This window comes from Aotus nancymaae, unplaced genomic scaffold (assembly GCF_030222135.1).
Source record: "Aotus nancymaae isolate 86718 unplaced genomic scaffold, 86718_ANA_hifiasm-v0.15.2.pri h1tg000067l, whole genome shotgun sequence".
NCBI lineage: Eukaryota > Metazoa > Chordata > Mammalia > Primates > Aotidae > Aotus > Aotus nancymaae.
Window position 1 is genome coordinate 27910875 of NW_026988482.1, and position 72089 is coordinate 27982963.

Here is a 72089-nt window from a genome sequence, read left to right on the forward strand (position 1 = left end):
CAGTGTAGGCAAGTCCAGTTAAACTTTTTTTTTTTTTTTTTTTTTGAGATGGAGTTTGCTCTTGCCACTCAGGCTGGAGTGCAATGGTGCCATCTTGGCTCATTGCAACTTCTGCTTCTGGGGTTAAAGGGATTCTCCTGCATCAGCCTTCCAAGTAGCTGGGATTACAGGTGCCCACTACAGCCTGGTGTGGTGGCTTACGCCTGCAATCCCAGCACCTTGGGAGGTCAAGGCGGGTGAATCACCTGAGGTCAGGAGTTTGCAACCAGCTTGGCCAACATGGTGAAACTCTGTCTCTATTAAAAATACAAAAATTAGCTGGGCTAAGTGGTGCGTGCCTATAATCACAGCTACTTGGGAGGCTGAGGCAGGAGAATTGCTTGAGCCCAGGAGGCTGATGTTGCATTGAGCCGAGATTGCACCACAGCCTGGTCAACAGTGCAGGACTCTGTCTCAAAAAAGAAAAGAAAAGAAAAGAAATATCCAGTCACAGAATGAAACCAACCTTGAAGCTCACCCTCCACTTCCATGTTTGATGCAGTATGAACTGGCTATTACATGTAACATGAAGAGTCATAAGAGCCTTCTAAAGGGCTTAGATCAATTCAAGATTCTAAACCTCTTAGAGTTTGCTGAATGGAGTTTTAGGTAAGAAGAAGCTGCCACACTCACACAGAGGTATAGGGAACCCATGGTGAGCCTATGCCATGGGGCTCCCAGCCCATGAGAACCTTATGCACCTTGCATGTCTCTTCAGTTCACCAGGCTACATTTTGTTTTTTCGCCTCATCCCAGCTCACCAGTATGGCGCTCTGCCAAAGTGCAGCAGCAACTCATTCAAAAGTCTCTATTTTTACAAATTAAATAAAAACACAATTAAATTTTAGTAGGTGCTAAAACTTGGTTTTGAAATTTTATTAAAAAAATATATTTGCAAACATATAAAATTTAGGATGAAAAACGCTCATTTTAAAACATGTAATAACTTAATATTTGCAAACATACACAGATGGTATAAAATCCATACCATTAAAAATGTTAATGATACAGTATTGCGCTCATGAAACAAAAACCTTGCTGTAATTCCAGAGCTTCTCATCCCCACGTTTCAGGGAGCTGAGAATTCGGGACAATGAAAGTCATGAGAGCCACATGGCCAAAGCAGTAATACAGAATAAAAAACCATTTAGAACACATATACTTTGAAGTGAATGGTATTGCATCTTAGCATTCTAAATGAAGATGTCAAATACAAAACCGAGGGAAAACATTGCACACATCTGCTGAACTTGCTGAAAAACGGGCTCCTCGAGGCCCTGGTCCACTGGGAAATATTCTCAAGCACAGCTGTAAAAAAGCCTGGTGGAAGCCGCTTGATTTTGCTCAGATCTTAACATTTCAGACACTTGAAAACACAGGGCACTATGGTTCCAGAAGGTACACTGAACACAACTGAAGAAAACCGAAGGGAGGCAAGAAAGAAACACGTGCTCCGCAGCAAATGTGCAGCCAGGATGCAGGACGCGCGCCCTGTGATACCTCAGTTCTCCTCACTCACACGGGCTGAGCCCACTCGTGCCTGTGCCACCTCTCATTCCTCTCAGAGTTACAGTATGATGGCTGATTTTGTTTTCTGAGCAGTTAGGCACCTTCATTTTCATGTTGCATTATTAGTAATACAATGGCAGTTAGGGCCTCTACTACCGAAATGAGAAAATTTCAAACTACATTCTTTGGGGGAGGAGAGTAATAAAGCTGCGTGGTTTAAAAATTTACCTAGTAGTGGATTTGATAGGGTTTATATAATTTCTACAAGAAAAAATAGGCCAGGAAAAGAATAAATGCTTGACATGCAAATTCTGGTCAGACGTATTCTAAACTAAGCCTGTGTATCCCCCTGTAGAGAGGGGCTCAGCTTGACTTGGGCCTTTTTTTTTTTGATATGGCGTCTCGCTCTGTCGCCTAGGCTGGAGTGCAGTGGTGCAATCTCAGCTCACTGCAACCTCCGCTTCCTGGGTTCAAGCGATTCTCCTGCCTTAGCCTCCTAAATAGCTGGGATTACAGGCGCGCGCCACTATGCCCAGCTAATTTTTGTATTTTTAGTAGAGAAGGTGTTTTACCATGTTGGTCAGGCTAGGACTTGGGTTCTTAATAAAATACCACTCTCTGTGATGGCTACACCTAAGCCTTTGAAGGTGAGCTCTGGACATACTACAGGTGGACAGCATGAAATGCTTCTCCCAACACTGAGAGTCACTTGAAAAACTTGAGTTCAAAGTCAAGCAGGCCAAATCTCACATCTCATGAATCCCAGGAGGTACACAAAGAAGAGGAGTTTCTGCCTTAAAGGAACAAGGCTGTCTGGGAGGTGTGAGAGTCCATTCAAAGACATCACATTAACTACAACAAAACGAAGAGCAGCACCACCCCCCAGTGGCGCCCCAGACACACCTTTCCTCCAAGCTCCAGGCTGCTCCTCTTGGAGCCTACACTTAGACCCTGGGGGTGGGGGTGGGCACACAAATGGACAGAGTGGTCTAAATGCAGGTGTCCTAGGGTTCTTCCAAATCTAGCCAGAAACATCTCCATCTCGGTGTCCATTTCAATTTAACTAAGGTTCCAGTAAAGACACTGCAGCAATGTAAACATGCAACCTAAGCTAGCATGAGGTTCTAGATAGTAAGCCTGAACTAGGAATAAGGCAACTGAACCGTGACTTTCCGGCCAGGGTCATCCAACTGCAATTATCCAGGCTTGGCCTGGCTTCTCTAGGGATTCATTCTGGCCTGAACTTCCTGGTAATCATGACATGAACTTCTGGCTTCTGAATTTTAAGTAAATGCTTTGAATATATAAATTTGGGAGGTGAAACAGGTTTACCCTTTTCAAGTCTCCATGACTTGGGCACTTAAGTTTACTTTCACACTAAGGAAGCCTTATCATAGATTCTCATTACTGTCTCTCATATCCATTCCTAGCATTAAAGGTGAAAATTAATATGATTACAGACTCTCTTTAGGATACTCTCTCTTAACTCTCTCATATTACATACTTAAAAGCATAATTTCAATTCAAGAATCCCTTGATTTGTCTGTTCACCAAAGCCCACTGAGACCACACCTGGGGTGCGATCACACCTCTTGGTGCGTCCACTTTATGGAAGTCACATGGCTCCCTAGACACCGGAGCCACCATCTCCCTGGTGTCAGCAACACTCTGTATCCTACTTTATAACTTTCTCATTCCCAGATGATGCATAAGCAATTCATTTTTGGTTGCTTAATTTACACACTATCTGTGAAAACAAACTATTCATAATTAAGCATGAAAACTTATAAGCTTCCCTGAATTCTGCGTAATTCACACATAATTAGGTAGACAGTGATAGAAGACACTAAAATGAGAAGCAGAAACCCTGTCCAGGAAGCATGTTTAGATCAACGGAAGCCAATCATTCTTTCTGCTAAAAACTAAGACCAAACTAAAACAAATACGTAATTCACAAGTAATTTTCTAAAATTTCAGCTAGAAAAAAATAATCTATGGACTTATGATTGAGTTACCATTAAAGCTTAAATGATTGTTCCCAAGGAACCATCATATCTGTCAGCATTATTCACAGCTAATCCTTATGCTAGCTGGTTGAGCCAATTGGGTTTTTACCCCATCATTAAATAGTGCTCAGAAAAGTAAGCAGTGCATCTTAATTGGTTAAATACTACAAAATGACCTGTATCATAGAAACGAAGACACTTTCATTCAAAGAATATCTTAAAATTACTATTGCTGAAATAAATCAAAATCTACATTAAAATCTTACTAAACACCATTACATGCCATAAAAGAATAAATAGAAATCATGGCAGATCAATAGCAGCATAACAAAGCATCTTTACATATTTTCACACTTTGGGCTGGGAAAGTACTCACAGCCTAGGAATACACTGGTAGAGTTCGGAATCACATTTTCTTTTAACTCCATAATTCTACAACAAAATAAGGGCAGTGTGAATAACAGCTCCCTTTTCTGCATAGCTTTAAAACTATTCTCAGTACACTCAAGGAAAGGAACCAGAATGGCGTCGTCAGATTGGTCCACTGGTCCTTTTGTCAAAGTGTTAAGGAAAACAACCAACAGTGACAGAAAAGGAAAATAAGGCTGTGCTTCACACACAAACTTAACATTTTCACGACCACTGGAGAGCTTAACTTAAAATGAAGATTTGATAGGATGTGGGCACTCCCAGCCCCAGCCTTTCCTTCAAAGGTGTGACATGCCTGCGTCCACACCACCAGAGCCTGACAGTGCCCTATTCAAATGGTAATGCTGCACTGGGAGCCTGCTGCGTGGCAGGACTGGGGCACTTAAAAACAAAACACTATTAAGAAATTTCACAACTTTTAAGGCCCAAATGGGGCGTTGATATAAAATATACTTCACTTGAGCAAATAATTCCTAATTTGCCAACCTAAATTCTGGTCCTAAAAACTTGAAGCTACTTTGCAGAGCTGCCTTCTACTCTGTTCAGAACTTGACTGTCAGCCCGATGCCCGTTTCTATGGGGTAGGTTGGGGGAAGGGGTGCTGGCCGGGCTGAACTTCTGTGAGGCTGGTGACTACTCCTCTGTAAGTCCTTGAAAGTAAAAGTCAGAATCAGATTCCTTATTCTACAGCCTTGCTCCTAACTGATGAAAACACCCACATAACTTAACACAATGATTTTTTTTTTTGTCAAAACAAAGGTCTGCTGGTGATGCTTCACAGTGAAACCTCCATTATCACTGAGAATGTCACTTGGAAAACATTCTTAAGAAATGAGTCTCTTTCTCATAGGCTCAATTTCAGGATTCTCAAACTCAAAGTTCTGCTCAGAAGTTTCCATGACGAAGCCTATTTGTCTCTGAGGTTGGTGCTCTGCCTTTAGACTCATTCGGCTCCAGTCATAGGTTGTGGTTGTCTTTGTTCTTGGTCAGCACCTGCAAGTAGACTTCATGAAGTGTACTGAGGAAGCTGGAATCATTCTGGAAGAGATGGAAAAGAATACGAATGTCACTTTTACCTCATCAGATTTTACTTCCTTGATAACAGCTTAGGAAAAAAACTGTATAAATGATTTGTATAACTGATAATCCCACCACCCAGAGAAAATCATGATCAGTATTTTGAGTTCATTGAGGTATTTCTCCACCAGGACTGTATGCTCAAAAAAAGAGAAACATGACTCCCAGCTAGTCTTTTGTTTATTTTGGCCCACCTCGGCCTCCCAAAGTGCTGGGATTACAAGCGTGAGTCACTTTGCCCGACCTTCAGCTAGTCTTTTGAATTTTGATTCTGTAGCAGGAATTTATAAAATTTCTTTCATTAAATAATGAAGAATCAAAGATAAAATTGGTATCCTACATACCTTTATTAGATGTATTAATGTATCCTGGAGCTGAGACTTGCTGAGAATAATGGAAGGCTTTCTCTGATTTTCTGGCGTTCCAACAGTTAGAGGAGAAGGGGAGCTTGCTTTCCTGTCCAGGTCTGAAGACCTTGTAACTGTCTGCTGGAAAACACTTGGGGCTAGCAGGACTGAAGACACTGCAGTGGTCGTTGCAGTAACCAGTGGGGCGCCTGCAACCTGGAGAGGAACAATGGTCATTTTGTACCAAAGTGCAGGAGCCAGTGGCCAGGCCCAGAATAGGGACCATGGGGAAACATGCATAAGCAGCAGAAGACTGGAGCACAGAGACAGACTATTTTGGGTTCAGGTAAACATTTAGTAGGAGCATTTGACCATTTGACATCTGGTTATAAACTTCCATTAGCTAAAGGATGATAAGCCCATTTATGTAAGAAAGTCCTAGAATCATTATGGGAAGCCTCGTCCAACCACGGAAATCTGCATTTTTTTTGGCAGGTTCTCATTCTGTCACCTATGTGGGAGTACAGTAGTGTGGTCACCACTCACTGCAGCTTCAACTTCCTGGGCTCAAGCAATCCTCCTGCCTTATTTTTTTTTTTATAGCGACAAGGTCTCACTACATTACCCAGGCTGATCTTGAACTCCTGGGCTTAAGTGATCTTCCCACCTTGGCCTCCCAAAGTGCTGGGATTACAGGTGAGAGTCACCACACCTGGCCTCTAAAAATCTGTATTTTAGTGTACGTAGTAGTAAATCATACTACAATAAAAAAGAAGTTAAAAATCCAGTTATGGCAGGGAACAGTGGCTCACACCTGTAATCCTAGCACTTTGGGAGGCCGAGGTGGGTGGATCACTTGAGGTCAGGAATTCGAGTGAGACCAGCTTGGTCAACATGGTGAAACCCCGTTTCTACTAAAAAGACAAAAATTTAGCTGAGCGTGGTGATGGGAGCCTGTAATTCCAGCTACTTGGGAGGCTGAGGCAGGAGAATTGCTTGAACCCAGGAAGTGGAGGGTGCAGTGAGCTGAGATAACACCATTGCACTCCAGCCTGGGCAACAGAGCAAGACTCCATTTCAAAAAAAACAAAAAAAAAGAAAACAAAATCCAATTATGTTTAATCTATTTTTTATACTGCTATAGGTATCAATAAGAAAATTTCTTAAAAATAAAGCTAACATCTACCTCTCTCCTCCATTTAGATGTGCTTCTAGGGTAATTCCAGCTAATTATCTGAATATATTAAACCAGTAATAATCAGTATTTTCAGTAATTCTCAGATTTGATATAATCAACAGAGATCTACATTTCTTTCTCTTATACACCACCTCCTCATTTACAGAGCACAGAGCTGGCCACAGTTTCAAGGGTGTGGTTTTTGGTGTCTGAGCTATTGACCTTTTATTTATTTGTTTTTGGTGCAAAAGCAGGCTGACAGCTCCTGCAGACAGATCACCATGCAGAAGGAAGACACACAGGAAAAGAGTCGTGTTTCTAAGACCACTCAGAAGCTGGCACGATTTTAAATTCCAAGGCTCAAGGAGAGGTACAAAGGCTCAAAGGAAAACAAGAATGACTTTAAGGAACTAAAAAAAAACCTGTGTGCAAGGCAAGGTTAGTGGGTGATAGAGAGTAAGGACAACAAACAATGAAGCAAGGGAGGACAAACGGGACAGAAGACACAGGCCCGGGAGGCTGTATTCTCAGAGCAATGGGAAGAGAGGACTGTACCAGGATAGTGGCTCTGCCATCTGGGACATCACAGCTCTTCCAGGAAGTCCTATTTAGAGAAGCCAGGCTACCACACTCTTAGCAGTCACCCATTCACAAATACTGAGTAAGGGCCCACCCTGCCCTCTACACACAAGTCAGGGAAGACATCCATGCAGATACCTTGAGATCCACAGAGGCCACGGCAATGGACTCCACCAGGACGGGGGTGGGAGAGGGCCTGGCCTAGGAGAGGCATCTAAGATGGGCTGGGCTCCATAGCTAACTTTTTTCACTAAGCTGACAACCTTTTACTTCACTTCCAGCAGAAGAACTTAAAAATATATAATGGGCCGGGCGCGGTGGCTCACGCCTATAATCCCAGCACTTTGGGAGGTTGAGGCGGGTGGATCACGAGGTCAAGAGATCAAGACCATCCTGGTCAACAAGGTGAAACCCCGTCTCTACTAAAAATACAAAAATTAGCTGGGCATGGTGGCGCATGCCTGTAGTCCCAGCTACTCCGGAGGCTGAGGCAGGAGAATTGCTTGAACCCAGGAGGCGGAGGTTGCGTGAGCCGAAATTGCGCCATTGCACTCCAGCCTGGGTAACAAGAGCGAAACTCTGTCTCAAAAAAAAAAAAAAAAAATATATATATATATATATAATGTGTTCTTCAGAAAAAAGGAGTCCTGATTGTTCACAGTCAGTTACAGTTCAAACTCCTTGTTCTACTCTTTCTACCTTCTCACTATGGCACCTGACTAGTCTTAAAAAAAAAAAAAAAGAAAAAGAAAAAGCAAGTCCTTACCGGGATGGCACTGGATAACACCTTAGGCTGGACAAATACTTCAGGATCCTGGTTCTGCTGCATAGACTGAGATGTTTAAGAAGAAAAGATAGACAGATATAAGTAAGTTTCTTTTGTATTTTTATTTTTTTGTGATGAAGTCCTGCTTTTGTTGCTCCAACTGGAGTGCAATGGTGCAATCTCAGCTCACTGCAAACTCTGCTTCCTGGGTTGAAGCCATTCTCTTGCCTCAGCCTCCTGAGTAGCTGGGATTACAGACAGGCATGCACCACCATGCCCAGCCAATTTTTGTATTTTTAGTAGAGATGGGGTTTCTCCATATTGGTCAGGTTGGTCTTGAACTTTTGACCTCAGGTGATCCACCTGCCTCGGCCTCCCACAGTGCTGGGATTACAGGCGTGAGCCACCACGCCCGGCCTAAGAAGTTTCAATTAAGAAGACTTCCTAGTCTTAACTGAAGCCTTTTCTAGTGGAAAATCTAGGTTAGTAACAGAAAATGGTTCAGATATTAACTAGTTCCTAGATTCCCAAGGGAAGAGGCTGACAGGAACTTCTAACTATGCAGCCAACAAAATTGCAAGAGAGCTCTGGGACAGCCTCTCTCCTCTTTAGCACCTGAGGGAAGGAGTGTGCAGAGCCTTTCAGGCATCTTTAAAGAAAAACCTGAGCCGGAGCGGTGGCTCACGCCTGTAATCTCAGCTATTGAGGAGGCTGAGGCAGGAGAATCACTTGAACCCTGGAGGCAGAGGTTGCAGTGAGCCAAGATTGTGTCACCACACTCCAGCCTGGGTGATAGAGTGAGACTCTGTCTCAAAAAAGTAAAAGTAAAACCTAAAACCTGTATCTCTTATAAAAGCCAGGGACAGCCCAGTAATATACATAATTTTTAATTTTTGTGGGTATATTAGATAGGTGTATATACTTATGAGGTATATGAAATGTTTTGATATAGGCATGCAATGCATACTAATCATGGAAAATGGGGTATCCATCCCCTCATGCATTTTTTGTTACAATCTAATTATACTTTTTTCATTATTTTAAAATGTACAATTAAATTATTATTGACTATAGTCACCCTGTGGTGTTACTAAATACTAGGCCTTATTCTTTTTTTTTTTTTTTTTTGGTATGCATTAACCATCCCTACCTCCTCCCACCTTCCCACCACCCTTCCCAGCCTCTGGTAACCATCCTTCTTCTACTCTCTATTTCCATGAGTTCAAATAAAGTGAGAACGTATGATATTTGTCCTTCAGCCTGGGCATATTTTTGCTGCTGAGTCTGTAGAGATGAGAGATCCAGGCAGCATGACACTTCTTGATAAGGCAATGTGAAAAAAGTAGCTTTATTTGAACTCATACTGCCAAGTCTAGGACGCTCTTATGGGACCTCTAGGTTACTTGGCACAAGGTAGGCGCTCCAGGAAAGTACAGTGGGAGCTGGGAAGGGAGCTAAGTTTTGGGATAATTTGGTCATGAGTCAAATGAGGACTCCTGGAACTGTTGCACAAAAGCAAAACATATAACCCCAGCTAAAATGCATATCCAGATACGAAACTATGTTACTTGGTTGTTCATGATAGGGCTTCTTACCTCACCTGTCTCCTAGCCACTGACATACTTTAAAGAGACAACTCTTTAAAATTGTCAGTGTCATGACAGTTAAAACCAAGGTCTTTGTAGTTTCATCCCATCCAATTAGTTACCCAACCTACCCACCCCACCCTCCTGCCATTACCTGAAGGGGAGCAAGCACCATGTTGCTCAGAGAGGCTGGGGCCGCTGCTCTCGCTGCTGCTGCCTTAGAGGGGGGCTCTATGAAGCTCTCAGGTGTGGCCAGCTGACCAGCTACCGGAGAAAAACTGGCTACCATTGCACCTTTCCCAAGTGGTTGTGTCTGTATTTGGTCATGCTGTGGGGTCAACCTGAGTTTCTGGAGAAGATCAACGCTTGGGAGGGATGTGCCAGCTGTGTTTGTCACGTTTAATGGGGCCCTGAAGGGGCTCTGGTTGGCAATCAGACTGGCATGGCTTAGCTCAGGGACTGGCTGGTTCAGGAGTGGAGACCTCTGTCTAGGCGTGGTCTTCACTGCCTGCATCATGCTGCTGTTTCGAGGTAAGCTGGGGGGAACCTGTGTAGTAGGAGCTTCAGCTGGCAGAGTGGGACTGAGAACGGGGCTCAACGGGATTGTGTAGCTTGGGGCATGCTTTTCATTGGACTGTGTGATGGAGGCTGGAGTGATTAGCACCGGGGTGGTGATTTCAGGCTGGACTGAGTGGTGGGCAGAAGGGACACCCAGGGTTTCTGATTGAGGGGTTCCTCCTGACTGCTCAAAGGGAAATGGTAGAAATGAACTGGGCTCTTTCTGGGAGGCATCTCCTGGCAACCTCTCCACTTCTTCTGAATCCAGACCCACAATTGCTGGCTGTTCCTTTGGCAAAGAGGTTCCAAATAACTCTTCTACTGTCAGATGCTTGTGTCCAGATGGAGCAGACTGAAAAACAAATCAAACCACCCAGTGAAAAGAGGTCTCTCATACATCAGCATAACTGAACTTCTTTTCCAGAAACCAAAAGATTTTGCAGAATCAAGGATGGATGGAGTATAAAAGTAAGGAATGGAAAAAAAAAAAAGATGTACTAAGGATTAAGGCCCAGGTTCATCTAGTGTCTCCAGAGTGGTGGATGGAAATTTGCATTAGTAATATAATTCAAATTTTTAGGGTCTCTGGGTAGCAGCATCAAAATTCACCATTCCTTCTCTTGGCAAAGCTAATTGTGCCCAATTGCCTCATGTCAGCAACACACATAGGGAAATGACACTAGAGGAGACACAGGGACCAAATGCTGATGAGGCGATTCTACGTTTACTTTCACTGTTCTTTGGACCTCAGAGACTGGGTCCCAAATATCAGAAAATAAATCTAACCATTTAATAGTGGGCCATTCTCCACTCCTTATTCCCTAGTCACATAATTCTTAAGAAAAAGCAAAGCATTTAAGCCTGACGATTTAAAATTTATATTTATTTTAGTAAGTTGGTTTACTGACACCATTACAACCATTCAAAGGAAAAATACTCATGCTTTCCTGTACTGCCATAGTCAGTAACCTTTATTTCCTGAGAACCAATAGGGTGTCAGGTCCTGCTCTAACCCAGGCCCACAGGATGAACCAAGAGAGTAACAACAGTTCTCACAGAGCTTACATTTTCGTGGGAGACATACCAAAGCACTTTAAAAACACAGGCAGCCTCAAATTTTTATTCCTAAAATGAGTGAATTACTTAGTTGTTTAGATCTGTCTATAGTGAAAAAATTAGTTCACTGAAACAGATGATTTTCAAGGCCTCAGAAAGTCTGTAAGGCCTCAAAGTCCACCACAAATTAGTATAATATTGATAGGACTAAGGTATGATCACATTTCTACAGGAAAACAAACCCAGTGTTGTCTAGGCAAATGTTTGCTTCATCCATTTGACAAAAATTCTTGAATTTATCAGGTGCCAGGCATTGTGCTGTGACTGTGATGTGGAAAAAGCAGCCAGGATAACTGGTGATAAGGCCCCCGCAGGGCAGAGCTGCAGGGCTCGGCAGGACTGAAGGCGCTGGGAAAAAGACTGAGCGGGAAGGGATAAGGCCAGCTGGCTGGGAGCACAGTCACTGAGACAGCTACACATGCTTCAGCACAGCTGGGTCAGAGGCTGGGTAGGAGGGTGATGGGGAAAGGGAGAAGCAGTGGGCAGACTGCAGAGTGTCCGAGACACATCAGAGGATCTGGACTTTATCCACAGGGCAATGGGGACATGTTCAGAGAATGAGCCATCAAGCTTTACATTTTAGGATGTGCACTTGGTCGGCCACATAAAGGACAAATTGGAGGGGTGAGACTGAGGAGAGTCTAAGATACTGGCAGAGAAGAGGATGAGAACTGGAGTTGGAATAAAAGGAGTTGGTGGCTGGCCAGGTAGGAGCATGGAGCCGAGAGGACACCCTGCTATCTGGGTATTGGGTGGTGGTGCCACTGCGTGGGCAGGCAGCCCTGGAAAAGCCCCTAGGTTGAGGGAGAGGGGGACGCTCAAGTTAGTTGTGAACATGTCTGGAGGTCTCTGTGGGACATCCAGAACACGGAGGTACTGACTCAGAACACAAAATGGTAATGTTATTTTGTGTTCTTAAAACACAAAAATGATAATACAAGTCAAGGGAGCAAAGGCATCCCCTCAGGATGCTGCAGTGACAGAGCTGTGATGTCTTATTAAATGCCCAGATTCAGGGCCTGGCTCTGTTCCTTTCTAGCTGTGTGGACTGAGGAGTGCTGTCCTCTCTGAGTCTCAGGCCTCTATAAAGTAGGGAGGGCTGGTGGGAGGCTGAAATGTATGGAACCCAGCACACAGGAAGTGCGTGTTTAATGTCAGCACTCCTAACAATAACATGGAAAGCAAGTTTGCCAAGGCAGGGGCTCTCTTTCTCGTGTATTCCCCAATCCTTACCTTTCTTGCTCCTGGACTTGCCTACCCGAGCGATGGCACCGCCACCCAGGACCACAGATCCAATCAGTACATAGCAGACACTCCATAGTGCTCTCTTCCAAAGCTCTCTTGGGGAGTAGGGGGAGGTCAGTATAAGGAGAGAGGAAGCTTAAGGGGCAGGTGCAAGAGATCTTGTGTCAGGAGGGATCATGTCAGACAACAAGAAAAAAGAGGGCCAGCGGCGATGAGCATGCAGGCAAGTCTGCATGTGAAGGACAGAAGTTAAGGAAGTGCCATTCTGTCTTCTCTCCTTGGTATGAGAACAGCATCACCTGCTAGGTAAGAGGGACAGGCAGGTCTGAAAAAATTCAGTCAGTAAAAAGTAACTCTTGTGGAGGAAGAGGCAAGAACCTCCCATAGTTGTAAAAAGTTGTAGCTTCATATCAAACCATTTTGCCTTAGAAAATGTTAAATAAAGAGATTCTACTAATGTCAGAATCTCACTTCAAATATAAGGCAGCATCAATATCTGTGGATACAAAAAAATGCTAAAGATCTTATATGGTTCAATTTCTTCATATTTTTACTTCTGAAAAGAACTGTAGAATTTAGGGTCTGAAATCAAAAATACCTCAGCTGTTAACTGGGAAAATTATATAATCTTTCTTTTTCTTTCTGTTTTTCTGAGACAGGGTCTCACTGTCAGTAAGGCTGGAGTGTAATAGTGTGATCAGAGCTCACTGCAGCCTGGACCTCCCGGACTCAAGCAATCCTTTCACGTAGCTGGGACCACAGGTGCATGCCACCATACTTGGTTTATTTTTTAATTTTTTGTAGTGAGCCATTGAGCCTAGCATAATCTTTCGAATCTAGTTCCTTATCTGAAAAGTGTGGACATTGTGGCAATGATCTTAGAACACTGTTGTGAAAATTAAATTCTCAGTATCATGTCTGGTGCCCAAAAAGCATTCAATAAATTGAAGTTGGCTTAAACTATAATCACATAAATACCATGTGATCTTTTTTTTTTGTTGTTTGTTTTTTGAGATGGAGTCTTGCCCTATCGCCCAGGCTGAAATGCAGTGGCATGATCGCAGCTCACTGCAACCTCTGCCTCCCAGGTTCAAGTGATTCTCATGCCTCAGCCTCTCAAGTAGCTGGGATTACAGGTGTGTGCCACTATGGTCAGCTAATTTTTATATTTTTAGTAGAGACGGGGTTTCACCATATTGCCCAGGCTGGTCTCAAACTTCTGACCTCAGGTAATCTGCACGCCTTGGCCTCCCAAAGTACTGGGATTACAGGGGTGAGCCACCACACCCAGCCCACCATGTGGTCTTAATAGCAAGCATGGAGTGCCAAACAAAAGTTCATCAAATGCTTCTGGAATATCATATCCCCATAATGCAAGAGAACAACAACAACATGCCTGGTAAGATAACCAAGGCTAGGCTACTATAAACCTCCTGGTCACTCCAGATGCAAAGAATCATCAGGGACACAGCTGTTCGTTTAAAACTCCTTGGCAACATTTCAAACCCACTCAACGAAAGTCAAAATAGACAACAAATTCTGTAATACGCAGCACAATGATGTGCTGTACAGGTCTGTAGCCTAGGAGCCACGGGCTATGCCATCGAGCCTAGGTGTTAGTAGGCAATGCCGTCTAGGTTTGTGATACTACAAGTACACTCTATGATGTTCGGAGAATGAAATCGCCTAACGACACATTTCTCAGAACGTATTTTCCCATTGTTAAGTGACATACAACTGTACCTAACTGACTGAATTTGTCATAGGAGTCTGGGTGAGCAGAACATTCCTCCTCACACAAATCCCCAGAAGCTTCACTGTCTCTGCATTCTTTTCTTTTTCTTTTTCTTTTTAAAGACGAGGTTTCACCATGTTGGTCATTCTGTTCTTGAACTCCTGACTTCAGGTGATCTACCCTCCTCGGCCTCCCAAAGTGCTGGGATTACAGGCGTGAGCCACCGCGCCCGGCTTCTTTTCTGTTTCTGATAAGAAAAATTGGTTGCCCTCCTCTAGTACCTGTTTATTTATTATTTATTCATGAATTAACCTTCCAGCATCCACAGAAAAGGTAAAATGTTATTCTTTCCTCATGCTTGAATATGCTTAAAGTCTGGATTCTGAGCCGGATATGGTGGCTCATGCCTGTAATCCCAGCACTTTGGGAGGCTGAGGTGGGCAGACCACCTGAAGTCAGGAGTTCGTGAACAGCATGATCAACATGGAGAAACCCCATCTCTACTAAAAATACAAAATTAGCCAGGCATGATGGAGTATGCCTGTAATCCTAGCTACCTGGGAGGCTGAGATGGGAGAATCGCTTGAACCTGGGAGGTGGAGGTTGTGGTGAGCTGGAAAACAAAAAAAAAGTCTGGATTCTGAGTTTTTAATACTTCACATAGTTCACATAGATCGTGTTAGTCTGACCATTTTAGCTTGGGAAATGGGATTCAGTGAGCAACAGCATGTATGGCATAGGATAAAATTCTTATATACAGCATCAGGTTCATTCCTCATCCCACAGAAAATTGATGTTAGAGAATTTCACATTTCTGTTTGGAGCTAGTGGTCACTGCAGTGGGCACACTATAAGGCAAACATTATTCTTGAATACAGGAAGCAAACAAAACCACACTAGAGAAACAGTCCCAAGGAAAGTTTAGTAAGTGAATTACGCAACTGAAATGGAATGTAATACTATTAAGGATTGATAGAAAGAATACAAACAAACAAAAAACAAAAAGAAAAAAAACAAAAAAAACAACAAAAAAGGATTGATAGGAGTACTCGCTCCTCAGCACTAGATGGCAGCGTTACTAAACAAATGTAGTATCTGTGTGTGGGGGCTGATTATAAATTTAAGCTAATTTTAGTCAATCACATAGCTTCCGACAATATCCAGATCTCAGTATTTCACAAAATTTTGTCACTATAACCTAAAAAGTGGAGGCTCCCCACCCCCCTGAGATGGAGTCTTGCTCTGTCACACAGGCTGGAGTGGCACAATCTTGGCTCACTGCAACCTCTGCCTCCTGGGTTCAAGCTATTCTCCTGCCTCAGCCTCCTCAGTAGCTGTGATTACAGGCATGTGCCACCATACTCGGCTAATTTTTGTATTTTTAGTAGAGACGGGGTTTCACCATGTTGGCTAGGTTGGTCTCAAATTTCTGGCCTCAAGCAATCCACCTGCCTCTACTTCCCAAAGTCCTAGGATTACAACCGAGTCACTGTGCCTGACCTTACAATTCCTAAGGCATTTTTCTCTGGTCCATTTGTTTCTTAGGGTCTTACAATAACTCTGGGTTAGGTGGTACAAGATTCCTTAACCTCATGATTCACAAAAGGAAGGCGAAGTGACTCATGATTTATAAAGGGGAAGTAGAAAGTCCACTGCACACTCCTGATGACAATCCTAAATCCAGATACAGTAAAAACGGGGCACAGGAAGGTAGAATACAAAATTTGGTTTAAATTAATTATCATCTAAATATCTAAAAACATTATGGATACATTGCTGATGTGAATGTAAGATTGTACAGACTTCCTAGAAAACAGTTTGGTGGGTTTTTTTTTGAGATGCAGTTTCACTTGTTGCCCAGGCTACAGTGAAATGGCATGATCTTGGCTCACTGACATCTTTGCCTCCTGGGTTGAAGCGATTCTCATGCCTCAGTCTACTTAGTAACAGGTGCTACCACTATCATGCCCGTCTAATTTTTGTATTTTTAGTAGAGATGGGGTTTCACCATGTTGGTCAGCCTGGTCTTGAACTCCTGACCTCAGGTGATCCACCTGCCTCAGCCTCCCAAGGCAGTTTCTTATTAAACTAAAACACATAATATCAAATGACCTGACATTTGCATTCCTGGGCATTTATACCAGAGAAATGAAAATTTATGTTCACACAAAAAACCTATATATAAATGTTTACAGGAGCTTTATTTGTAATAACCCCAAACTGAAAACAATCTAAATATTCTTCAACAGGTGAGTGGTCAAAACAGTTAAACAAATTTTGGTACTTCTATATCACGTAATACTCTCAGTAATAAAAGGGAACAAACTTGATACATGTAACTTCAGTGAAATGTTTAGGAATTACACTGAGTGAAGAAAGACAATCTCAAGAGGTTATACGTAAGATTCCATTTATATCACATTCTTTTTTTTTTTCTTTTTCTTTTTTTCTTTTCTTTTCTTTTTTATAAAGATGGGGTTTTACCATGACGGCCAGGCTGGTCTTGAACTCCTGACCTCAGGTGATCCACCCACCTTGGCCTCCCAAAGTGCTAGGACTAACAGGCGTGAGCCACTGCGCCCGGCCATTTATATCATATTCTTAAAATGACATTATAGAACTGGAAAATAGATTAATAGTTGCCAGGGCTAAACAATGGCAGGGTCAGGGAGGCAGAGGCAGAAGAGGGTATGACAGGGAAGTCAATGTGTTCATGAAAGGGCAACAAAAAACATCCTTGTGGTGATGAAAATATTTAGCATCTTGACTGTGGTAGTGGATATATAAAGCTATACATGAGATAAAACTGCACAGAACTGAATATACACACAAATAACAAAGGAAATCTGAACGAGATGTGTGGATTGTGTCAATATCCTGGCTGTGATAGCATACTATATTTTGCAAAATGTTATCAATGGGAAAATGGGTAATGGGTACATAGAATCTCTCTGCATTATTTCTTACAACTGCATATAAATTTGTAATTATTTCAAAACAAAAAGTCTACTTAAAAAACTATGGATTTTACTTGATATCTGTTCTTTTATCAGACTATCAGTTACAAATATTTACAGTGCTACATGCTAAGGATACAGCAATGAATAAGGCTCATAAAACTGCCCTTCTTTCCTGTAAGAGATAGCTTAAAACCAAAACAAAATAAAAAACCAAATCTACTTTACAAGGAAGTTATATTTTGGGGGGCAGGAGATAGACAAAGAAGAAGAACAGAAACCATGTTAGCTGGTTAGAAACCTTATTGAGAAAATAAGTACAACAAGATGAAGGTGAGAGAGGGTTGTTTTATTTTATTTTATTTATTTATTTATTTTTGAGCCAGAGTCTGGCTCTGTCGCCCAGGCTGGAGTGCAATGGCGCAATCACAGCTCACTGCAACTTCCACCTCCTGGGTTCAAGTGAGTCTCCTGCCTCAGTCTCCCAAATAGTTGGGATTACTGGTGCCTACCACTATGCCCGGCTAATTTTGTATTTTTTAGTAGAGACAGCGTTTCGACATGTTGGCCAGGCTGGTCTTGAACTCCTGACCTCAGGTGATTCACCGCCTTGGCCTCCTGAAGTGCTGGGATTACAGGCGTGAGAAGTACTGTGCCCGGCTGTTTTATTTTTAAATTAAATTAAATTAACTTTTTGAGATAGGGCCTTGCTTTGTTACCCAGGCTGGAGTGCAGTGGTGTGATCATCGTTCACTGCAATCTCAAACCTCCTGGGCTCAAGCAAGACTCCTACCTCAGCCTCCCAATTAACTGGGACCACAGGTGCATGACACCATGTCTGGCCAATTTTAAAATTTTTTCTAGAGAAGGGGTGGGTCTCACTATGGCCTTGGCCTTCCAAAGTGCTGAGATTACAGGCGTGAGCCACTGTGCCTGGCCAAGGGTTGTTACTTTCTTTTTCTTCCTTGGAGTTTTGCTCTGTCTCCCAGACTGGAGTGCACTGGTGCAATCTCGGCTCACTGCAACCTCTGCCTCCTGGGTTCAAGTCATTCTGGTGCCTCAGCCTCCTGAGTAGCTGCAATTACAGGCACAGGCCACCACACCCAGCTGATTTTTGTATTTTTCCAAAGTGCTGGCATTATAGGTGTGAGCCACTGTGTCTGGCCAAGGGTTATTTTAAATAGGGTAGAGTCAGAGAAGGCCTGACTTACGGAGGACATATGACACTTGAAGGAGGAAAGGGAGCAAATCCTATCAGGGAGGAAAGTATTACAGGCCAAGGGAACAACAAGTGTAAAGGCCTGTCCCGAGGCAGGAACGTATCTGGCACATTTGGGGAAAGGCAAGACAGTCAATGGGCCTGGGGCCAGGTGAGCAATGCAGAGTGACACATGAGGCCTGGGGTAGAGGGGCCAGATAAGGTAGGGCCTCATGGGCCAATGTCATGATCCTGGATATTATTTGAGTGAGCTGGAACACTGCTGGAGAGTTTTAAGCAGAGGAATGTCATGATCTAATTTATGTTGTGCAAGGATTACTCTGGCTGTTGGGTTAAGAATAGGTAAGAAGCAACCAGGGGGGAAAAGATGGGAAACTAGATAGGAGGCTACTGCAAAATCCAGATGAAAGACAGTTACTCGGATCCTAATGACCCAGGAAGATGTCATTATGTTGCTGCACATATGAACCTTGACACAGGTGACAAATCAAACTTGCACTGCATTAGAACCCTTACTGAATGTTACTCTTTGTTACTTAAGACAAAGCTAGAGCTTTAGCTGTACAAACCTTATCTTGTGACCCAGAGGGCGTCTCTTCTAGAGTCTCAGTGCTTCCCAGATTGGAGAGATGAGTGCTTGGCTGTAACCCAGGGCTGGAGATATTTGAGTCGCCCATCTGATTCTTCAAAAAGTTAAAAGAAAAAATAAATCATGTGAAAAAAATTTGCTATTATTTGGCTCACAAAACAGCATTTAAGGTTATCAGAAATGTTATTTTTTTAAAAAAGCAAAAAAACAACAAAAAAACCCCAACCTCAAAATGTTTGCTCTGTACTCCAATGTAAATAACATACAATAAAATTTCTAGAACACTGAGCACCTAATTTTAGACAAGTGTTGTTGGCCACAACTGTTACTTTAATCACCTTTTTAAGAAAAAGATAATGGTATTACTTTATCATACATTCTTGTAATCTTATTTATTTATTTATTTTTCCGAGATGAAGTCTTGCTCTGTCACCCAGGCTGGAGTGCAGTGGTGTGATCTCGGCTCACTGCAACCTCTGCCTCCTGGGTTCAAACAATTCTCCTGCCTCAGCCTCCTGAGTAGCTGGGATTACAGGCGCGAGCCACCACGCCTGGCTATTTTTTTATTTTTATTTTTAGTAGAGATGGGGTTTCACCATGTTGGCCAGGCTGGTCTGGAACTCCTGACCTCATGATCTGTCTGCCTTGGCTTCCCAAAGTGCTGAGATTACAGGCATGAGCCACTGCGCCCGGCTGGGAGCATTCATTCTTACAATATTATGCTCACTGCAGCCTCAAACTGCTAGGCTCAAGGGATCCTCCCAGCTCAGCCTCGGAGTAGCTGGGCCTACAGGTATGCCACCATGCCTGGCTAATTAAAAAAATATTTTTTTGTTTTGGGGTAGGGACAGGGTCTTGCTATGTTGCCCAGGGTGGTCTCGAACTCCTGGATTCAAGCAATCCTCCCGCCTCGGCCTCCCAAAGTACTGGAATTACAGGCTTTGAGTCACTGTGTATGGTCTCTATTTTTTAAGAACAAAAATACCCTGGGCTTTAAAAAACTTTTTTGCAATTAAACTAAAACTAAACAAATAACCACCCGTACCCCCGACCAAAATCCAGGATTACATCCTATGGTTAGAAGCAACTCAGAATGGGCCAAGTGTGGTTTCAAGTATCTTTCTTTACATGGAAAAAAAAAAAAGAAAGTTGATTAAAAGATATTATAGCAGTGCAATATCTTTCTTGTGAAGAAAATGCTTTTTATACAGGAATAGTCATGCTAACAACAGTGCCTTAACCCGTTTTGCCAATTTGAAGCTTTTTTCAGGATCATCGATTAATATCTTAGTAGCTAGTATTACAGCAGAACTGTATGGGAAACAGGGTCTTTCGGACAGTGCTTTTTCACATTTTGCTCCTTGAAATTATGGTGAGGTGAGGATGAAACAGGCATGAAAGGAAAGCACTTAACTCAATATTTAATGAAGAGTAAGGGGACAGAATAATTCTGCTAAAACAAAGTTCAGCAGTAGAGAGCTTGTCTCACTCCAATGCAGCATGGGGGCTTTGAGGTGCCAAGTAAAAATTCAGGACAGTTTCATAACCATGAAATGCCCACTGCTTACATATAGTGGACGGTTCATAAGCATGTATTGAATATATTAACTAATGTACCACAATTGCCATTTTATTCAACTTTTGGGAGAAAATTTTATCAGCTAACTTATAAACTAAAATGCAAAACAGAAGAGAAAGAAAACAGTCAATTTCAGAAAAACCTCTCATGTAGGTAAAATCCCAAACGAAGCTTAATGAAGGCTGTGCATCCACCACCAATTACAGACCATGAGTGTACTTTTTAGTACTATGTGGTACGAGCTTTCAGAATACTTTTCAAGGCTATACAAATTCCTAAGACCACTGAGGACCCTAACAGAGCCTGCAGTGGTAAAAAAGAGGCACAAAGCTTTTCCAGAACCAGCTGCTGCGGGCTAACTTCTGCACTCCAAGACCATCTTATCCCATAGTAATCTTACAGGAATAGAAAAAAGCATTGTAAGTTTTCCTGCCAAAAACAAGTACTCTGGGGTAAGCATAGTTCTTTCCTTACATTTTAGGTTTAAAATTGTAAGACATACCTGTTTGAAAAAAATAAAAAATAAATAAATAAAGAGACAGGGTCTCACTGTTGCCCAGACTGGAGTACACTGGCACACTCACAGCTCACTGCAGCCTCCAACTCCTGGGCTCAAGTGATCTTCCTGCCTCAGGCTCCCAAGTAGCTGGGACTGACTACAACATGCTAACATGCTCTCTTTTTGAACTTATATTTCTGCTGGCCCTGGAGGCCAGCTTCCCTAGTAAAAGAGTCTCCTGCACACCTCCTCCTCCTCTTCTGGTCTTCCCTGGTCAGCACCCAAGCACCCAGAGAGCCTCACCCGCTCATACTCATCCTTGGCTCTGCTCAGCATCTCCAGGATGTCGATGGGCCTGTGGTCGTTGCAGCCATTGGCCTGGCTGGGACTCTGTTTATCCCGAGCAGCTTGCTGTGATCGCCGTGTCTCCTCTTCTACCACACTAGAGGAGAAGAACTAGGTTTTAGAAAGGCCTCTTGAAACAAAATCTGACCCAAGATTTCTTTTGGTGTTCATCTTCCCAGGATACACTAAAAGTGTCACATGATGACATTATTCTTGCAATATATAACACAGAACCTCAGTTACCTCATTCCAGGAATACACGACTTACCATTTCACTGTCTCATTAACAACAGTGCCAATATTTACCCTTCAGAAGGACAAAAATACAGAATTCCTTGCTAGAGTTGGTGGAGGTACGTTAAAAACTTCACTAAATATCTCCCTTCTTCCCTAGAAGTATTTCAAAATCAGTCAAACTAATTGATAAAGCAAATTGAAAATGGACAATGCCACCAAGACACAGGAAGGCTGCACAGTTGAACAAATCCTCTGTGGAAAGTCTGGATTGACACTGGGCTAGTAAGGACAAAGTCATTTCTTAAAAGTAGAGGTCTTGGTGAAACCTTAAAAGTTAATAACACTATAAGCAAATAAAAGGTTTCCCTTATTCTCCCTTTTACAAACCACTAACTGAGCCTGGGCAACTTGACAAAACCCTGCCTCTACAAAAAATATAAAAATTAGCTAGGTTTAGTGTTACGTGCCTGTAGTCCCAGCTATTTGGGAGGCTAAGGTGGGAGGCTCGTTTGAGTCTAGGAGGTAGAGGCTGCAATGAGCTGAGATCACACCACTGCACTCCAGCCTGGGCGACAGAGTGAGACCTTGACTCAAAAAAAAAAAAAAAAAAAAAAAAAAAATCACTAAGTGGGCTTCTGGTTTTTAAGAACACCCCCTTCTCTCTTGCATAGAAGGATCTGAAGCAATTACAGCAAAATGTTAGGAACTGAGAGCTAGGTGGTAAGCACATGCATATTTTATCATTTCCTATATTTTTCTACAAGCTTTCAAGCTGGAACAATAAATTTTAATAAGGCAACTATTTATTTATTTATTTTTTAAGATTCATTCAGGCCAGGCACAGTGCTTATGCCTATGATCCTAGCACTCTGCAAGGCTGAGGCAGGAAGATCACCTGAACCCAGGAGTTCAGGGCAACATAGTGAAATTCTGTTTTAAAAAACAAGAAGCCCAGCCTGCACAGGAGCTCTCATTAGAGTGTAGTGAAGAGGTGAAGAGAGACTCCTTTTTTATTTAAAAATACTGGGTTAAACAATATTAAACAGACTTAAGAAAAAAGAAAAAACAGAATCCTTGAGTTTTATTATTGTTTTTGTAGAGATGGGATTTGATATGTTGCCCAGGCTGGTCTCAAAACTCCTAGCCTCAAGTGATCCTCCTGCCTCAGACTCCCAAAATACTGGGATTAGAGATATGAACTACTGCAACCCACCCATTGAGTTTTGTTTGTTTCACTTATTTTTTTTATTGTACAGACAAGGTCCCACTATGTTGCTCAGGTTAATCTCAAACTCCTGGCCTCAAGCAATCCTCCCACCTCATCCTCCAAAAGTACCAGGATTATAGACATGAGGTACCTACCACACCTGGCCAGTTGAGTTTTTAAGAATGCTAAAATTTACTGTGATTCTCCAAGAAGAGCAGGACTACAGGGCTTCTCAAATTTTACTTGACTAGAGAATTTTACTCTGAGGCAGAGTTCCTGTTTGGGAAATGTGGCTTTAAGGTAATATGTAGTTTCTCTATCTAGATTCTTATAGCACTTAATAAGACTATTAGTTCTAAAACAAATGTAGAATCACAAGCTTCATGGTAGACTGAAAGACTGGTATGGGATATGAGAATCAAACCAAATATAAATTCTTTATTTAATGTTCAGATATAGGCCGCATCAGCCTGAATCCATCTTCATAAAGGACTCTGTCACACAGCCTGTTTTCTACCTACCTCCTGACATGTTGCCTGACTTGGCCATGCTGATATTTAACTCTTACCTGACCCAGACTAGTGATTCTGTGATTATTTTGGTTTAAGAGAATAATATTTCTTTTCTTTTCTTTTTCTTTTTTTTTTTTTTTTGAGACAGAGCCTCACTCTGTTACCCAGGCTAGAGTGCAGAGGTGCTATCTTGGCTCACTGCAACCTCCACCTCCTGGGTTTGGGATTCTTATGCCTCAGCCTCCCTAGTAGCTGGGATTACAGGTGTGCACCATCACGCCCGGCTAATTTTTGTATTTTTAGTAGAGACAGGGTTTCCCCATGTTGACCAGGCTGGTCTTGAACTCCTGACCTCAAGTGATCCAACCACCTTGGCCTCTCTAAGTGCTTGGGTTGCAGGCATGAACCACTGTGCCGAGCCAGAACAGGTAATTTTAGAAAGCTCACCACTGCTGAAAGCAGAAGCTGTCAGGGGTGGTATGGAAGGGACTCTCACATGAATGAGGCTTAGACTCTAAGGTCTCTTCGAATCCAAACTTATTATGAATAGCACCCATGCCATTCTCCTTTCCTTTCAAATACCAAAACATGCCCCTAAGATGTCTGTAAGATCAGGAATAAAGCTTACTTTCATGAGTTCTCCAAAGTTTACATAGTCTACGTGGCCAAACATTCAAACAACTTTTTATTGTTAAAAAGAGTTTTTGGTGACTAGATTTCCTCTTTAGGAGAGTCAACATCTTCCAAGTTTAGTGGGTTTTCAACTCTTCCACCACTGACCAAAGAATATCCAAATTTAGATAATATAGGTCTAGATGCTCACTTATTTTCCTACATAGCTTCTAGTTTTTATAAACATTGTTTGGAGTAAATCAGTTTTTTACTTGGAGAATCTTTATTATATTGTGGCTGTCAAATAGTGATAGGAAGAATTGTATTTAAAAGAATGGGCACTGATAGACACATTTATTTAAATGCGCAATATGCTAACAAGAATTGTATTAGTATTTTTGGTTAGTAGAGGTGGTATTCTCAAACATGTAGCAAACAAACAAACAAAAAACATGTAGCAAACAGGCATATGCAGGCAGATTTAGAACAAAGACAGATAGTCTTTTTTAGTTCTGGTGACCTGAAAGGCATTTATCACAAAGTTAATGGTAACATACAGTATTCTCTTCAGCCATAAATAGGCCAGACATTTAAAACTCACTATCTGCAGGACTTCTAATACTTTGTTGATAGAAAAAACAAAACTCACTATCAAGTTTCACCAGGGTATTCTCTAATCTTTTTTTTTTTTTTTTTGAGATGGGCTCTCACTATGTTGCCCAGGTTGATCTTGAACTCCTGGGGCCCATGTGATCTGTCCACCTGAGCCTCACAAGTATTATAGCTGGGATGACAGGTACACACCACTGTGCCTGGCCTCTCTAACCACTTTCTTTTCTTCTTTTTTTTTTTTTTCTTAAACAGAGGTGAGTCTTGCTATGTCAGGCCAAGCTGGTCTTGGAACTCCTGGCCTCAAGCAATCCTCCCAGCCTTGACCTCCCAAAGTGCTGAGACTACAGGCATCAGCCACTGTGCCCAGGCTCTAATCAGCTTTAATACCATACCTGCTTCTAGTCAAACAAGCTGAAAATTTAAGCAATTGTCCCTCTTTTGGGCATTTCTGGTGAAAGAAGACCCAGTGCTCTTCTTTTCCCTTCCAGCTTCCTATTTCTACTCCTCATCCTATTTTTGGGTTCAATAAAATATTTTTAGATATGCCTTCAGTCTTCAGCTTCATTTACCATTTGAAGTCTTGCATTAGGGGTAACACTTGCCCTGACAGATAAATGGTTTTCTTTCAATAGTAGTTAGAGCTAAAAGAGCCAGATCATTTCATTCAGGATCTAAATGCCCTCATTCTGCAGGAGAAAGTGTTTATATATTAATACATTCCAAAGTTTAGAAAAAATTCTGGATTTCTGGATAACCATGAATCAACAACCCTGTGTCTTCTAAGTAATCAGAAGTAAGCTGCCTTTGCTGTCACTTTCAAAGCTAAAACAAGTGATCATCAAATAAATGGCTTTGCTGAAAAATAGTTTTAGCTGGGTAATGGTAGCTTGTGCCTATAGTCCCAATTACTTGGGAGGCTGAGGTAGAAGGATCCCTTAAGCCCAGGAGTTTGAGACTAGCCTTGGCAATATGGTGACATCCCATCTCAATAAACAAATAAATTTTAAAAAGAAAAATAGTTTTATCTTTTTCAAGAGAAAAAGTGTTCTAAAAACAAAGTGTGGTTCTAGGGAGTCAACATTTTTTCAAGTACGGTGACTACAAGTTCATAGAGAACCATGTTCTCAGGGTGCACACAAGTAATAAAGATGAGCCTGCCCTGCAAGCTCACAGCCAGAACAGACAACAAAGCAGGGGGCTGATAATTTCCCATCAGGACATGTTAGTAGTCCTGGATTGTAACCTGCCTTAGCCACATCTGCCTTCTTTTACAATGCAAATATACCCTGAACTGAGATTTGGGTTAATTACTTATTTATACTTTCAAGAGTTTAAAATCAGGCTGTTGGCGTGGGACAGTGGCTCACACCTATAATCCGAGCACTTTGGGAGGCCAAGGTGGAAGACTCGCTTGAGCCTAGGACTTCAAGACCAGTTTAGGCAACATAGTGAGACCCTGCCTCTACCCAACCCCGCCAAAAATTAGCTGATGGTGGTGCATGCCTGTAGTCCCAGCTACTCAGGAGGCTGAGATGGGACGATCACTTGAGCCCAAGAGTTTAAGGCTGCACTGAGCTGTGACTGCCCCACTGAACTCCAGCCTGGGTGACAGAGCGAGACTCTGTCTAAAAAAAAAAAAAAAAAAAAAGTAAAATAAAATAAAAAGAAAATAAGATTAGACTGTTAAAAAATTTAAGATTATTTTCTTTTAAACATGTAGATTAAAAACTGCAAGAGAGGAAAGGGAATTCTGATTTGACAGATGGGGATGGTGGAGTGGGGAGAGAGGTCCACATTTCTAAGAAGAGTCAGGCAAAAACTGAAAAAAAGCAGAAGCGCACCAGAACACACCATCTACCTATTATAGCATTTGGCCAAGAGTTCTGTAGTCCCTCAGGCCCCCTGCAGCCCCATGTCATGAACTTCCAGAATCCAGACTGGCAGTCCAGAAATATGGATAGGTCACATAAGGGTTGGCTTCTACAGACTAGCCTGAGAGAGGACAATGAACTGCCCTTTAGAACATTAATTCAAGGAAGATAATTTTCCAAATTTCAAGGTTCTGAGTCACAAAAAAATCTTCTGGAACACAAACCATGAGTGGATTGGGGCCTGCTAAGCCTAGAGTCTGTGTCAAAAACAAGTTCACTTAAAAGAATTAAATACAGATGTGTGTGTGAGTTCTCTATCAGGCTATCACACACAGTACCACTTGTTACAATGGAAATTTGGACAGAACCTAAATCGGAGCCACTGTATGCGGTCAAGCTGTACACCTGATGCAGATTCCTCTGGAGCCGGGCAGTCTGGCAGCCCTAACCTACAGGTCCAACAGCAAGGTTCTGGTTAAATCATGATCTGTCTATAGAGCTGGACACAAGGCAGCTGTCATAAATACTACAGAGAAAAATTTAATGCCCTGGAAAAATGCTGTTGACATGAAAAGCAGTAATATGGTATGATCCTATTTTTGTAAAAAACAATCACACATATCTACTTAATATACACATAAAGAAAAAGAGTAGAAGGAAACTGAAATGTACACTGGGAGTAGTAAGATAATAATTAGATATATTTTAAAGCTTTTCTGCCTTTTCCAAGTTTTTGGCATAAAAAGAAATTGGAGAAATACATGAGTTAGTAGACTTAAGTAATAAAAAGAACTGGGAGGGGATTATTTTTCATTTCTTACATACCATCAGTTAAATTTATGGAGTAATATACTTACTTAGCCATGAGTTTTGCTATGCGGTGACAGTCATTCTTGTCATAAAACCAGATACTGTATATCGACACTTGAAAAACAAAAGGAAAAAAGATAAGAGGAAATAAGGTTTCAACATTTGGGTGTATGTTAATAATATATTATCACCATAGAATGTCACTAAATATACCATCAGACCCTCAAATTGTTAATAGTCTAGCTAAAGGAAACAAATATCTCCTCCCCAAATTCTGTTTAATAAAATCAGAACAGGTAAAACATTCAGATAAAAACTGCACAAAATAGTTTTAGACATTATCACCAGAACTCAGTGAACCTAAGATGTTACTAAGTGTAAGATGCAACCATTATTTATGTACTATCAAGCTTTCAAGAAAAAGGCTGCCAATTAAACTAAGACTCAATTATATTGATTGTAAGATGCATTGTAAATTGGTATTAAAATTGTTGCCAGGTGCGGTGGCTCACACCTGTAATCTCAGCACTTTGGAAGGTGAGGTGGGCGGATCACTTGAGGTCAGGAGTTCAAGACCAGCCTGGCCAACATGGTAAAACCCCATCTCTACTAAAAATGCAAAAATTAGCCAGGTGTGGTAGTGTGCCTGTAATCCCAGCTACTCAGGAGGTTGAGGCAGGAGAACTGCTTGAACCTGGGAGGCAGAGGTTGTAGTGAGCTGAGATCATGCCACTGTACTCCAGCCTGAGCAACAGAGTGAAACTCTATCTTTAAAATATATATATATATATATATATATATATATATATATATATAAAAATTTTTTACAACACAAAGCTTTCAATGCCAGCTCTATATCCATCCTATGACTGACTTGTTTACATGTGGAACAGACTGAGTTCAGTCTATTGCACTTCTTATCCCATTCTTTTTATTCCCAATATGGTGATTGGTTCAAAGAAAGCCCTAAAAAATTTTGCTGCAAGATAAATAAACTTTATTAAAGATGGCAATATGTAAAAGCTACTATAAATGCTTTTTGGATAAGGTAGAATAGAAAGAAATACTAAACATACAAGCTGAAACAGACACATGGATGGATAAGACCAATTGCTACCATGTGTACCCATATGATGACACTCACAGCTTGGCACAGCTTGTACCTCCTTAAATGCTTACAATGAGTCTGGGCGTGGTGGTTCATGCCTGTAATCCCAGCACTTTGGGAAGTGGGCGGATCACCTGAGGTCAGGAGTTCAAGACCAGCCTGGTCAACATGGTGAAACCCCATCTCTACTAAAAATACAAAAATTAGCTGGGTGTGGTGGTGGGCACCTGTAATCCCAGCTACTCAGGAGGCTGAGGCAGTAGAATTGCTTAAATCCAGAAGGCGGGGGTTGCAGTGAGCCAAGAGCATACCACTGCACTCCAGCCTGGGCAACAGAGTGAGACTCTGTCTCAAAAAAAAAAAAAAAACCTACAATGATTTCCTGGCACCAAAATGGCAGGTACCATTACCATTATGCTTTTTTTAAAGAAACCAATAATTGTACCTTCACATGCAATTGTAAAGAACAGAAAGATCTTGGTGCCCTATAAATTGTTTCCGCCAATGGTTAAGATTTTACAAAATTATGGTATACTATCACAGCCAGGATACTGACATCAGTCAAGATACAGAAATTTCCATGGCCACTAGGATCCCTGGTGCCCTTTTACAGCCCACATCCACACTGCTCTGGCCCCTCTCCTGTCCTTGACTCTTGGCAAATAAGAACCTGTTCCCTGTTTCTACAATGTTGTAATTTCAAGAGTATTAGATTATAGAAGTGAAACCACAGAAGTCATAGAAAACTGCTATCCATTCCAAGCCAGCTGTAATGAGATCTTCTTTGCTATTTCTGCTACACTGCCTTCATGAAAGGGAGACACAGAAGTCCCCTGGTGGCCAATTATTATTAGCAGGGCTTCCAATCCTTGCCAGTTTTGCTGGGCCGGCCTAGTATTGCTGGCAGGACTTTCATTTAGCTTAGGAGAGGAATGAGCCTACCTGGGCCACCTTCTGTTGCTGCTAGGTTTAAGGTCAAGAAACTCCAGGCCCAGGCCCACTTCTTATGCTGAGTGGGGGTTTATAAGACACTTTGCTGCTGCTGTTCTGCCAGTTCTAGGTTCCTGACCAGATCTTCCTCTTTTTACCTTTTAGAGTTCTCCAGATTGTCTCTTGTGTCATTTCCAGGTTTTATAGTTGTAAGTAGCAGGGAGAGACAAGTCTATGCTACTTGGTTTAATTGGGAGTCTCATTTTGCATTTTTATGGATGGGAATAGGGGTTAACAGAGAGACTAACGTATTAACAAATGAGAGAAAAAAAATCAGTCTCAGAACTATAAGTAAAACTTGGGTCAGGCCGGGCATGGTGGCTCATGCCTGAAATCCTAGCATTTTAGGAGGCCAAGGTGGCTGCACTACCTGAAGGAAGTCCAGGCTCACCAGTCTCTGAGGTCAGGAGTTTGAGACCAGCCTGGCCAACATGGTGAAACCCCATCTCTACTAAAAATAGAAAATTAGCCGGGCATGGTGGTGCATGCCTTTAGTCCCAGCTGCTCAAGAAGCTGAGACAGTAGAATTGCTTGAACCTGGGAGGCAGAGGTTGCAGTGAGCTGAGATCACATCACTGCACTCCAGCCTGGACAACAAGCAAAATTCCATCTCAAAACAAACAAGCAAACAAAAAACAAAACAAAAAACCAAACAAACCAAACCACAACAAACCAAAAAAAAAAACCCCAGAAAACAAACTTGGGTCTTCTCACTCTTAGACCAGTTATCTTGTTACTATATTTTTGTTGCTGAAATCTCATTGCATTGAGGCCAGGTTCGGTGGCTCACACCTGTAATCTCAGCACTTTGGGAAGCCAAGGTGGGCGGATCACAAGGTCGGGAGTTCAAGACCAGCCTGGCCAACATGGTGAAACCCCCCCGTCTCTATTAAAAAAAAAAAAACCTCAAATCTCATTGCATTGAAATAACACTGCAGTTTTTTATAGAAACAAAAAGTTAGTGAGCTTCAGTTATGCTCAATGATTAAAGTGACCCATAAAAGAAAATCTATACATAATTAAGTTAAAATGCACACTAAGAGGGTGCCATAGAATATAGGAAATAGAAGTGCTAGCCCAAGAGACTTTAAATAAATCAAAAAATCATTTTTAAAACTATTTTAAAAGTTCCCTTCTCAATAGAAATATAATTTTGAGTCTATTATTATTGTAGAGTTAATTAAAACATTATTGATACACAGAGCAAGTGAGTGGCTTCATTTTAATGAAGATCAATGGACAAGATTTTTTTTTTTTCCCACCCTGTTTACAAAGGGCTTCTCTGGCAGGGAAAAACCTCTGATTATATTAAAATTGCCCCAAATCTTTGGAACCTGTGTCTGGCCACGTGTCCAGCAGGTGGCTGCACTACCTGAAGAAGTTCAGGCTCGCCAGTCTCTGAGCCTTCAACCAGCTAGAAAGAGTTTTCCATGTTTGGAATCCATTTTCACAGTGCCTCGTTTGTTCACAGAATTTCAAAGCACTCTGAGTGCTCCAAACAGAATCAAACTCCAATAAATAACAAGTAATTTTGGAATGTTTTACATGACGGTAAGACAAATTCACTCAGCTTTAACATCTCAATGGAAGGAGCACAGAAGCAGCCTTGTTACAGAGATAATTATTAAGCATTATCTACTGCAGGGTCTTGGTTAAGCTCTTCGCAGCTAAGGCTTGCTCCAACTACAGTAAATCAGATCAGGGCTTTAAAAAGACTCCATATATGGCAATTACACATGACCACCTTTCTTTCTTTCTTTTTTCTTTTTTTTTTTTTTTTCAGACAGAGTCTCACTCTGTTGCCAGGCACCAGGCTGGAGTGCAGTGGCACAATCTCAGCTCACTGCGACTTTCACCTCCCAGGTTCAAGCAACTCCTGCCTCAGCCTCCCGAGTAGCTGGGACTACAGGTGCACGCCACCACACCCAGTCAATTTTTGTATTTTTAGTATAGACGGGGTTTCACCATGTTGGCCAGGATGGTCTCGATCTCTTGACCTGGTGATCCACCCGCCTCGGCCTCCCAAAGTGCTGGGATTACAGGCTTGAGCCACTGCGCCTGGCTGTCCACCTTTCTTGAAATATGCATCTTCCAAGCTTGGCTAATGAACACCCCAAACACCAAAGTCCAAATACAAAAATTTGTTTTTCTCCAATAAGCTATATAAATCTGGACACATCAAAACAATTCACAGTGATAAGAAAAGTTTATGATATGCGGCTGGGCGCGGTGGCTCATGCCTGTAATCCCAGCACTTTGGGAGGCTGAGGCAAGTGGATCACCTGAGGTCAGGAGTTTGAGACCAGCTTGGCCAACATGGTGAAACCCTGGCTCTACCAAAAATACAGAAATTAGCTGGGTGTGGTGATGCACATCTGTAATCCTAGCCACTTGGGAGGCTGAGGCAGGAGAATTGCTTGCACCCAGAAGGTAGAGGTTGCAGTGAGCCAAGATTGTGCCACTGCACTCTAGCCTGGGTGACAGAATGAGACTCAATTTCAAAAGAAAAGAAAAGTTTATGATATACAACACATCAGGCTCAGAGAAGCACACACTATTTTTTCTGTGCTAAACAGAGGTAATTAAGTGTGTTTTCACAGGGGCTTCTAAATCGAACTCTTAGAAAAGAACTCCTTATCAATAATCAAAATAAGTCCATCAAAGCTGTCAACTTATTTTGAAAAACCTTCATTTAAGATGCCCCCTTGTCCTCTGAAGAAGTACAATATAATTTAGAAATAGGACACATGCCTCTGCTTTTGTGTATTATCAAATAAACTGCCTAAAAAGAGCCAAATACTTTCAAAGGCATGTTTGCAAAAGAAATAAAGATAAGGAAGCCATATTGATAGCTTAATGGGTAAGGGATAAGAGTCACACTCGATTCTGCCAAAAGCAGACCTGTAGAGGTTCAGACACGCATCCAAGAATCAGCTCTGTCTGCCAACATATCAAACGGTCAGTGTGTGCAACTGGCAAAAAAGCCCAGGGAGCTGCCACGGAGCCTGTCACTGTCACTCATGAGGAAAGACAGACAAGTTCACCAGATAGCTAAAACTGCAGAGGACCTCCTCCGCAAACCGAAGCTAAGCATTCTTCCCTCAAAAGAACCTATACTCTAAGGCCCAATACGTTCTGCCAACAATTCACTTGCTGAAATAAATTTCCCTGACTAACTATGCCACAGAGAATTTAGGTTTTGGCAAAACAGTATTGCTTTGCTATGGCAAATGATGGCACACTGTTTTACAAATGGCCTTTCTCAAGATGAAAGAAACTAGTTAATGGATAACTTCTACACATTGTGACCGCTAACAACTATCCTAAAAGTCAGTCATGTTGTATAGGTTGGCTGGGTGTGCTGGCTCATATCTCTAATTCTAACATTTTGAGAGGCTGAGGTGGGAGGTTAACTTGAGCTCAGGAGTTCAAGACCAGCCTGGGCAACATAGTGGGACCTTGTTTATTAAAAAAAAAAATTTTTTTTTTTTAGATGGAGTTTTTCACTCGTGTTGTCCAGGCTGGAGTGCAATGGCGCAATGTTGGCTCACTGCAACCTCCATCTCCTGGGTTTAAGTGATTCTCCCACCTCAGCCTCCCAAATAGCCTGGATTACAGGCATATGCCACCACGCTCGGCAATTTTTTGTATTTAGTAGAGACGAGGTTTCACCATGTTGGTCAGGCTGGTCTTGAACTCCTGACCTCAGGTGATCCACCCGCCTTGGCCTCCCAAAGTGCTGGGATTACAGGCATGAGCCAACACACCCAGCTAAAAAAATTTTTTTAATTAAAAAAAAAGGGCCGGGCGCGGTGGCTCAAGCCTGTAATCCCAGCACTTTGGGAGGCCGAGGCGGGTGGATCACGAGGTCAAGAGATCGAGACCATCCTGGTCAACATGGTGAAACCCCGTCTCTACTAATACAAAAAATTAGCTGGGCACGGTGGCGCGTGCCTGTAATCCCAGCTACTCAGGAGGCTGAGGCAGGAGAATTGCCTGAACCCAGGAGGCGGAGATTGCGGTGAGCCGAGATCGCGCCATTGCGCTCCAGCCTGGGTAACAAGAGCGAAACTCCGTCTCAAAAAAAAAAAAAAAAAAAAGAAAAAAGGAGGTGTGATAGGACATTTCATTGCCTTTACGTTGTAGTTCCACGAAAAATATCGAGATGCAAGTAAGAGTATCAAAAATTAAACGTTTCATTTGCTTTTCAAATGAAGGCCCCTTTCTTTTGAAAATGTGAAAAAATAAAACTAATTACAAAAATAAAAGGTATTTGAACTATTTTGTATTGAGAAATTTCAAAAAGAAGAGTTTTGAGTAAAAGTTTTCTCTTTTCTTAGACACATTTTAAAATCCAGCAACCTTATGATTTCATGTAATTCTTCACAGTTCTCGTCTAGAGAGAGGTACGTGGCTCACGCAAGATCAAGAAAAGCCAAATTAATTTGGTGTCTTTGTAAAATCCCTTGAGTCTTCTAGAGATGCTGTGAAATGTCACAAAAACAGAGCTGGGAATCACTCTCACACATATGTTGTCTTTGTGATTCATTTATTATTTAGATCTGACTTACTTTCTACAAGTATCTGAGGAGGCTAGAGATATTCTCAGTATGGTGCCAAGGAGAAAAGGGGGTTTGATAAAAAGCTTTTTGGTGGTGATGTTAAGAGTTATAAAATTTCTTTTTCCTGAAACTTTGTGCTTGAGAAAATAGAGAAAAAAAGTTATACAATTTCTAAAGATGATACTGACAAAGATCTCTTACACCAGGAAACAAAAACAAGAAAATGGGCTTTGGGTATAGACAAATGCATTTTTTATATATAAAAATGGAATAGGTATATAAACATAAGTCAGCCCTGGCAAGTGAAAAAGCAAATGCCTCTGCCTTGGCAGTTCATTTCTTTTAAGACAAGAATAAGCCTGGAGGTGCTCCAGGAACATCAAAAGGTTAGGAAAGAGTGAGAAGAGGAGAAGGCTCTAGGGTAGAGGGGCAGAAAACACACACACAAGGAAAAGGATATGGAGCCTAAGACTGACTGACGTGGGATCATAACAGAGTCTGACATGTTACAAACACTTAGGTGGGTGAGATGCTGTGTATCTGCAGCTGGAAAATGTGATTTAATTATCTTTGCAGCTTAACCCTTTTGGCCAAAAAAGCCACTCATTTCAGACCACCACAGAACACTAACATGGTAGAGAAGGAGTCCAGTTTCTAAAATTTAAATTGTAATATCTACTTATTGAATATTGAACACTGATTAAAAGACTTAGGCCAGGTAATTTAAAAACACTACTCTTCAAGGTCTTCAGTTTGTAATTTAAAACTTTGGTGCCTCTGTCTAAATTAAATCAAATCTGAATATATTAACCAGAAATACTTCTTCCACAATCCCATTAACATTATAATCTCAGTACAGAATTCAGACACATGAAATGACCAACGAACTTCTTTAGGGATTAGGGAAATAAATCCAACAATATCACAACTGATTAAGTTTTACTTTTAAACAATGGGCAACCCTAAATAAAATAGTGAATCGCATTAGGGTTTTGCCTTTGCTGTTAGGATTTACATCTGTTATTGCCACACAGTACACACGACTCCTTAAAGTACAGCTTCCAAAGTGGGTGGTGTAAATCAGAGGTCCCCAAACTCAGGACCATGGATTGGTACTGGTCCGTGGCCTGTTAGGAACCAGGCCTGAACCAGGCACAGCAGGAAGTAGGTGGCAGACAGTAGAGCATTACTGACTGAGCTCTACCTCCTGTCAGATCAGCTTAGGCATTAGATTCTCATAGGAGCTCCAGCCCTACCATGAATAGAGCATTGAGCATGCAAGGAATCCAGGTTGTGGCTCCTTATGAGAATCTAATGCTTGATGATCTGTCATTGTCTTCCATCATCCCCAGATGAGACCATTTAGTTGCAGAAAAACAAGCTCAGGGCTCCCATTGATTCTACATGATGGTGAGCTGCATAATTATTTCATTATATATTACAATGTAATACTAATAGAAATAAAGTACACAATAAATGTAACGTGCCTGAATCATCCTGAAATGATCCCCCAATCCCTGTTCATTGAAAAACAGTCTTCCACAAAACCAGTCCCTGGTGCCAAAAAGGTTGGGGAATGCTAGTGTAAATAATTATGGTTCTGCCAAATGTTAGACATGTCTGACCCTGCCACTGGTAATCTAGTCGCTCTAGCACCCCACACAAATATTATTTTTATCTATCATAAGGGAGAGACAAAGGCAGGAGGAAGCATGGCCCTCGACCTCCATGGAATTGAATTCCTGTTTCCTAGGTGTCCAAAAATCTACAGTTAGAGATCTGGGAAATAGGTCAGATAGGGTGTAAGTAAGGAAAAAAGAGGGAGGAACTTCTTTTCTCTCCTTTCCCTAACTTCTACTATCCTACACATTTTTCTACCAATTTGCTAATCGATCATCCACAGCAGGGCTGTAAGCACAAATGCTCGTGGGGTGTAAGAGCTCTCACAGTGTGGCGGGATCAGTGATGAATGTGTCTTACCTACAATTCTGGCTGACTGTAGTACTTGCAGAAATCCAAGTGCTGTGTGGCCACATACGTCATTTTGTCACAAGAAAAACCAGAAATCCAGGTATGGATGTATAAAATATGCTAACTTTTAAATGTTGGTATTGGTAGCAAATGCTTAGCCTGTGCTTTCCTTTTATTAAAAAGAAAAAGCTGGCTGGGTGCCGTGGCTCACGCTTGTAATCCCAGCACTTTGGGAGGCTGAGGCAGGAGGATCACTTGAGGTCAGGAGTTTGAGACCAGCCAGGCCAACATAGTAAAACCCCATCTCTATTAAAAAAACAAAAAATTAGTCAGGCATGGTGGCGTGCACCTGTAATCCCAGCTACTGGAGAGGCTGAGGCAAAAGAATCACTTGAGCCTGGGAGGCAGAGGTTACAGTGAGTCGAGACAGTACCAGTGCACTCCAGCCTGGGCAATAGAGCAAGACTCCACCTCAAAAAGAGGGGAGGGGAGGGGAGAGAAAAAGCTGAGCAAGCCTGGAAGCAGTGATTTTGTAAGTAACTCAGACCTGCTTGGATCCTCCAGGGCACTGAATCTGAAGGCCCAGTCTGGAGGTTTATTCTGCACACTCCAGAGGAGCTTCGATCTTCTTAGACTAGTGGCTACTCTTGTGTTTCAATTTTGACATACACAGATAACTTCACCGTGTAACAAAAGGTGAAAATCTACATATTACACATTAACATCATTTTGTCACTTAGGTATAAATAATGATTTCCCTTATTGAGTTCTCAAAAGAAAAAAACATGAAAAGTATTGAATACTTAACATGGTAATTATCTAAAAGGGATAAATGGTTAACTTTACAAATCTTTACAATTAAGAACACAATAAAAAACTGAGGGGGGAAAGCCAGTAATTAGTGAATCATAATGAAAATAACCTGCTTTGGAAATTCTGAAATGTACATGGATTTGCAAAGTTAAGAAGAAGGCACTTGGTAGAGGCTCTACCAGAATACTAAGCAGCGCCTACAATGAGACAGAAAGCAATATATGTATTTTTAAAACATTTGAACTGAGTCAGACTCAGTCACTGTGTCCTAGGTCCCCCTATGTTTTTGTGGTGTTTTTACCTCTTCAATCTACAAATGTGGCCACAGCAAGGCTCTTTCCTTATCTTGGTCCAGAAGGCCAGACTAATGTAGTTGCCACAGACTCTTTCTCCTTCACTGATTACAGAATCATACCAACCACAGCACTGTGTAGCTGATGGTGAAGACTGCCTGTCTTTCTTCAGGCTAAGAAAGAAGTACTGCACTGAATTCAAAGATCTCAAAGAATGAACCACGGAAATTTTCTTGCTGTTTAAGAATTCCTCTTTGAGTTTGGAGGTAGAACTCACATCTTTTGACTGGACAAATTATAAACTTATCTTCTAAGGAAATTTCTTGTGCTGTGCTTTAAAAGTCTGAAGATTTGTTCCACATGCCAGCAGCCACCTACCATCTCTACTGTTCTGAGTCTTGCCCTTGAACTGACAAAGGACGAGCAGAGAGACAAAAAAAGCACACACTGCAGCATTTCTTCTACTAAAACTTTCCATTTGGCAGCGGCATTTTCAACACTATGGAAATGAATCTCCCTACTTTTTCTAGTGATCTAATTTTAATTAAAAACACTCTGTATCAAGAGATTGATGCCCGATATAAAGGAAAAGTAATAAGTGAAGCAGAAACGAAGGGGTATTTCTCTCTGGCTTTTGAAGGTAAGTTCTTAAAAATATTAAATAGCAGTAACATTTAACATTTTAAATTATACTTACTAGGTAATTGTCTTTTTTGGTTAAGCAGGCTAAAGAGTGACATACTAGACTAGTAGCTATATGACATTAACGCTTTTTTAAGGAAATTTCAGATTAGCTTTTACTCACATAGGATCACTTTGAAAGTGTTGCATACAAACCACAAACTTGTAATTGTTTAAACATGTCAAGGTAAAATAAAATGCAGGATGTATCTGTGTTCTTTTGAAAAACTGAAAAGGGCTTTGTTCATTTTCCCAAAACTGCTTTTGGATTTATAGAAAACATTAAAAAATACAAAAAGTGGCATTAAGTGGGAGATACATGTCTTAGGGTGTTGCATGAAGAAAACATGAAAACTTGTTCTTAAATGATTACCTTCCAGTAAAAAAATGCCATATTTAACATGCACATAAAGTGAAATGATCACTGTTTTTGGTTAAAACTACCATTATACACTGGCCTATGGAGAGAATAAGGTTAGGTCTGGGAAGAGAAAATCAGGACTATACGCTCTTTCCAAACAATGGATGAGTATTGCTGCTGAAAATGACTAAGAAAAAACATGTACATACCCTTGCTGTCTCTCTGGTAGATCAGATTCTCACTATTATTAGCCCAGTCATTCAAATTTACAACCAATAACTTTCAAATCACAGACCTTAAATCATTAATTTTTATCATTAATCCACAGGGGCTTGTTTTCAGAATAAACGTGCATAGCTGTGGGCTTAATGTAGTAGCATATTTCATTAAGAATCCTGATCCGACTGGGTGCAGTGGTTAATGTAATCCTAGCACTTTGGGCGGCTGAGGTAGTAAGATCACTTGAGGCCAGGAGTTGGAGACCAGGTTGGTCAACGTAGCAAGACCCTATCACCACAAAAAATTTGTAGAGACGCTATCTCTATTTAAAAGAAAAAAATTTACCTGGCGTGGTACTTTACACCTACAGTCCTAGCTACTCAGGGCAGGGGCTGAGGGCAGGGGCTGAGAAGGGAGGCTCATTTGAGCGCTATAGCCTGGGCAACAGAGTGAGGCCATGTTTCAGGAAAAAAAAAAAAAAAAAAAAAAAAAAGGATCTTGACCCTTACACCAAGAAGGCAGAGTTCTGACACAGGAAGCTCTAATGCACTTTAGTAACTTCAACTTATGATTTTCTAAGAAAATACAATAGAACATAAGGACTAAAAAAATAAATAAAATTCTTTAAAAGTGCACAATAGTTTTAATCTATCTGGTATAGCCGCTGGTAAAGTGCCTGACAAATGACAAATTCAATAAATGTCACTGAATTAAGGTAGGTATCTGAGTTAAATAATCACCTTGGTTAAAAACAAAGTAAAACGCAATATTGAAATAGTTTTTGCTAAAGAAAATCATTAAATGCCAGAACTAATTTTATAGAGCTTGATGGTACCATAAACCTATATTATTAATACTTTCAATTAACCAGGTTATACTGTAGACTGTCCAGCTGTAAGAAAGAGAAAAATCAGTTCTGTTTGCTTTTACAAGTCATGCACCACAAATGATGCTTCAATCAGTGACAGACTGCACACATAACAGTGGTCCCTTAAGATTATAATACCACATTTTCACTGTACATTTTCTCTTAAGATACATTTAGATGTACAAATTTTTATCAACATGTTACAACTGCCTATCATATTCAGTACAGTAACATGCCATATGGGTTTGTAGCCTTAAAGCAATACCATATATTCTAGGTGTGTAAGTTATGTCATTTAGGTTGAGATCACAGTGAAATTTATGTCACTGAGGTTGAAATCACAGTGAAAATCAAAAGACCTTTGACACTGGTCTTAGGGAAAAACATCTTCTAATAGAAGTATTACTCAGTGAGGTGCGCTGCTTGGAGCAGGTATGTATTGGGTTGGTGCAAAATATTTGTGGTTCTTGCCACTAACTGCAAAAACCACAATTACTTTTGCACCAACCTACAGTGAGCTTGTCAATAGTTATGCCAAATAGTTATTACATTGTGTAAGTACACTCTATGATGTTCACACAACAAAATCGCCTAATGACGTATCTCTTAGGACATATCCCCGTTGTTAAGTAACTCATGACTGTACTTTGTTATCGATTCACATGCCAGGTTTAGATTCTTAACAAATTGCTCAGAACACATTTACAGAATATTCTTGGGGCATTTTGTAATCAATTGATCAATAAGCATATAGATATTTAAAAAAGATTCCCCATTACTACTTTTACTTTTAAGGTGTGCCCGCAGTGAAAATCAAAAGATCTTTGATACTGGTCTTGGGGAAAAACATCTTCTAAGAGAAGTATTACTCAGTGAGATGTGCTGCTTGGAGCAGGTATATATTGGGTTGGTGCAAAATATTTGTGGTTCTTGCCATTACTTTAACTGCAAAAACCACAATTACTTTTGCACCAACCTAATAGTGAGGTATGTTGCTTGTAGCAGGTATGTATAATAGGGAGGTATGTTGCTCATCGCCATGCTGAGGGAGTAGTGAATCACAGAAGCATGATTTCTTCATCACAGAAGAGTGGAGACAAGTTTCCCTTGAAGATTAGACCAGAAGGGTATGAACCCTATAGCTGCCTTTTCAGAGGCTGGTCTCCATATGGAGAACTAACTGTCCTAATACCATTTACTGAATAGAACACTCCTCTCAGCATTTTCTTTAGATGTGATGGGAGAGATTTTTAGTCTGTTGGCCCAATTATTTTATTTATGAGTCCATTTGAATCTATGTATTCCTAAGTAATTTTTATTAAACTGTGTTTTTCTAGGAAACTGTCTTAATCATCCAAGTTTTAAGTTTATAGGCAAGAATTCTTCACAGTGGCTTGTTTTTAAAAACGCTACGTTCTCTGGCTTTAGTTGCAACACATTTGTATTTTTATTCCTAATGCTGCATATTGTGCCTCCCCTTGTTCTTTTTATGGTTGTTGCTGGATCATGTTATAGAGAAGTTTTTTGTTTTGTTGTGATCTGCTCTATCCTACTGAAATTTCTACTTTCTGAAATTAATTTCTACTCTTTTATTTTCCTTCAACTTTACTCAGATTTCCCTATTTTCCTCCCTAACTTCTTTGGCTGAATGGCCTATATGTGGTAATTTTTATAAACTTCTAATATATACTTGAAAAAAATGCAAACTCTCTAATCGCTAGAAGTAGGATTTTTTTTCTTTTTTCTCCTCAGACATACTTTATCATCACTTAATGTCAGTAGCAGAACTGGACAACATTTTCATCACTGAGAGTAGCAGGTTTTTTTTTGAGACAGAATCTTGCTCTGTCGCCCAGGCTAGAGTGCAGTGGCGAGATCTTGGCTCACCGCAACCTCCATCTCCAGGGTTCAAGGAATTCTCTGCCTCAGTCTCCTGAGTAGCTGGGATTACAGGTGCCCGTCACCATGCCAGGCTTTTTTTTTTTTTTTTTTTTTGTATTTTTACTAGAGATGGGGTTTCACCATGTTGACCAGGCTGGTCTCAAACTCCTGACCTCAGTTGATCCACCTGCCTCAGTCTTCCAAAGTGTTGGAATTACAGGCGTGAGCCACCATGCCCAGACTTTATTCTTTTCTTACATTTGCTGTTCTTTCTTTTTATTTTATTTTGTAATCTGTATCTGGTAGTTACATCCATTAGAGTCTCGAGCTTCCATTAACTAAAGTCTTTGGAAGGGCTACATAATCCTGCTGTTTGTTGTATGCTACACCTTTCATTCACTGCGAAGTATTTCCTTGTATAATTAGTAATTTTAGACCATGAGACGTATCTGATATTCCTGGGCAACCTGGGTTAAGGAGGTATCTTGCCAGAAGGGTTCTGCATTTGCTTCTCCCAGATGCCCTAGACTAATAACTAGCTGATAATTTCTTGACCTGGGTAAGAAATGATACCAAATGAATGGTACAGTTTGAACTTTAAATTTTTATGAGGGAAGGTCCATGGTTATTTTTCAGAAAGACATCTTCCTTCTAACCCAAAGCCCAATTTTATTTTATTTATTTTTAAAATTGAGATGGAGTCTCACTCTGTCTCCCAGGCTGGAGTGCACTGGCATGATCTCGGCTCACTGCAACCTCAGCTGCCCAGGTTCAAGCAATTCTCCTACCTCAGCCCATGTAGCTGGGACTACAGGCATATACCACCACACCTGGCTAATTTTTTTTGTATTTTTAGCAGAGACAGGGTTTCACCACATTGGACAGGTTGGTCTTGAACTCTTGACCTCAGGTGATCCACCTGCCTCAGCCTCCCAAAGCACTGGGATGACAGGCGTGAGCCACCATCCCTGGCCAAGACTTCCCATTTTTAATATATATGTATTTTCCAATGTATACCTCAGGCTTTCTAGTAATGGCCTTGCAACATTTGAAAATAATACTTGTTAAGAGAAACAAAAGTCTGCAGCTTGTGCATGGTGCTATCAGAAGGGATAGGAAGAAGCATATCACAGGCCTGCGTTATAAGAGAACCTGGATAACACTGCTGTCCCTAGGACTTGTTCACTAACGAGATCATTTGTTGAGTGTAGGATGAAGACACAGTCTACGATATTTTGTATTTGTAAATGCCTAACAAAATACCTTACTTTCATGATGGCCTTTTAAGATAAATAGGTCAAATCAGTGGTTTAAATGATTTAGCCAAGGTTGTAGTCAGTAAAATGGCAAAGCCCAGAATAGAATTCTTATCTGCAAACTAAATTCCATGCCAAAAGAGTGTTACCATGGCAAAGCCACCCTCAGGGATATATTCTGCAGCTTTTGTATCTAGAAATCATTTGTAAGTTTCAAAACGGAATGACTAAATAGGAGGCATAAAAATCTAATCCAAAGCTTCCCAAGCAGTTGTTTGATTCAGGTATGGCACAGCAAAGAGTACGTGAGCACATGAAGTCACGCTTCAGACTTCCACTGTTCAGAATACAGCTGCCAGCACATACAGCCATGTAAATTCAAACTGATTAAATTAAAAAACTAAAAAGAAGTGTTCCGCATTTGCACTAACCTCATTTCAGGCTACTATATTGGACAGTGCTTACACAGAACTGTCATTTTACCTGATTGCAAAGTTCTAGTGGATAGCACTGCTCTAGAATATGGACTGATGAAGTAATTTTATTGTTACAGTAGAATGGAAAGAACATTGGCCTTGAAGCCCAAAAGACCTACTATTGAATTCTGCATCTGTCACTTACTACCTTTGCAAATCTTGAGCAGGTGCCTAAACTCTGAGCCTCTTGTTTTCTCAATTTGTAAGTTGAGGATCAGAAATAAGGTGCTAGAAATATCACTACCACTCAATAATGCCAGAATTTATAAACTCCCCATTCCTCACTGCAGTCCCACTGGGGTCTTGTGGCTGCCAAAAGGCCCTTGCACAGAATAAAAATACAGTTTCTAAAAGATTCGAGAGGTTGGACATGGTGGCTCATGCCAGCACTTCGGGAGGCCAAGGTGGGAGGATTGCTTGAGCCCAGAAATTCAAGAACAGCCTGGGCAACACAGTGAGACCTTGTCTTTTGAAAACCACCACCACCACTACCACCACCACCACCACCACCTGCCCCCCACAACAAAGATTTAAGAGAATCACGAAACCTAAGCCCTTAGTCAGTGTACGCATTTTCTTTGTTAAGATTTTATCTTTAGAAATTAAAAAACAAAAAAAAAGATTTTATCTTTTTCTGGAGGGGTAGGGTGGGTGTAGGTAGACATGTTGCATAAAGAAAAACTTTTAAAAACAAATAAAACAAATAACTTAGAACTGAAAAGAAGTTATGGTTCACTATTCTAGTACATTAACTCCAAAAATTAATTTGAATGAAAGAAGTTGGATATGAAGGTGTAACTTGAGTTAAATGGGTCAGGTGTCTTGGTGGTATTTCCCACAAGAGAATGGCAGAAGAGCAACTACAGAATCAGGTATAATTACCTGTATGCATAATCAGATACTAACTTTTTATTTAAAGAACAAATCCCTAAACAACTTAATAGCTTGCTGACCTGACAAGACTATTTTCTACTTTTAAGACTATGTAGACAAAACACACACTCAACAGGGGCCTTAACACTCACGAGATCATTTTCTGCTGTCTTATCACTCACTTCTCAATACAGCTATTTCTTTACATACTTTCCCTAATGAAATGACCTTAAGTGAGTTCAACTAAGAAAACTTTTGTTTCAATCAGTTGAAAATTTTCTAACGTAAAACGCATTAGTTCACTTTCTCCCCAAGAATGTTCTAATTAACATAATAAATACTCTCGATGATTTTAGGTCTCATCATAACAATTTACTATGATACTACAGTAGAGTTAAAGTTATAAAATACTGACATGTTAATGATGACCCCAGGTTACTCTCTGGATATCTGCTTGACTTTTAGAAAATAAAACCTAGTATTAGCTTCTTTTCTTATAATTTGCCCTCATTTCTTCCACACATGAACTATAAAAATATTTTCAGACAACTGAAGTTCTGATCAGTTAGCTTCTGGTTACTCATGGTTCAATTATATTTGTGTTATGTCACACTTCCAATTTCACAGGACTTTTGCCTTGTGAAAGAAATAAAATATAATTCACCTCAGGTTTATGCTAAGTGGTAAGTGAGTTCAGATAATTTTCTCTACTGACTAACAATCAAACCACTTAGGAGTGATGGCTAGATTAAGTTTCCTGGTAGTAAAGAACAGAATTAAGCCTATTTCACTAAAAAAAAAAAACAAAACTGGATCTGTATTCCTTTGCAGAATTTCTTCCACCCTCTTTTCATTTTTTGAGACAGGGTCTTGCTGTGTTGCCCAGGCTGGAGTGCAGTGGCACAATCATGGCTCACTGCGGCCTCGACTTCTTGGGTTCATGTGATCCTCCCACTTCAGCCTCCTGGGTAGCTGGGACTACAAGTGTTTGCCATCACGCTCAGCTAATTTTTCTATTTTTTTGTGGAGACGGGGTTTCCACATGTTGCCCAGGCTGGTCTTGAACTCCTGGGCTCAAGCAATCCACTTGCCTTGGCCTCCCAAAGTGCTGGGATTACAGGCGTGAGCCACCATGCCTAGCCGAGTTTTCCGTTTAATGGAATGTTCAGTACAAAGAAAAGAGCAATCTGAAATAATTACATTGTTAATATTAGTTTAAATAAATCCATCTGAACTTACAGCTATTACAAAGCATGTCTAATATGACCACAGAATTTAAAATCTGAGAGGTAATTACCTGGAAAAATAGTTTACTGAAAAGTCTAAAGATATATCCTGTTTCACTTATACTTAAAAATGAGCTACGGAAAAGAACTTGGGGATTACTAGCTTTAAAATAGACCTTGTTACTTCTCATTCAGGGAATTAAGAGGTGTATAATTTCTAGTAACTTTTTCTTTTTTATACAAGACATCCCCCACCAAGACCAATTACCTCCTGGCCAAGTGAAATTCAAACACATTAACTTTTACTTTTTAAGTTAGAAGCAACATTTCTCCAACAATATCCTTAAGATGATAATTAGAGCACAATCATTGTTACCACAACTAATTTTGATCCCTATAGTCAATGTCAAACAATTTGTCCTCAAACACCCATACTTTCAATATCCATACTAAAATACTGGAACCAAATATATTTTTTAGTATTGTACTTTCTTAGGAAGGCCAGTCTAGCTTTGCTGAATGCATCCAATCATTACTAGAGACTGTAAAAATGCCTGAAAGAACCCTGGACTAGAAAGCAGAAGAAGAGTTGTAATCCTAACTCTCCAACAGAGTATCTGTTTATGCATCTCTGAATCTTTTTTTATTTTTTTATTTTTTGAGATGGAGTCTTGCTCTGTCACCCAGGCTGGAGTGTAAAGGCAAGATCTCAGCTCACTGCAACCTCTACCTCCAGGGTTCAAGCGATTCTCCTGCCTCAGCCTCCCAAGTAGCTAGGACTAGACACGCACCACCACACCCAGCTGATTTTTGTATTTTTTAGTAGAGATAGGGTTTTACCACATTGGCCAGGCTGGTCTTGAACTTCTGACCTCAGGTGATCTGCCCTCCTCAGCCTCCCAAAGTGCTAGGATTACAGGTGTGAGCCACCGCGCCTGGCCTCAGAGCCCAGTTTAAAAGGTTTGATCTTTCTAACAGACTCATTTATAAAGTATAAACCATATTTTGTTTTGTAATTTGAAACTTCCTAAATAACGGATTGACAGAAACTAAGGTCACTCAATTTTAAATGTAATAATCATAATAAAACAGATATACTTACAGCTTGCATTTCTATACAGAAGAAATGGTTCATGGAGCTGAAATTCCAAATCTTTATTCACTGGTTCAACTAGATTGTGCATATTTAGTCGATTCACAATGGTAAAACCATGATAAGGGGAAGCTGACCTTAGATTTAATAGAAGAAAAAAAATACTTAGTTACCATTTAATCTGTAGAAATGTTATCTACTATGTACTTTATTTTCATTTCAAAAAAGAATAAATAAGTTAGAACACTATACAATATTATCAGCACTTAAACCTGGAAACAAAACAATTAAGTCAGATCATACTCCTCTTCTGATGAGAAGTCTCCAAAGACAGTTTCTCAGAGTAAAGGCCAAAGTCTTTATTGAGGCCACCAAGGCTCCACTTGAGGTACTCCGCCTCTGACTTCGTTTCCTATGGCTCTTCCCCAGCTCCTCTTCTCCAGCCACACTGGGCTCCTTGCCACTCTCTCTACATGTGTGCTTCTATCTAAAGACATCTGCCTAGATCACTGCCCCAGAATCTGCACAGCTATCTCATCTCCTGCAAGCTTTTGTTCAGATGTCACCTTCTTAATGAGGCCTACGTGAACTACCCTTTTTAATGTTCCCAAGCTCAATGTCTCTATTCTTCCTCTTTTATCCATACCACTTATTTTTAATATTTATTGTCCTCCTCTCACTAGGATGTAAGCCCCATGCAAATGAAGCTTTTGTCTTAAGTTTTTCACACATATTTCCCAAGATAGACACACCACTGCTGAATGAAATATCAATTCATTTGGATTGGCTATAATGACTACCCATCATTACAATAATGGTTTTTCTTGCACCAAATTGATCTTTACATAGTGCTCCTGAGTTAGATGGAAAATGCCCTGAATCCTACAATAGGAAACATCCTTGGTTCCCGTATCAAAGGGATTCAGTACATGGTCCCTTAGATACTCTTCACATGTACCTAACACTTCACAGTTTTTCATTTGTTTATCTAGGATATACATGGAGAGATAATAGAATGCTATTCTACAGATTAGGAGACAAGCTTTGAATGATTAAGGCCTGTGCCTGAGGTCACACAAATAATGTAACTAGGATTCAGTTTCAGGTTTTTGACTCCAAATCCAGACTTCTTCTATATGAAGTAATCTCTGCAAAGTGATATTCTGACATCCAGGTATACCTTTATCCAAGGTACACAAAATAGTCTCACATTTTCCAAAGTTTCTTTGGTCTCCTTTAATTAGAATTAGTACCATATAAGCCTCTGCGAATGGTATTAAATCCATCCACTCACTACACTAAACCTCCCACTTTCTACAATCAGTGCTTCTGTACTATAACAATAAAGCCAGTAAAGTAATTTTTCCAAATGTCATAGAAACCAAGATTCTAATAACAGAGTTTCTAGAGATTTATATTGCTAATGAAGAGTAATGAAGAGAGTGAGGGTAAAGATCCCTGCCTATTTAAAAGGAGAAAGATGAATAGCAGGGAACAAAGTGTTTAAGAAAGAAGAGCTTGGTGTACAAATATCAAAGAATTATACTTAAAAGGAGAAAAAAATGAGTGCGTTTAGAGAAGATCTCAAAGCTTTGTATCAAAATTTAGAAGTCTATTTGACAAATTCTTTTAAATTAGCATCAATGAAGAAAGGCAATCCTTAAAAGGTAACTCAATACAAAAAAAAAAAAAAAAAAGGAAAAGACCAGATGTCAGTAATAACTCCTACTGACTCCCTAAGCTTTAGAAAACAAGGGAAGGAACCTGCCCTTGTCACAGTAAGACCTTAGAGGAATATCCAGGAAAGCCAAGTACCCCATGACTATCATATACTGTCAGTTGTCTTTAGGCCCCAAAAGCTGCATAACAAAAAAGTTGCAATGTGCAAACCAATCACATTTAAGATGTGATTATCTTAAAGTCAATCAATTTTCGAAGAAGTTGAAAATAAAAAATATGCTATCATGAATAATCCAAGCTTTCTAAAGAACTCTCAAACAAGATACTGCACATAATCTAGAACTTCTAGGGGCTGGGAAAGAGGACAGAACCAGGCACAGAAGAAAACTGCCCATGTAGTAACCAAAGAACAGAGGGATCGACCTCTCAACTACATTATTTTATAGAGCTAGTCCATGTATTGTCTTTTCCCCAAATATATGTCTTCTTTTCTTTCTAATATGGGGGCAAGGGGAGAGAGACAGGCATCTGTTTTAGACTCAATCATTTGAAATTGCTTTGCTAGGCTGCTAATATAAATTCTAGTTCAGTTTATTCTGAATCACAGAAAGGCTCAGAGAAAAGAAAGAACTTGGTTAAGATTTCACAGCTAGAGAAAGATAGAAACTTGAAGGAGACTAGCAGGAAGGTTCCAAAGACAAATGTACAACAGAACTGAACTGTTTGACATTGTTCACCATTAGACTGTTAAAAACAAATATACATATTTTAAAAACTTACCTTCGATATACAAATAAGGTCCCTTCTATATCAGTCTTCTCCTATGATAGACAATGAGTCAATTAGTTTTTTTTCCCCATAATCCAACCCCAAATAGTCCCAATGGAGAAGTAATGTGTCATGTTTAAGATCTATTTGTTTCATTTATTATAAAATTAACCTTTTGAGATAAAGTCTCCCTCTCATTCTACAAATTGTGGTTACCATTTCTAATGTATCCTTTCAGTGCTACTGATACATACAGAAGCATATGGATTGTTTAATCCAGCAACATGTCTGTATCTGCAGCATTTTTCTTTTTTAATTAGTAAAGAAGAAAAATCATAGAATAAACCTTCACTTTTTAAAACTAAAATGTTTTAGCCAGATTTCTTTAAAGCTAAGTTCCTGTATACTGCAATTTCTTCTCTTTTAAAGTTTATACAAGTTAATCTTAAAAAAAGAAAGAAAGGGGCCAGGCGCAGTGGCTCACACCGGTAATCCCACCACTTTGGGAGGCAGAGGCGGGCAGATCACGAGGTCAGGAGATCGAAACCATCCTGGTCAACATGGTGAAATCCCGTCAATACTAAAAACACAAAAATTGGCTGGGCATGGTGGCGCGTGCCTATAATCCCAGCTACTTGGGAGGCTGAGGCAGGAGAATCGCTTGAATCAGGGAGCTGGAGGTTGCAGTGAGCTGAGATGGCGCCATTGCACTGCAGCCTGGCGACAGAGACCCCATGTCAAAAAAAAAGCAAAAACAAATAAAAAACCCACAAAAAAATTAGGCAGGCGTGGTGGTACATGCCTGTAGTCCCAGCTACCTGGGAGCCTGAGGCATAAGAATCACTTGAACCTGGGAGGCAGAGGTAGCAGTGAGCTGGGATCATGCCACTGCACTCCAACCTGGCAACAGAGCAAGACTCTGTCTCAAAAAAAACAAAGAAAAATTTTCTTATAGGATAGTTTGTCTCATCACTGGGGAGTTTTGGTACATTTTTGCAACTAGCAAATTTTGTGGTTAAGAATTACTACCAAAATCAGCTTGTTATTTTTAGAACTTATTGAAAAATCATGAATACTGAAAGTATACCCTGCCTCAGCATAATTATTGGAGGCCTTTACCATAGTTCATTTGCTGTGACAAAAGTGTATTTAGGTTTTAAGAACAGTTCAATGTTTTTTTAAAAAATAAATAACTTTAGTCTGCAATTTACAGCCTACAATGGATCTAAATATTTTACTGTAATCAACATACTACTAAAATTTTAAATGTTAGTCATATCATATTGAATTTGTTGAGATTAAAAAATTTAGAAAATTGATCATCTTGATTTCTTCCAGAAGTACTACCCTAGCTTAATCCTTCCTAAGGATTCAGAGGCTTTTTCTTACCTTTAAAATGTTAGGTTATTACTGTAAGAAACTGGTAATCAACTGTCTTACAGTAAAAGAAAATTTGCCCACCAAAAAACAAAATGCAAAGTTACAAATCACTGTAAAATAATAAATAGAGAAAAGATTTTGTTGTGCTGTATGTGCCAGGATCCATATAAACAGTAGCAGCTTATTTTGCAATTCAGGTTATCAAAGCTTGTATTTCATATTTAAAACAGAATTCCACAACGTAAAATTTTAAAATGTTGAAAGCCTTTGTGAAAAACTAGAAAAACTTTTTAGTAAAAAGTCCTAGCCCCAAGTCTTCACTTTGTCTGCAATCCAAATTTCACAAATTTATATATAGGCCGCCAAGAAAAGAAAAAGATTCATAAAAATTTCAAACTAAGGCAATGTCTAAAATAGCTACAATTAAAAAAAAATCTACAATTTTATTCCTTGTGGCCTCCTGTACCTCCTTCTCTTCCAGGAGGCAAAGGAAAGATAATGTGATTATAAACATTCTCTTGATCGGAATTAACTGTTTTATAAATGCCAAATGATTTTCAAAAAATTACTGATAAATATAATCTAGGCATCTGTATTATAGGGTAAATGACATACTACGATCATCTTCCAGAGTTTTATTAGCTTAAGGATTTCATATCTTATTGAAATGTGAACTCCAGCCATTGGTGAATTCAATCCAACAAACATCTACGGATTATTTTCTAAGTGTAGAGGCTGTAACTGAATGAGTGAATTAGGAAGGATCAATTATTAGAAAGTAGGAAATTATGCTATTTTGCTTCAAGCAGGGGCTAACAAGAGTCAGTGAATAGACTAAATGTAACTTTCGGACCCTCTCGAGTGCACGAAAGCCAAAAAGTACTGAGTCTGAGGGGAGCATTCAGAGATGACATCACCAGCATCATAGGTGGAACAAAACACATTTACAGGGTCTCTCTTGCCTGTAAAAAGGTCTTCGGGGATCCAGTGAACATGGAAGCCCTTTTCCTAAGTGCCTTGAAATGTTTTCCGAAACTCTGTGTAGTTCGATCAAAGCCGGACCCACCCCATCCGCCCGCCTCTCTCCCAAGAATTGAAACTAATTAATTGGATTTCAAGCTTTAAATCCAAATGACCTCTGTGAAAGGGGCTCTCATTTACGTTTGCTGGGGGGAGAGGAGGAGTGTTTATTTTATAGATCATGTACATATAATTTATCTAATAATCCGCAAAGCCTCAAACACAAGCTTTCGGGCACCTTTCCGACCCCACCGGTCTCATAACCCCCAATATGACTGTAAAGAAGGCAGGTCGCCCACGTCCCCAGACCCGACACCAAGGGACTGATCCTGCTCCAATCCTCCCCTCCATCGGCTTTTCCTTGGGATGTCTCGAGCCACTTCTCTCACTCCTATCCCCCAATCCCAGGAGGACCCGACACCTCAGGCTCTGGCTCGGCTCTTTGCCAGTCCCTGGCCTCTTGCTTTGCCCCCAGCCCCACAGCAACCCGCGCGGGCCCTTTAAGAGGCGGCAGCGGCCGGGCGGGCGTCCTCAGAGGCCAGGCGGCACTTACCCACTGGTTGGCCTTGGGGCAGAAGGTGTACAGAGCGACTTGGCCCGTGAGGTCTGCGATGCTGGTGATGTAGGGGTCGTGTTGCTTCAGGGCCGCCAGGCTCATCTCCTGCCCAGCCCGACTCAGCGACTCCATCTTGAATCCTGGAGCCTAGCCCCTCTGGCGGGGGAAGGAGTCGCGGACAGGAAAGTGCCGTCGAGGCAAACTTCCCACATCTGCGTCAGTCCCTTCAACTTCCGCCTCTACGCGGGCCTTGCGGCAGGGCGGTACGTTAGCCATTCCGCTCCGCCGCGCGCACGCTCCCGGCGCCGGGTTCCGGCGTTGTCAGGTCCCACAGCCCAATGTTGTGGGGCGGTGTCCACCGCTGCGCAGTGGAGCTTGCAGGCTGGAGCCCCGGCCCGCTTCCTTTCCCTGAGCTGAAACGTTTGGGGCCTGGGATCTGGGCTGTGTAGTTCGCTTGCCCAGCTCCTTCCAGGCTAGGGCTGGAGACCGCCGAAGTGCGGGACCAGAGCTTGGCTAGCAGGGCCCGGGGCCACAGAACGAAAACACCTCTGTGGAATGTGGAAATGCAGGACTCTACCGGGCCCCTTTAGAAAGCACAGAAAAGTCTGAGGGAAAAGGGGAGGCGAGGAATCCCGAAAATTACCCTAGATCTCAGATATGGATATGTCGACCTAAAAGGAAGAAGATGGGGCAAAATTAATGCAGGCAGAGAGTTTATTTGGGCCGAGCTTGAGGATTGCAAACCAGGAGCATAGATTCAAGTTGCCCTGAATATACACGGATTAGCAGCAGGTAAAAGTGGATTTTTGTTGTTGTTGTTGTTGTTGAGACGTAGTTTTCTCTTGTCGCCCAGGCTGGAGGGCAGTGGTGCTATCTCGGCTCACTGCAACCTCTGCCTTCCGGTGCAAACAATTCTCCGGCCTCAGCCTCCTGAGTAGATGGGATTACAGGGGTGCGCCACCATGTCCGGCTAATTTTTGTGTTTTTAGTAGAGATGGGGGTTTCTCCGTGTTGGCCAGGCTGGTTTCGAACTCCTGACCTCAGGTGATCCACCTGCCTCGGCCTCCCAAAGTGCTGGGATTACAGGCATGAGTCACTGCACCTGGCCCTTTTCTTTCCTTTTTTTCTTTTTGAGACGGAGTCTTGCTCTGTCGCCCAAGCAGGAGTGCGGTGGTCCGATCCCAGCACACCGAAACCTCCTCCTCCAGGGTTCAAGTGATTCTCCTGCCTCAGCCTCCCGAGTAGCTGGGATTACAGGCGCGTCCCACCACACCCCGGCTAATTTTTGCTTTTTTTTTTTTCAGTAGACACGGGGTTTTATAGTGTTGGCCAGGCAGGTCTTGAACTCTTGACCTCAGGTGATCCTCCCACCTCAGCCTCCCTAAGTGCTCTTTTCTTTTTTTTTGAAATGGAGTTTCGTTCTTGTCACCCAAGCTGGAGTGCAATGTCGTGATCTTGGCTCACTGCAACCTCCACCTTTCCAGTTCAAGCGATTCTCCTGCCTCAGCTTCCTGAGTAGATTAGATTACAGGGTCCCGCCACCACGCCCAGCTAATTTTTGTATTTTTTTTTTTAGTAAAAATGGGGATTCACCACATTGGCCAGACAGGTCTTAAACTCTTGACCTCAGGTGATCGCTTTTCCAAAGTGCTGGGATTACAGGTTCCCTTGGCCCACATGAATGTTTTTGTCAAGTCCTGGAAAGAGCCCATGAAGGATTGAATTTGTCTTGCTTCATTTAAAGCACTAGGCAGATCACTCATTCCTTTGGCAAATGTCTTTTGAGCATTTTAAGTCATTTTAAAGAGCCAGGTACTAGCTAACAAGTAAAACAAATCACGGAGACTATAGGGAGTTCTGTCCCTGCCACACAACTTAAAAAGCAACATTTCTGGCCAGGCATGGTGGCTCACACCTGTAATCTCAGCACTTTGTGTGGGGTGGGGCGGTGGGGATTGTCTGAGGTCAGGAGTTCAAGACCAACTTGGCCAATGTGGCAAAACCCTGTCTCTACTAAAAATACCAAAATTATCCAGGAGTGGTGGCACGCTCCTGTAGTCTCAACTACTTGGGAGGCTGAAGCTGGAGAATCATTTGAACCTAGGAGGTGGAGGTTGCAGCGAGCCAAGATGGTGCCACTGCACTCCAGCCTTGGTGACAGAGCAAGACTTGGTCTCAAAAAAAAAAAAAAAAAAAGGAGGCATGGTAGCTGGGCATGGTGGCTCACGCCTGTGATCCCAGCACTTTGGGAGGCCAAGGAAGGTGGATCACTTGAGGTCAGGAGTTGGAGACCAGCCTGGCCAACATGGTGAAACCCTGTCTATACTAAAAATACAAAAATTATCCGAGCATAGTGGCACACACCTGTAATCCCAGCTACTCAGGAGGCTGAGGCAAGAGAATAGCTTGAACCTGGGAGGCAGATGTTGCAGTGAAGTGAGATTGCACTACACTCCAACCTGGGCAACAGAGGGAGAGACTCCATTTCAAAAAAAAAAAAAAAAAGAAGAAGAAAGAAGAAGTGCCTGTAGTGCTGGCTATTTGGTAGGCTGAGGTAAGGATCACTGGGATCACTTGAGGTCAGGAGTTCAAGACCAGCCTGAGCAACATAGCAAGACCACATCTGGAAAGAAAAAAAAATTGACATCCCCAATAGAATTGAAAAATTTTGTAAGATAAAAACCATATTTTCGGCCGGGCGCGGTGGCTCAAGCCTGTAATCCCAGCACTTTGGGAGGCCGAGGCGGGTGGATCACGAGGTCAAGAGATCGAGACCATCCTGGTCAACATGGTGAAACCCCGTCTCTACTAATACAAAAAATTAGCTGGGCATGGTGGCGCGTGCCTGTAATCCCAGCTATTCAGGAGGCTGAGGCAGGAGAATTGCCTGAACCCAGGAGGCGGAGGTTGCGGTGAGCCGAGATCGCGCCATTGCACTCCAGCCTGGGTAACAAGAGCGAAACTCCGTCTCAAAAAAAAAAAAAAAAAACCATATTTTCAAGAAAATAACACTAAATATTTGTATTGTCTATGATTTTACATCCCAGGACCACTTGTTTTTTTGTCATTGTGTCAGTGAAAACAGTCAAACTCTGTAAAATAGTTGAAGAGTTTTATTCTGAGCCAACAATGAGTAACCATAGCCATTGACACAGCTCTCAGGAGACCCTGAGGACATGTGTCCAAGGTGGTCAAGGCACAGATTTGTTTTATACATTTTTGGGAGACATGATATCTCAAATACGGTTGAGATGGTTGGTTGGTTCTGTTCAGAAAGGTGGAACGACTTGAAGTGTGTGCCAGCATACCTGGCTAATTTAAATTTTTTTGTTTTTTGTAGAGATGGGGTCTGGCTCTGTTGCTCAGGCTGGTCGTAAACTTCTGGCCTCAGCAGATCCTCTGGCCTGGGTCTCCCAAAGTGTCACTGGTAAAATGAGTTTTTTCCCCACTGTGTATCAGCCACAAACAAAGAATATCCCGTTGAAAAAGGCAATCAGGTTTTATTCATTTGCCAAGGAATGGAGAAGGTGAGCTCTTGCTCTAAAAGCATCTTCTCCTGAACAATAAAAGGCAAGGGGATTTTAAGGACTCAGTGTGGGGCAGGAAAGGAATGTTAGTATGTGCAGGCTGGGACTCCAGGCACGCAGGCTCAATTCATAAAGATGCATCTTCATACATCATATGTACATAAAATGGCAGAACTTTTCTTTTAGGGAAGGGAATTTTAGCATTATAATGATATGTTCATGATCTAAAGGCACCTAGGGTTTGTCTATTCCCATTTTCGCTGGTTTTGTGGCATCTTATCCTCCTCTGGCATCTGGTCAGGGGTCAAGAAGCTTTGGCGCCATCTGGTTTCTTTAAGCAGCAGTGCCTGTAGATAAAGGCACTAAAGAAAAACAGTAAGAGAAAGGAATCTTCCCAGTTATTTCATCAGGGCTGTCCTGGTTAACAAAAATGCTGAGATTACAGGCATGAGCCACCTTGCTCAGTGCCCCTGTTTGTTAATGTAAAGAGAAATTTAGATTCTCTGCAGAATCATATAAGCAGGTACAAATGTGGACAAAGACACATATATCATTCATTCACTCTTAAGTAAGTATTTATTGAATTCTTAATTGTGAACTGGTGGCCCCTTGGGAGCATCTCAGTCTGTTTAAGACATTCCTGGCTCTGGGAGAAAATAAAAGAAGTAGGACAATGCAAGGAAACAGGGAAGATGCTAGAGACATTTCTCTTTGAAATTCAGAGGACAGAGACGCTAACTTAACTGGCTGGGAAAGTCTAGAAGGGCTTCCTGAAGGAGGTGATGTTCAAATTGGTATTCCAGGGATGACTGGGAGTTCGGGGAAAAAAGGTAAGCCCTCTAGTTCATTTCACAGCTCAGGGGTGAAGTAGAGAAGATGAGGTCATCCTCATTTGACAGATGATTTAATTGAGACCTGTGGGGAGAAATCGCTGGCTCAAAATTCCACACTGGTCATGGAGGATCCAGTATTAGAATCTGGGGACTCCTATCTTCTACCCTGGGATCTTTTCCTCCACACCCCAGATGAATTTCTTCTTTCCAGTGGCTGGAAGTAAGAGCCCTATTCTTCTCTGCCTACCTTCAATCTGTTTCAAAAATCCACACCCTAATTTTTAAAAATCTGCACTTTAATTTTTAAAAAACATACATTCATCTGGTACAAAATTCAAAAGGCACACCTGAAACAGAATTCACTTTTTTTTTCTTAAATAGATTTCCTAAAATAATAGAAGACATTTCATTTTAATTTGCTATTTTTGATTGAGCAGGGCTAGGCTAGTACAAAACACCAAGTTACTTTAGGGAGTTTTCATATTTGGAATAGAAAATCACTCCAAAACACATGTTTGCATGCCCCTAAACATGCTCTGATGCCCCATATAACTCTTAGGACATATTAAAGATACTGTGAATATTTTGGACTTGAAATTCATCCTCGTTTATCATGAGGCCTAATTTTGCCTTATATTTATGAGTCAAACCTTAAGACCTTTCTTGTATCTTTAGACAATAGACTCCGAGAGGGCAGAGATGGCATCTTAGTCTTATTAGGTCCCCAGTACCTAGCCCAGCTCCTGGCATAGAGTAGACTCTCAATAAATATTGGTGATTGAATGTCTTCTTGAAACCCAATTACTTCAAGGCCACACAAAAGACTACTAGGAAGGAGGGGAGGAAGCTGAGTGGCAGAAGTGGAAAGGAGGCTCTATTCTACACACAATAACCTACAGTCACTTTGTAATTGCCTGATGGGTTCTTCTTGCCTTCTGCACAGACAAAACCAATTTACTGAGACCATGGTATTACAGTAGAGAAAGAGTTTTATTAATGCAGAGCTAGCCAAGTGGAAGGATTGGCGTTATTATTCAAACTAGTCTTCCTGAGAACTCAGAGGTTAGAGTTTTTATGGGTAATTTGGTGGGTACCAGGCTAGGGAATGGGTGCTACGGATTGGTCGGTGATGAAGTCATAGGGGTCAGGAAAACTGTCCTCATGCACTGAGTCTGCCTCTGAGTGGGGGCCACAGGACCAGTTGAGTCATGAGTCATGGGTCCAAATGGGGTCAATCAGTTGTCAGAATGTAAAAGTCTGAAAAAATATCTTAAAAGACCCATCTTAGGGTCTGCAATAGTGATGTTATCTATAGGAGCAATTGTGGAAGTCACAAATCTTGTGACCTCTGGCCAGCAGTAAGGGATTATAGAAACTATTCCTGCATTGCCAGGCATGGTGGCTCATGCCTGTAATCCCAGCACTTTGGGAGGCTGAGGTGGGCAGGTCAGGAGTTCGAGACCAGCCTGACCAACATGGTGAAACCCCATCTCTACTAAAAATACAAAAACTTAGCCTTGCGTGGTGGCCGGTGCCTGTAATCCCAGCTACTTGGGAGGCTGAGTCAGGAGAATGGCTTGAACCTGGGAGGCAGAGGTTGCAGTGAGCTGAGGTCACGCCACTACACTGCAGCCTGGGCAACAGAGCGAGACTCCATCTCAAAAAAAAAAAAAAAAGAAACTATGCCTGCTTTTTAGCCGAACTTAGGTCCCTCCCCTGATCCTAATCTCATAGCCTTTCATTACTTTTACAAAGGTGACTTCAGTCCCTGAGCAAGGAGGGGGTTGGTTTTAGGGAGGGACTATTATCATGTCTCATTCCAAGTTAAACTATAAACTAAATTCCTCTCATAGTTAGCTTGGTCTGTGCCCAGAAATGAGCAAGAACAACCAGCATGTGAGGCCAGAAGGAAGATGGAGTCAGCCATGCTAGATTTTTCTCAGTGTCAGAAAATTTGCAAAGGTGGTTTCAACTTTCGAGGTGTGTTCCATGTATGTCAATTTGTGTGTGTGTGTGTTTGTGTGTGTGTGTGTGTGTGTGAAATTGGGTCTTGCTATAGTTCCCAGGCTGACCTCAAACTCTTGGGCTTAAGTATTCCTCCCACCTCAGCCTCCCTAGTAGCTGGCGCTATAGGTGTATACCACCACTCCTGGGCGATTTTTCTTTAAAAAACTAAAAATAATTTAAAAAAATGAAAACCTAAAACCCAGTCAGTGCAATCCCTCCTCTCCCCCACTCTGAGTGGCTTTGTGGTAAAAAATCAAATTTGGCACTTTACATCATGGGAGCTAAGGGAAAGGGCACTGGAATTCAAGTCAGGAAATCAATCCTTTAGTTCCTAACCTACCAGCTGTGTCACTTTTCCAATTAGTCACAGGCTTTCCATTTCTCCAGTGTAAAATCTAAAGCCTTTAATGGGGAGATACTGCTTGGTCTGCCCTCCTGCTGTCTTTCCATTTCCCTGTTCTATGAATTGTCCTGTTAATTATTTCACGCTAGCCCACTAGCCACCTTGCTATTCCTGTATATTACAAAAGAAAAAATTACAACAAATTTAGTTTAAAGATCCAATTGGCTTTCATTTGTCATTCCTGACTTGGGTATATAAAATAGAATGAGTATTCCAATGAGCTTATCAGAGGAGGTTGGCTTTACAGGCAGAGAAGGGCTGAAGAAAGCAGAAACAGGAAACAAAAAGCAGATCAGTCACTTCAAAGTTACTTTCCTTATGGGTTAGAACAGAGAAACTTCCTTATCATGCCAGCTCAGGTAAACTAGGACCCTTCTGATTGGTTGCTGTGAATCTCCTCTTTTTGGAAAATAGGGCTTTTTCAGAGTTCAGTTGGATTATGTCACTTAACACAAGAGACTACATTAGGTTTTGTCTGGTCTGCTGGGGCCTAGTGCAGGAGGCTAGTCCAAAACAGTAGCCTCCCATAAGCTTTAACGATGCCAAATCAGTCTTGTCTCAGGTCCTTTGCGTATGTTGCTCTTCTTTTCTGAAATATTCTTCTTTCTGATATTGCTTAGATAGCCTTATGACTCATTTCCTTCACTTTCTTCATAGCACTGATCTGCAAGTTGTAGTTATTTATGTGTGGTCTGTCTCATCTGTTTGATGAAGGTAGGAATCCTGTCTGTGTCTTTGACCATCACATTCCCATGCCTGGCAGAGGCAAGGCCTCACCTAGGTATCTTTTGAATTAATTGGATGTTAAGATGCTCTCTCTTCATCTACTGCATAACTCTTACAGAAGGGTTGGTGGTTTCAACTCCACCTCTAACAAAGCATTTGTTTGTCATGAGTACTAATTAAATAATGATGCCTGATTTACTTGTATTCATATATTCTCATTCTGAGGCTTTATGCTTCCTGAAGCAAACATATTGTTTTTAGTGTAGCCCAGAACAATCTTTAGCACCTTTTCCAATCTTACAAGTTTCTCCCATTTCCATTCTCTCTTCTCTCCCTACATTTCCCCTCTTCCCAACCCTCCTTTACCTCTCCCCATCCCTGTTCTTGCCCTTTCATCCCTCTCCCTCTCCCTCTTTCTCTCTCTCTCTCCCTCTCTCTCCCTCTCTCTCCCTCTCTCTCCCTCTCTCTCTTTCTCATTCTCTCTCTCTCTGATTTTTAAGATTTATTCTGGAAGTGTCTGCTTATTCCTGTTCTCCTTTTTGGGCCAGAAAACCAAAGCTAACTAATTTTCTCAAGGTCATATAATGATTCATTTGCTGAGTTAGGACTAGCATCTTCTAGCCTTGGCTTCCAGGTAGATCACATATCTTGCTACCATGCTGCCTGGCACACTCTTAAATTACACTGGCTACACGTGAGTGAAACTTGTTATCCTTGTGCTGCTGTTTCACCACTGATATTTATTTTTCATGATTGATCCAAAAGATTGTGGACTTACTATAAAATTCATTACCTGGTCCTTATCAGATATTTGGGTCAGTGATGCTTTCTTTCGGTTTCTCAGAAAGGTCTCAGAACTTTGTATTTTAAAATGATACTTTATAAAAGTATTTTTAAAGGTGCTTGATGTTCTCTAGAATTACACTTCTAAAATGTGAACTAGTTTAGTCTGTCAGTTCTGGAGCAGAAACACTTTCAACCAGAAAGGAAGAAATAGCTGTTCCATTTAGAGTAATGCTGCCGGAATATAAGAACGTGGGACTAGACAGCCTTTAGTTCATCCCTTTATTACCAGGCAAGACTGTATGTAACCTAGTGTTCTTGATGATATTTTTAGGTAGAAAGTGTTATGGTTTTTTACTGTTACTGAACCAAATGTAATGTTTCAAATAGCAATAGCACAGCAGTGGCACAAACAATAGCAATATAGTCAATGGATACATTGCTTATCCATGGGGCTCAAAGTATTTCCTAGGTATACATATTCACAAGCTCTCAAAATAGATATTGGATGTACATAAATTGTTGCCTATTTGCAAATGGTGTTCAGAGATAGGAGGAAATTAGCTGACTTGCATGTAGCAGAGATCGTTTGGGTTTACCAACATTCGTTTGATCTTTTCCCATTGCATTGGGCACATAATTAGGCTTCATTTCCCAAGCTCCCCACTAGGCATGGCTCTATGACCCAATTCTGGTCAGTGGAATGTTAGCGTAAAAGCTGTGTGCCATATCCAGGCCCAGGCTTGAAGGAGCATGTTGCCCCTCCACACTTTCTTATCCCCTTTCTGTTGACTGGGTGCAGGCAATGGTGAGACCATAAGGGATGGCAGAGCCTGGGTTGGAAAGAGCTTGGACCCTGAATCACCACCCTGAGGAGTATTGCCTGCTGACCAGACTATCCTTCTCAGACTGTTATGTAAATGAGAAGCAGAGCCTGTTGACTTTAAGAGATGATAAAGTTTGGGGGTCTCTTTGTTACCTCAGTGAAGCCTATCTCAGTTAATTACACCACTCCAGATTGTTTAGAAAGTCAGCAATAAAACTTCAGCCTTCAGAAATAGAATTAAAATTAAGCACATGATTTACCAGAACACACTGCTTAGTGCTTTGACAATAAGTCGAGATTTTAAAAGAACTCCAGGCATAGCTCTGCATTTACAATCAGTTAGAAGCACAAATTTGCAGAGTCACAGAGTGGCTAAAGACCAAAAATGTTTTTGTCTATACCATTAAGCAATTGATTTTGCAATTGCATTTGAAGTAATCTGCTAAGCCCAAATGGGAGGTTGTCATTTAAAATGCACTTTTCCATGAGAGTTCCACAGATATGCTCAGAGTTCCTTTAATCCTGCCTTTCTTTTCTCCTCAGGCTTACTAAAATACAAGTATTTCTTAAACCAACAAAATAAGAAGTCGATTAAAGGCATCTTTCCACTGTTTCAATTCTGAAAACTGCAAGCTTCTTTGTTTTTTCTGCAGAAGTACCAACAGTACCTATAGACTCTTTCTGTTTCTGGATGCTTTCTGTATCTTCCCAGTTTCAGTTCTAGGGTGCTTCTAATCTTATATTACCATTATTCAGTCACAAATATTTATCTGCCAAAATTAACATAGTAATAATAATACTTTTTTTTTTTTTTTTAGAGTTCAAGGTCTTGCTATGTTGCCCAGGCTGGAGTGCAGTGGCGATTCACAGGTGTTATCATAGTGCGCTGCAGCCTCCAACTCCTGGGCTCAAGTGATCCTCCTGCCTCAGACTCCCAAGTAGCTAGAAATACAGGTGTGTGCCACCATGCCTGGCTCATAATGATTTTTACATATGCATTTAATTCATTTAATAAGTTTTAGTTCCCTTGGATCTGAAATTTGGTTGTTTGGTGACCGGGGCATACTGATAAGCTGTTGAACTCCTATGGATCAAATTTGCACAGAGACACCCATAGGAATGAATTATTTATCTTCATTGTATCCTCCCACTTCCAGGTAAAACCACAGTGCTACATAGTTAAAGGGTTCAGTTGCTTCCTATTTTTTCAGTTGCTTGTTGCCTTAATTTAGGTCTCCAACATGTGATCTACTTGGGGCAAAACCAATACAGGATTCACTGGGAGTCTTTCTTGTGTAAACCACTCATTATATGATTTGTGGAATAATGAACACAGTCCGGATATTGGACTGTGTTGTTTTATATTATTTTTGGTAAACTTTAATTCATTTATCCTGAGGGCTCAAGTGTTCAAAACGTTATAACTTTTCCCACTCAATTGCACTTATGGAAATTAATGTTAAATAAGATATATTGAAAATCACTCTGAATCACTGAAATGCTATAATTTAATGGTGATTAACTGTCATAATATGAAAAATCATTCACTCACCTGTATGTTGCCTGCAGCCTTAAATTTAAGGAATATTACCTGTAGTGGGCCTTAAAGGAGATCTCAATATTCATTATCTAAAGAGAAGGGCATAAATTATGCTTTGCTATTAAATAAGCATCAAGATAACAGAATAACCAATTTTTCTTGTATAATAAAATTGTTGCCACTACTGTGATAAAAGAGGTTCAATTGGGTCAGGAGTGGTCCTTTTTACATTGCTCAAGAACACTAGAAGAATTAAAAATTTATGAATTACCTCCTAGAAACAATGATCTGGGACAGACACGTAATAAAACACTCACTCTCCTGTGTCCTCCTAAGCCGCTCCATGCTGCTTCATTTTGTGATCGTATTAGTGCGACAACTTTCTGAACCTCTAGAAACTGTATTTTGGCAAAGATGAAAATTTATAAACCAAAAGATGTCTTATTGAAAATCCAGAGGCAGACGGTGTAAAAAGGTAATGTTAAAATGTCAACCAAATAGAAATCTCATTATGTATGTTCTGTATATTTGAAATTTTATTTTATTTGGATCACTGATAAATAGAAGCAAAAAAAAAAAAGTGAAAGAAGATATGGTATCAAAATCTCATACAATTAAATGTCTTTCTGGGTGAAATTGCATAAGAAATACCATATAGTTATTTTTGTATGAAATCTAGTAGCATAAGCTGCCAAAATTACTTCTTAAAAGAGCTATCTCTAGTTCTGAAAAGTCATTTGTTAATGTTCCTTTGACTTTTCAGATACTTCTAAGTCTTTGTTTTTGTTCTTTTAAGAGTATGTTAAAGCACATGTATTTGTGTAATATTTAATGCTGGACAATAATTTATGTGAGACTGGTGATAGATGTAACTTAGGTTTAAGGGATGTTGGGAGGAAATTGGGGCTTTTAAACTGTAAATAGCTACAAATTGTGTGTTTCCTAAGTATTGGTGACTTAAATGGATGTTTTCATATAGAAAGGTTTTTGTTTTCTTATCTAGTGACCCTTTTCCTATTATTGTTTTCCACCGATGGCCTTTCATTCTTCAACAATGAAACACAGGAGAACAAACACAATTTCAAACTTTCCATTTATCTGTTTTTGAGCTAGATTGACTTCTAGTTTAGTAAAGGTAATGGAAGTGTGATTGCTCAGGTGAAACATTACCATATTGGCATTTTCTGCTTTCTACAATTTCCTGCATTTAAAGTAATTTACTGAAAACTAAGCTTGGGAGGAAAAAATGCCCAACCACAGTTTATTCTAATAGAATATAAGTGACTAGAATTTCTAAACTCTTTAGTCAGTGAATCCCTAAATATTGACATACATCATCTATAGAAAGCAGCCAACAGATCTGTTGAAAGGCTCATGAAGGAAACAGTGCCTTGTAGCTTATAATTGTTAGAAATACGTCAGCTGCATCAAACTGACAGGTAACCTTAATGTCATATTTTTCTGTGTCTTCTCAGAATGAGTCTTTTTTTCCCCTCAAATAAGTCAACTGATTTTTAATTAATTCATTAATTTATTTTTATATAATCCTCCTCTGGGTAAGCAACTGATTTTGAAAGAATAGCATAGATCTTTTCTGATGCAGGACAAATGATCTTTTTAAAATGTATCCTTAAAGGGTATCATTGACCATAAAAAAAGAGCAGTCGGCCGGGCGCGGTGGCTCACGCCTGTAATCCCAGCACTTTGGGAGGCCGAGGCAGGTGGATCACGAGGTCAAGAGATTGAGACCATCCTGGTCAACACGGTGAAACGCTGTCTCTACTAAAAATACAAAAAATTAGCTGGGCATAGTGGCGCATGCCTGTAATCCCAGCTACTCAGGAGGCTGAGGCAGGAGAATTGCCTGAACCCAGGAGGCGGAGGTTGCGGTGAGCTGAGATTGCGCCATTGCACTCCAGCCTGGGTAACAAGAGCGAAACTCCGTCTCAAAAAAAAAAAAAAAAAAAAAGAGCAGTCTTTGGATTTTTGTCCTTTCAAACCAGAGACTGGTCATGCAAAATAGGTTTCAGAGGCAAAGCCAATGAGTTTACGTTATTCTTAAGTCTGGTGGAGGGTCAACATGTTAACACTGTGAAACAAAAGAGGATTGACCTTTTCTAAAGATATGAGTTAGGCCCTGCTTAGTCCATTCGGGGTTTCTATAACAAAATTTCTTAGACTATTATGAACAACATAAATGAATTGTTCACAATTCTGAAGGCTGGCACCAAGATCATGGTGCCAGTAGAGTCAGTGTCTGGTGAGGGCTCGCTGCTTCTTGCTCCTCCAAGTCTCTTTTATTTTACTTACCTATTTATTTTTTGAGATGGAGTTTCTCTCTTGTTGCCCAGGCTGGAGTGCAATGGCACGATCTGGGCTCACGGCAACCTCCGCCTCCCAGGTTCACGCAATTCTTCTGCCTCAGCCTCCTGAGTAGATGGATTACAAGCACCAGCCACAATACCCAACTAACTTTCGTATTTTTAGTAGAGATAGGGTTTCACTGTATTGGCTAGGCTGATCTTGAATTCCTGACCACACGTGATCCACTCACCTCGGCCTCCCAAAGTGCTGGGATTATAGGTGTGAGTCACCATGCCCAGCCCAAGTCTCTTTTAGAAGGGCATTAATCCCATTTACCAGGGTGGAACACTCATAACCTAATCACCTTCCAGATATCCACCCTCCCAACGCCACTGCACTGGGGATTACATTTCAACATATGAATTTGGTGGGGACACAAACCTTCAGGCCATAGCAAGACCACGTTCATTAGACTTACCTACTTTGTAGGACTGAGAGAGCAAAGCAAACTGCTGACTGTGTGGTCTCAAGATGTGGCCATGGTGACTGCCTCTTCGTCACTTCTGCTTTGCAGTCACCTGTCCTCCAAGACACAGATGAGGAGAAAATGAAATGTTAAAAGCTAAGGGGGAAAACACAGACTTGGCTTTCTCGCTCTGTCACTCAGGCTGGAGTGCAATGGTGTGATCATGGCTCACTGCAGCCTCAACCTCCTGGGTTCCAGTGATCCTCTCACCCCAGCCTCCCAGGTAGCAGGACCACAGGCACACACTACCATGCCTGGCTTACTTTTCATTTTTATTCTTGTAGAGTCGGAGTCTCACTCTGTCGCCCAGGCTGGTCTCGAACTCCTGGCCTTAAGTGATCCTCCCGCCTTGGCCTCCCAAAGTGATTATAGGCATGAAACACCACTGTCCTGCCTGAATCAGTTTTATTTAAAGCCATCACCATCAGATGTGTGTATGGTGCACCAAAATACTGTTTGTTTGTTTTTTTTGAGTCAGGGTCTCGCTCTGTCACCCAGGCTGGAGTGCAGTGGCATGATCTTGGCTCACTGCAGCCTCTGCCTTTTGGGTTCAAGCAATTCTCCCACCTCAGCTGGGATTACAGGGGGCACGCCACCATGCCCAGCTAATTTTTACATTTTTAGTAGAGACGAGGCTTCACCATGTTGGCCAGGCTAGTCTCTAACTCCTGACCTCAGGTAATCCACCCACCTCGCCCTCCCAAAGTGCTGGGAGGTGTGAGCTGGGATTACAGGTGTGAGCCACCATGCCCGGCCAATACTTTTAATTTTAAACCAAAAACATAATCAATAAACTTTTGAGGACTCAGTAGTGTTTCTTCCAATAAACATTTATGCAGTTCAATTTTTTTTATCACATTCATGGTAGATTTATTAGTTGTTGTGATTCTTTGGTTAAGTATTTATAGAAGTATGGAAAATAATGAGGCCAGTGTTTACACGATTAACACATTCGGTAGTTCAATTTTGAATAGAGAAAACAATCTTGGGCCCACAGTTCCAGGATAAGAACACAGATAAACTGTATCAGAGCTTTGCCATGATGAACAAAGCACCATGCTTTTGTACTTTGATCTTCAATATATTCCCTGCCATATTAATCCATTATGTAGAATGTCCATATATATTATCTCCTTTAACTCAATCCAGACAGGGCAAGGGTGATTACCTTTGTTTTATTTAGGGGAAAATGGGCACTTTGATATATGAAATGACAAAGCGTGTCTGCATAGAGGTGGAGCCAGCACTTCCCACCACAGCATTCATCCAACGAGCTTGTTCTTCTTCACTATCCATGGACTCATCTGGGATCTTAACCCTTTGGCTTCTAAGAAATCACTTAGCAAAACCCATAAACAAATGTTAATGGACTCATGGTGGTCTAGAGGGCCATTCTCAGGTATTATGTATTTTACCTCATCTACCCTACTAGCGGCTTTTATAGTGGGTGTTTCACCAAAGCATGAAAGATAGTTTTGTGCTAGCAGGATAATAAAACTGGGCTGTGAAGCAAGAAAGGAGAAATCCATAAAAATTCTAGTGTCTATAAAATTTTATTAGATAGCATAAGAACTGTGGGAACTATTTTTGAAAGATCCTCATGATTAACCTAACTCTTAATTTTGTGACTGGACCTGGCCTTGCCTTGGAGCTAGCCCCAGGCTTCCTTGTCTCCTGCCTCCTCAGTGCTGAGTAACTCAGTGCATTGACTCCCACAGAACTGGACTTTGGCAGATCTGTTTCCAAAGATCTCTGAAGGTGGGGTGCATCTGAGTCAAGATGCTTCCTCTGGAATGGAGTTAATTCTGGATATCTTAGGGACATATCTGGATTCCAATCTGTGGAATGTCCACGATTTTTACTTTTTTTCTTCCTCTTACCATTTCTCTTCTCATTAAAACATCCTATCATGAAAATGGCCATACTCCCCAAAGTAATTTACAGATTCAACGCTATCCCCATCAAGGTACCAATGACCTTCTTCACAGAACTCGAAAAAACCACCTTAAACTTCATATGGAACCAAAAGAGAGCCCGCATAGCCAAGTCAATTCTAAGCAAAAAGAACAAAGCGGGAGGCATCACACTACTGGACTTGAAACTATACTACAAGGCTACAGTAATCAAAACAGCATGGTACTGGTACCAAAACAGAGATATAGACCAATGGAACAGAACAGAGGCCTCAGAGGCAACACAACATATTGACAACCATCCGATCTTTGACAAAGCTGACAAAAACAAGCAATGGGGAAAGGATTCCCTGTTTAATAAATGGTGTTGGGATAACTGGCTAGCCATGTGCAGAAAGCAGATGGACCCCTTCCTGACACCTTACACTAAAATTAACTCCAGATGGATTAAAGACTTAAACATAAGACTTAACACCATAAAAACCCTAGAAGAAAATCTAGGCAAAACCATTCAGGACATAGGCATAGGCAAGGACTTCATGACCAAAACACCAAAAGTATTGGCAACAAAAGCCAAAATAGACAAATGAGACCTGATCAAACTCCACAGCTTCTGCACGGCGAAAGAAACAGTCATTAGAGTGAATCGGCAACCAACAGAATGGGAAAAAATTTTTGCAGTTTACCCATCTGACAAAGGGCTGATATCCAGAATTTACCACGAACTAAAGCAGATTTACAAGAAAAAAACAAACAAGCCCATTCAAAAGTGGGTGAAGGATATGAACAGATACTTTACAAAAGAAGACATACATGAGGCCAACAAACATATGAAAAAATGCTCATCATCACTGGTCATTAGAGAAATGCAAATCAAAACTACATTGAGATACCATCTCACGCCAGTTAGAATGGCGATCATTAAAAAATCTGGAGACAACAGATGCTGGAGAGGATGTGGAGAAATAGGAACACTTTTACACTGTTGGTGGGAGTGTAAATTAGTTCAACCATTGTGGAAGACAGTGTGGCGATTCTTCAAGGACCTAGAAATAGACATTCCATTTGACCCAGCAATCCCATTACTGGGTATATATCCAAAGGATTATAAATCGTTCTACTATAAGGACACATGCACACGAATGTTCATTGCAGCACAGTTTACAATAGCAAAGACCTGGAACCAACCTAAATGCCTATCAATGATAGACTGGACAGGGAAAATATGGCACATATACGCCATGGAATATTATGCAGCCATCAAAAACAATGAGTTCGTGTCCTTTGTAGGGACATGGATGAACCTGGAAACCCTCATTCTCAGCAAACTGACACAAGAACAGAAAATTAAACACCGCATGTTCTCACTCATAGGTGGGTGTTGAACAATGAGAACACATGGACACAGGGAAGGGAGCACTACACACTGGGGTCTGTTGGGGGGAAATAGGGGAGGGGACAGCAAGGGGTGGGGAGTTGGGGAGAGATAGCATGGGGAGAAATGCCAGATATAGGTGAAGGGGAGGAAGGCAGCAAATCACACTGCCACGTGTGTACCTATGCAACAATCTTACGTGTTCTTCACATGTACCCCAAAACCTAAAATACAATAAAATAAAAAAGTCCATGGTGGCTCAAGCCTATAATCCCAGCAGCTGGGGAGGCTAATGTGGGAGGATTGTTTGGGACTAGGAGTTCAAGGCTGCAGTGAGCCATGATTGTGCCACTACACTCCAGCCCAGGCAACAGAGCGAGACCCTGTCTCAAAAAACAAACAAATTTCATCAGGTAATTAGGAGTTGGAAAGAGAAGTTAGAAGAGGGGAAACTAGCAATATTAAGCAGTATATGGTCCTGATATCTAGGGCTGGGTGTCCGGATGAAGAACGTTCAGAGAAGCTATTATGGAAGAGGCAGTAATGCAACTGAGCCTTAGTGATTGGGTAGGGTTAGGATAGGCTGAGAAGAGAGGAGAAGATGCCACGTCCAATTGTCTTCCCTCCCTCCCTCCTTTCCTCCTTCCCTCCCTCTCTCCCTCCCTCCCTCCCTTCCTTCCTTCCTTCCTTACTTTTTCTTTGAAAGGGTCTCACTTTGTCACCCAAGCTTGTATGCTCAGTGGTATGATCGCAGCTCACTGTAACCTCCAACTGCTGGGCTCAAGTGATCCTCCTGTCTCAGCCTCCCAAGTAGCTGGGACTACAGGTGCACCTCACCACATCTGGCTGATTTTTATTTTTATTTTTTTCCTAGAGATGGGGGTCATGCCATGTTGCCTAGGCTGGTCTTGAACTCCTGGGCTCAAGTGATCATCTCACCTCAGCCTTCTGAATAGCTGGGATTACAGATGTGAGCCACTGCACTTGGCCAATCCTTTTTGTTGTTTATGTTTCAGAGAAAATCATATGAATTTTCTTTGCTGTTACATACTTTTGGAATATGTCTCGGACAGAACTTTTTCTTTTTCCTATTTGCTGTGATATGTTAAAGCAGTGTCTCACTGAAAGCTTTAAGATACCCAATATCTGAGCATTCTAAATCAGAAAGCCAAATAATCTTGGCTTTCCCATCTGATGACTGGTCCCTTAGAAGAAGTCATTTAACTTGTCTGGATCTGTTTTCTTATCTGAAAAAATAGGGTTAATATTACCTTCTTCCTAGACTTATGGAAATTGAGAAATTTGCCCACATTGAGAAAAACGTGGGCCTTTCACATAGTAAAGAACTCAGTCAAGAACAAGATTCTCTTTCCTTTTCACAGGCCATAAATGATAGATTAGTTTTATAAGTAGGGGACAGCCAGCACAACTCCTGGCAGTGTGCATTAAGAATGTGGGAACTCTGCTGAAATGCTTGGCTCTGGAATTTGGGTCAGCCTTCCTGGAAACTCAAGCCTGACCTTTCCCTGGTGGCCGCCGGGAGACCCCTCATTTTTGTCTGGGAAATGGATAGTGGCACCACAGTTCACATTTCCCAGTACATTGCCATCCACAACCCTCTAGATCCCTTAAACACATGCTAGCTGTCAAGAGAAGTAAAGGACAACAGAATTTAGGACTGAAAAGTGCTGAGTCCAGGCATATATGTTGACAAGTGAGGACATTTGTTAGCCAAGGACAAGTGCATATTGCTAGGTAATCAGAAGTTTTCCACTGAGCTGGTCCAGCACAGAGCCATAGCAATTTTTCTTATGTATATTTTCCTGAATGACTTTCAAAAAGCCTACAGCAGAGCAATCAGATGAGGGAGACTTGCTAGTTAAACCCACTGTCTACTAGACGACAGAGGGAGAGATGCCTTTCTATAATTAAGGCCACTATGAGAAAGAGAATCCGAATCTGATTTTGGCACTTGTTCTAAGCCTAAAAAGCAAAGAAAGGCCCTCTAGCAAGCAAAATGACATCCCTTTAAAAGCTAAATGTAATTTCACAGTGCATCAGGTATACACCTATAAGTCCTGTGTCCCTATGCTCCAGAGTTTCTGTTGAGTGAATAACAAAAACAAGTGACAAGTATTTCCAGTCAGAGAAACAGAAACAAGGCAAAAAACAAACAAAACAAAACCTTCCAAATAAACAAGCAAACCCTCCCCTTGGCCAGGCGCGGTGGCTCATGCCAGTAATTCCAGCACTTCGGGAGGCTGAGGCAGGTGGATCATGAGGTCAAGAGATCGAGACCATACTGGCCAACATGGTGAAACCCTGTCTCTACTAAAAATACAAAAATTAGCTGGGTGTGGTGGTGGGCACCTGTAGTCCCAGCTACATGGGAGGCTGAGGCAGGAGAATCACTTTAACCCGGGAGGCGGAGGTTGCAGTGAGCTGAAATCGTGCCACTGCACGCCAGTCTTGGCGACAGAGTAAGACTCCATCTCAAAAAACAAACAAACAAAATCCCCCACAAAACCCTCCCCAACCATTACCTAAACTTCCAAACACCTACTCCTAACAACACTGAAAACTGGAAACTTCTGTGAATTTGCTTCAGCTGTATAACCAGGCTCTTAATGCACAGCAGGGTCACCACCTTGCAAGTCTGCAATGCCTTCCATTCTCTACTTCTTGCTCTAACATTCAGTGATTCAGCAGAGAGGCGAGTTCATGCTGAAGAAGGTGTTTATTCTCTGTGTGATGAAGTTAGCATTGGTGTTCGGGACAGGGAAGAGAAGGTCTTAGAGGTGAGAAAATGACGTTACGGTTACTATCCTGTTTCCCTCTTTTCTTTGCCTTGTCATTAAGTGGTGTAGAAAAAGGGTCAGCTTTTTGAAGTGTTTTAAAATAGCCTTTTAATGTTTTAGGCAGCTGGCTAAACTCTTTTTCAGAGTGGACTTTGGACTAGAAAATGGAATCATCACCTGGGGAAAAGGGAAATTAAAAGCTGTTTTAATTATGTGAAGAAAAACACTGATACAGTACTGTTACTTAATGATGGTGCTATTTGCAGACTCCCTTTTGATGGGGAAATCAGCCTTCTTATGAAGGAAGAGGCTTTTTTTTTGGACACAGTCTCACTCTGAAGCCCAGGCTGTAGTGCAGTGGTACAATCTCGGCTCACTGCAACCTCCACCTCCCGAGTTCAAGAGATCCCCCGACCTCAGCCTCCCGTGTAGTTGGGATTACAGGCACCTGCCACCACTCCTGGCTAATTTTTGTATTTTTAGTAGAGATGGGATTTTGCCATGTTGGCCAGATGGATCTTGAAATTCTGGCCTGAAGTGATCTGCCTGCGTCGGCCTCCCAAAGTGCTGGGACTACAGGCATGAGCCACTGTACCTGGCCAGAAGATGATTCTTAAGGCACCTCAGAAAAGGATACCCTAATTAGAATGGAGGATTTGAAAGATGGTAGAATAAAAGATTTTCTTTAGGGAGTGTTTTTTTGCCCACCCCAAAGCCACAGGGTAAATTTTTTCTGTTCCTAAGGTTGATTATATTTCTGAAAGAAGTGATTAGTTGATTAGATGAATCCTGTATTCCCCCATCCCTTTCCACCATATCCAAGTCTGGACTTCCATTTTGTTTGATTTTGTTTTCAGTGTAAGTAAGATAAGTGTCAAGTATCATTGTATAATCTAAGTCAAATCTTAATTTAAATGTCTTTTTGTTGATCAGCCATTTCTTCATATATATATATATATATATATTATTGTACTTAAGGCTCTGGGGTACATGTGCAGCTCATGCAGAATTGTTGCATAGGTACATACATGGCAATGTGGTTTGCTGCCTCTGTTCCCCGTTACCTATATCTGGCATTTCTCCCCATGTTATCCCTCCCCAACCTCCCTACCCGCCACTGTCTCTCCCCTAGTACCCCCCAACAGACTCCAGTGTGTGATGTTCCCCTCCCTGTGTCCATGAGTTCTCATTGTTCAACACTCGCCTGTGAGTGAGAACATGTAGTGTTTGATTTT

The 72089-nt window shown here is 41.3% G+C and overlaps 1 protein-coding gene and 1 non-coding gene across 2 annotated transcripts; both read right to left on the bottom strand.

Annotated features, from left to right (window-relative positions):
• Nucleotides 1-900: 900 nt before the first annotated feature.
• DCP1A (decapping mRNA 1A) lies at nt 901-51514 on the bottom strand. The gene is made up of 10 exons (XM_021671642.2): nt 51291-51514; nt 48350-48390; nt 45899-46026; nt 27266-27332; nt 21316-21454; nt 18915-19028; nt 9670-10425; nt 7930-7995; nt 5405-5623; nt 901-5021 (listed from the first exon to the last, which is right to left on the bottom strand). Exons 1-10 carry the CDS (start codon nt 51423-51425, stop codon nt 4941-4943), a joined length of 1746 nt encoding a protein of 581 aa, XP_021527317.1. The 5' UTR covers nt 51426-51514; the 3' UTR covers nt 901-4940.
• Nucleotides 40828-40896, bottom strand: LOC135270850 (small nucleolar RNA SNORD38). The gene has a single exon (XR_010339010.1). It is a non-coding gene; the product is annotated as a small nucleolar RNA SNORD38 (small nucleolar RNA).
• Nucleotides 51515-72089: the final 20575 nt, after the last annotated feature.

Coding starts and splice junctions, on each gene's coding strand:
- DCP1A (XM_021671642.2), bottom strand. CDS start 51,425: ATGGAGTCGCTGAGTCGGGCTGGGCAGGAGATGAGCCTGGCGGCCCTG. Junction 48,391..51,290: donor GCCCCAAGGCCAACCAGTGG/GTAAGTGCCGCC, acceptor TGTCTATCATAG/GAGAAGACTGATATAGAAGG. Junction 27,333..45,898: donor TCTGTATAGAAATGCAAGCT/GTAAGTATATCT, acceptor TTGTTTTTCAAG/TGTCGATATACAGTATCTGG.